Raw genomic sequence first — 72,089 nt, forward strand, 5'->3', positions numbered from 1 at the left:
CAACGCAGTACCTACATTTTTCTATATAATAAACTAGATAAACATATTAAAATATTTTAAGTCTTAAAAAAGGGCAAAATTCTTCAAAAAATGACTCAACACTGGTAAGGTTAGACTAAACATTATGCCAATGCATTCATTTGCACAACTTTTTGCAACATGACGATCATCTGGTGTGTGTACACGTAGGTATATGCGTGTACGTGAGGGGAATGGAGCAAGAACACTAAGGGTGTCACCTGCCAGTTTAAAGCGGTATTTCACAAATAATCAAACAAAAACCCTACAAATACCAGTACACATCTCAAATATTGCAAGTCATATTCTACAGCCCTTGACAAAAAAAAAAAAAAAGCAAAAGCTGACAGAATTAATTCAAGTACATTTGCAGCAGGTCCCGTGTGAAGTACTGTTGTTTGCACTTTAGTTGCAATGAACGTGGACAGAGTGCCCCAAAAGGCACAGAAGTGAGCACGCCTTCCCCAGCCCTGCAAAGTCAGTCTGAGTTGAGGTACAATGATCCGTGATTTGCTCAACGTGGATGCCCAAACTTGAATGAAAAATGATGCTTGAAAAACACTTTGAAGCAAACGACAAAATAATCTATTAAAATGAGAAGCTACCTTTGTCTAAAGGCAGTCTTTTTGGTATGTAATCCTATTGGGATGACAAGCGTGGCACTACTTCCCAAATTCTGGTCGTCTTGAAGCTAACAATAAGGAAGCCTTTACGCTGTCCTGGTCGTCATTCTGACCTGACACACCCTTTCCTGTGAGCCTCCATCCACCACCCAGAATAACCCAGCAGGTTATCACACCCTGGCTGAAATGTACGCTGCTTCTTCGCCTCTTTTGTTCCCTACTTAGCTTTGTTCCTCAAAAGGAGAAGCAATTCCCTCTCCATGTTTCACGTGTTCCTTTGAAAATACCTGCAGAGAAATCTGCCTGCCCGAGGAGTTAAAGTCTGGTGAAATCCCTGTGGTGCTGCAAGTCCCCTATGCTCTCATAGTCATTCTCTCCTGAAAGAGAAGTGTGGTTTGTATTAGGCACAGACAAGGTCCTGTCGTCTTCCTGGCTCACTGACTGGATAGCTTCATAGTCAGGCTCCAGCTCCCCGTTTGGTCTGTCCGCTGACTGAGGCACAGTGGTAGTATTTAGGGTGTTTTCAAAGTCCCTCACACTTGCATACAGGCCGCTGCAAATAGATGGGGACCTCTGAGATGCAATTTCTTGAATACAGGTGTAAGGAGAATCCAGTGCCTTGATGCCCTGTCCCGGCTTACTCACCGACGAATACATAGCTGAGATCTAGGGAAAGACGACACCTGCTGAGTATTTAAGCATGGCGTAAAGCTTGCGTGTACACCAGTTTGTACCCCTTCCACCGCATGGGATGCTGGTTAATTAAGAAAAGACAGGATCTTCTAGTACAAACACATACTTTCTTAAAAAAAAAAATAATTTCTTACAATTCCCGTCTTTTCTGACATGCATTTATAAATTGATTTTCTTGAAAAAATAAACCAAATAACTTTATAAAAGAAGTTTATAAATGTAAAAATTCTTTGAACATAAATCTCCTATAGACAAATTAGACCCGGGACAAAAGGGAATGGCTTTGTGAGCGGGAGCTCTTGCAAGTTTTACTATGGTCCTGGAGCCAGCTTGGTCTCAATGGGGAGAGAGGCATCAAAGTGACCAACAGGTTTAGCTGCTGTAATGTAGGAGAAGGATGCTGTCTGATCCTTGGGTTTTTTAAAATTGTTAATTATAATGGTAGCAGCTACTTTTCTGCTTGTAGAGACACCTCAAGAGGAGAGTAGTTACTTGGTGTGTTTATAGGCAGGACCTAGGAGGCACCAAGCCATGTGAAGAGAACATTAAAAATCAGGAGGTAAATTACCCACACCAGAAACCAGCAAATAGTCAGTGCAGACCTTGATATGCAAGGTTGTTCTGTTGACTAAAGTCTGCCTACAAAGAGGAGCTGCATCTCAGTTGCTGTGTATGAGAACTTAAGACTAGAGACTGAAACTCTCAGCTACTACAAACACAAGAGAGGGAGTTGGAGTCTCACTCCTAGCTCTGAAAATCCCCTCTGAGGAGGTGGCACGGTTAAACAAGTGCATGAAGGTGACCCTTCATGAAGGAGAAGCCATGTCCATGCATGTCCTTCTGCTCAGGGTTTGCCGGGGCTGGCGCCGAGTGCAGGACACACTCTTGACTCCCTCTCCCAGTCCAAGTGGATGCTACTCCTCACAGAGAGCAGACGGCTGGAATTCCCTGCACTGTTTCTCTGGTACCTAATACCGCAATTGCAACGCAGCTCTTCTGTTACATTTAAAGTCCTTCTCAAGCATGCAAAGCCACTCTGGATTTGTATCAATCCAATTAAAATAGTAGATTGGCATGAAAATATCCATTACTGCTAAGCAATGCTGGCTGATGCAGATGAACCAGATTGCCTCTGTTAATTCTGTATTTTAAAATTTTGTTTAAAAAAGACAGACATCCAATTACAGACGGCAATACTTCTTACTTTTTAGTGATTTAAGCCAACCAAACAAAAAAATGGCTTTTCTGCTCATCCATACCTCAACCTTTCCAGCATTAAATGACATGAAGCCAGTTCAAGGATCAATTTATTCCTTAACATCCAGCAGTGCCTCTCCTAGCAGAAAGCATTAGCTCACTCAGCTCATTGCCAAGTTTGTGTTTACTTTTACGGCTGGAGAATGTATTTGTAAATCGCATGGGTGTACTGGAGACGATCACAAGCAACCTTGTTTCTGTTTAACTTTTCTGTCTTTGTTTCAATCTCCTGAATTTATCTAGCTAACAGACATTTAAAGAACAGTTTATGTTCCAATGCTTTTATTGTGCTTCCATTTATTTCCCAGAGCCCCAAACATGTTGCATGGGGAAGGTGGAGCATGTTTTAAAAGCCTGCTGATTGTTATTCTTAAGTAGAGCTCATCATCCAAATCAAGAAGGTCCCCTAATCATCAGCCTCCCATTACTTTCCAATAACATTTTTTAACCTATCGGCCTTAGATAGCCATGTGCTAGAATACTTCTGATTTCAGGAGTGTGACAGAACCAACTCTGTGCAGAGAAACTTCAGCTTTCATTTTCCCTTCAAATTTCGCCTTTCTTAGATCCTGCTTAATCATGCAGAGTTTATGCTACTTTCTGCCTGAAAAAAGGTCTCTAGTTAGTAACTGAATTTCATGCAAGAAACCTACCTCATCTTCTGTAAGAGATGGATCTTCCTCTCGAGACTTGTAAGAGATCGAACTAAGCCTCTGTAAAAAAGGAAGGAAGAAAGAAAGAAAAGAAAGGCTCATTACCAGTCAACAGTGTGAAACTGGTAATAAAACCTTCCCATTAAAATCAATACATTATATTTTATGGTCATTTGCTCACTAGTTTCATTTTACTTTCCTAATATCCAGAGTAGAGCCCTGAGGTTAGGAGAGCTTTTTAATCTATGTGCTCTTGTCCTGACCTGAAAAGGGTAAAAATAATGTAACGGTTAAAACAAACTCTGTTCCGCTGTATCCCTGCCTTTATGCTTCTAATGAAGCAAGAAAGAGTCTGCAAAGGCTTTTGAACAATTACAGGTCAGCTGTGGTGACACACTAGTTTGCCTTCCACGTGATATGCTTTTAGATGACAGAAGAACAATACTTAACTGGCACCTTCCCCCTGATTGTTATCCTTCATTCAGTGGGCCCTGGAAGTGCTGCAAGGGAGGTGCTGTGTCCTCCTCCAACCCAAAATGCGGCAGCAGCACTGCCACACAACCGCTCAGACCGCGAACAGGGGAAAGACCCGCTGCAACCCCCCCGAGACAGGCAGCGCAACCCTCGGGGCACCCGCCTGGGTCCAGTTCCCATCGCAAAGTTACTGAAGGATGGGGGGCTTGGTTTGGCATCACATCTAACTTCAAGCATGTAAAGCATCCTGTAGAAATTATGTCACGAAAAGCATTTTGCTCTTAAGCGAAGTGTCTTTGGACTTTTATGGCAACAAAGATCCTGGCTACCTCACAGCAGCGTGTGGTCCCTCCCCCTGGGGTGAACAAGGCTTTGCTGGACTCCTGCTCCACAGCAATTCAAAGGGGCCTTCCAGCACTGTTTGTAACGGGCTGTTACAAACAGTATTTTGGAGTTTCATGCACATTCTCCCCTTAAAATACTTCAGACCTCCTCCAGTGCAGACCAAGGTGGAGAAATAGAGCTATTTTTTATCACAGACAATCAAATACTGCTTCCAGGCACATACTAGACACACAAGACTTTTTTTTCCACAGAGGCTCATTACAAGAGATTCTTTCCTACTTCCATTTTTCTTGGTGTTTTTACTTCTAGTAAATACAAAGCTTCAAACTTCTGGGGCAGTTCCGATGAAGACCCTGACACAAAGTGCACTGAAGTCTGCCTGCTGCTCCCCAGGGGGCTTCCCTCACATCTAACAACTCCCTTGCTTCTTTCCCATCATCTGGAGAACGAGCTCTTTAACCTGTGGTTTGTTTACTCACCGAAAAAAAAAAGAAAAAAGTTCAAACATATTTTGGCCCTTTGTTACATCTGCTTTACTACAGCAGCTCAGTTTAGTCTTTCTTATTTGCAGGATATTTTTCCTGTTGAGGAGTAAGTTACTAATTTCATCCTTACACATTAATACAACCATGTGCTTGCAAAATTCTTCAGTGAAGTTATTTTTTCTCATCGGTGTGTCTGTAAGCACCATGTGTCAGGACCCCTTCTACAGTTTCCCACTCAAGTACTGACAAATACCCCATGGTGTTGGCAATCCTGTTCTTGTTGCCCTGGGACCTAGTGTTCTTTCTTCTAAATGTGAAACCTGTGATGCATCAATTTTGAAGGATATTGTCCTCTTGGAAACTGAAAAAAAATACTTGCTCCTAGGTTCCTACTTTGTACCTAGCCATATGATAAACTATGCTTTAAACTTCAGCAGCAGCAACACAAACAGCATGTGTCCTTATTTGCCTTCCACTTTTGTTCCTTGACAGCACTTGATTTTTAGCTCTTTGGCTCAGCTGCTGCTCCTGACTTGGGCAACCAGAACAAGATGACTATTCTTCTCTGGTACATTTGTAAGAGGTGCTTTGCCCATCCTCAGGCTGCGCAAGTCTGGAATCAGATGGCAGCAGCCAGATGTACGCACAGGGAACATTTCTACCAGAGCTCACTCTGGAAAGACCTGGGTGAAAAAGGAGATCTCTACTTCTTTTAGGAAGAACTAATGAAAAACTGTTCTGCCTCTTCAGTTTTATTAGAAGAACTACGCCCAAGTTTTTCCAGGTGGTAGGGGCCTGTAAGAGGCCTTGTGCTATTAAAGGTGTCTTTCTTCACCAAAACCTTCCAAAGGATTTGGCTGGGTCACAGCCAATAACCATTTTAGAGAATTAATTTTCACCCATTTATCTGGCTCTTGAAAGGATCCTTTATCCTTTTCGTGCTGTTATATTCTGGAACGGTCTCTGACTTGGTCCACCTAGCTCTCTCTCAGATGAGTGTGCTTCAGGAACTGGCATGGGCTGGGGGTCCCCCTGGCTGCCCTCTTTTACAGGGCGAGACTGACACAGCCTGGAAACGATCTGTTCTCTGTCTACTGGCAAGTACAAGTCTCGGGTATGTGAGCAGCTGCCCTGCCTGTCCCTTCATTGTACCCTACTAAAGCCAAGCCTAATTGTAGTGAGACAGACTCACACAACTTACGTCCAACCTCTCTCTTCATCAGGGTCACGGCAGAAGGTTAAAAAGCTTGGGATATGGGTGGCACATTAAGGAGGAGAGCTGAGTAGCCTCATAAGAGAGGAAGCAAAGAGAGACACCTATGGAGTCTGTTTAACTAAGAGAGTTATCAATGTAACATCCATTTCCATAAACATCTTGGTTTTGGTTGCCACATCGGAAAAAATAGGCATTGCTCTGCATTGTTTGAAGTGGCAAAAGAGAGGGAAAAATTATCATCATCACAACAGAAAAACAATCTTGCAACCACCTCCCCACACAATGCCAACAGTAATGACATTTATATATTCCATCGATTACCATTTCCAACTCTGCTGCAGCTGTAGCTCTCAAGGACAGGACAGGCGCCCGCCTCGATGCATAATGCATGTACCTAGCAGCAAATGCGGGAATGATCTGATGCTGCCTGAGCTTTAACTCAGGATGGCTTTAGCTCTGAATAAATTTTAATTAGACAAACACCTTTTTTCTGGCACTTAGGGGACTGCATATGTCATCTCTTGATTAATCCTTCAAAACCTGAACCATTTTAATCAATTCCCACTCCTTGCAGTTACTGACACTGTATACACAGTGTGCTGGGGAGCTACAGAGCAGCAAATGCTTTTCCCTTTGTACCGGTGCCTGGGAAATACAATGATTTTCTGCAAGTCTTTTCACACCTGGTAGGAAAAATGTCACTGTTCTGGAAAGCTGGTTCTCTGAAAGTTTAATTAGAAATTACATATGGCCTGAATTTGGGAGGAGGGAGTCTTGGTGAATTATTGTTGACAATCACATCTTAATTTTTTACTTAACAAGCTCATTATTTTTAAGAATGTGCACTGAAGAGTCCAGATAAATGATTTTTATATTACAAGTAGTCTTCAGTTTATTCATTTTGATTCTATTGTGCTTTATATGTTACATGGTTAGTCAGTTATTTAACAAGCTATTTTTCTGCCCTCTGCCTGGACTACTGAAATACTTCAAATAAGAGAACAACCACAAACAAGTAACAATACCTCGGCTCTGCTATGATTTTTCAGGTAAATGTTTATATTAAAACATCACGTCTTAAGGATTTTTTTTAACTTTTCATCAATACCTAGTATTGTTTGATGACTCACAACAGCAAAATATTAATCTACTAGAATCACAGTTTTTCATTCACAATTAATATTAAGTTATCTAAACTAGTTCTGACAAATGGCAACTCAACAGTTTATGAAAACTCTGTGCGATGATCTGAAAGCATCCTTAAAATGAATTCTGATGAAAAATGGGAACATAACTCGTTGAAAACATCATCATTTTGTTTTTCAAGGAGTTCACCACTAACTTGTCCCTAGACTGGGAGAAAGAACAAGCTGCTGAGAAAACATAACTTTTGGCCAAGATTTCAGCAGGTAGAAATCAATTACTCTGTTTATGTGACACATACAGAATTTGACAAATGTAAAAGCCTGCAGCTGCAACCTCTCTCTCTTTCTGTCTGTCTCTCCCACAGAGAGACAAGATGAGTGGCTTTGAACAGACGCCTAATACTTGCACAGCTAAGTCAAGGTGGCCCAACAAAGAAGGCACATCTAAAGTTTGGGCATCCACCAAGAATGCCCCCCTCTCCTTTTTGTAAATTGAGGCTTCACTACAAAAAAAACCAAAGGGGGCATTCTGAACAAGATAGAGATGCTGACAGAGATATTGGATACCTATTGTAAGAGCTCTCACAAGTATAATACCCTTAAACAAAGAAGCAGAGGCCTCCTATGCAATTTCTGGGTAAAGTTTGGGAAAAGCCTTATGAAATGCATACTGCAACAATCCAAAATATAGGCTGCAATAGAATAAGTGCCTATAATGCAAAGACTATACATATTTTAAAGTCTTGCATCACCTTGAGTGCTGTTTTTTATCTTGGCATTTTAAAAAAAAAATCCTCTCCCACCCATATGTTCTCTATCATCATTTGGCTGTTTGACAAGGACAAGTATTTGCAGGATTTACCTTCTCTGGTTTACTTGCTCCTTCTGTCACTTCTTCTTCCACTTCTTTTTCTTGCACATTCTCATTTTCATCAAGAAGTTTCATGGGTACTGGAGGGGGAAGCTCGTCCTCTACATCTGGTGTGTTGTCAAGAGGGCTTTCTGAATTAGCACTTTGGCGACTTTTTTTATTTCGGTCAACAGATGCATATTCTGCTGATTCAATTCTGCACTCAGGAATCTGATTCTGACCTTCACAAACTGCCAGTGAAGCCTTTGATTTGTTGTTACAGCTCCCTGTCATGCTGGCTACTGCTCCAACATCTTTAATTTCCTTCACAGTTTCATACAAGCAGTCTTCAACTATATTCTCCTGAGAGAAGCTGTCTTTCAAGACTTCATAAGGCCCTTCCATTCCAAGACCTTGATCATTTTCTGCATTTCTAGATGAGATTATGGTTTCCATGGTGGTGTTGGGGGGAATACTGGGTAGTTCCCGGCTCTGGTGACATTTCATAGACTTTCCAAGACTATCCTGTTGATCTAGCAGATCAGAGACAGACGTCTGTACTTCTTCATAAGGCTGGATACAGGCAGTTGTACTGTCCTCCGAGAGTACTAGAGAAAATTATAAAGTATTTAAAACAAATGTGTAACTATAAGGTGAGTGCAATTTGGTACTTTCTACATCACTTTGGTTTGTGTCTCATCGGGAAGGATAAATGATACTAACACCTGGAAATGTCAGTTACAGAGATTTCTGCGCCCTACTGTTAAACTATCTCACAACACCTCTGTGCACTCCCAAGTCACATTAAATAGCAACAGCATTCACAACAGGAACAGGGGATAGGTGGGTAGGTGCAGATGTGTGTGGATGTTCAGCTGTACTTGGTCATACTGAATGCTTACAGACTGCTCAGAGGTCTCAGATGGAGAATGCTGGTGGGAGGCCTCGAACCAAGTGCCTTTAAAAAAAGCCTTGTTAGATTTTCCTCTTTCCATTTCCCTGTCCTTTGGAATCAAAACAGAAAGCGTTCTTGCTTCCTCCCTACCCAGCCCTCACCTTGTTTAACTTGCTGGCCAAATTCTCGTTGGAATCGCGCTTCACTCAGCCCTGCCGCAGTCAGCCTTGCTGCACGCTACACCAGAAGCTCCTTGCTGGAAGGCTATGCCATACTTCCCTTAGTCTCGCAGCACATAATGTAGGTTGACAACCTACTAACGAGCCAGCCATATGCACAAAAGAGAAGACTAGGCTTCAGAAAGTAGTGTCAGCCAGAATGTGTTATTTGAAGTCTCGGAAGCGGGTCACACGTTGCTTCAAGTAGAGGGTATTAGGGACTGAAATCTATGGGACTTCTCACCTTACAGTGCACATGTATGACATCTGCCTTCATTCAGGAATGTATACATGGGCATGTTTCAGGTAGTATATGGTATGTAACCTTACATGACCATTTCTTTGAAAAACCACTTCTGAAGAGCTTTACTTTTCTTAGTACAGTTCCTGTGGTACTCTCTCAACAAAATCAATCCATTCTTCCATTTCCTTCAGTGTGTTTGACATGATGACATAATGTGTTGCCGAAGCCATCAGTACCTTTGATCTGGTGGTTGTAATGGATGTTGCTTTGTCTTGTGCTCAGGGCATGCAGACTCAGGCAGTCAGTGCCTGCAGAGAGCTGTGCTGTGACAGCAGAGCTCAGGATGGAATGGGAGGTGCGAGATGGTAATCACTGTCTGAATGGGAGATGGAAGAAGAAGAAGAAAAGGAAAACATCCTTCTCCATTCACTTGGCTCCTACATATAACTGGGAAGGAATAGGAGACAGGCAAGGTGTACTACTCATCCCCAAGATGCCTGCAGACTTTCTGAAGACATTAGGAACCATTCTGGAGAAACTGGAACACATTCTCCCTTTCTGGCCCTTGCTGTGCAGAGCACCACCACAGACCCCAGAGAACACCCACTCCATTCAGCTGGGCGGGGGGGGGAATAATCAGAAGCAACGAGAGCTCGTGCTTCTGGGCTCCTGTGGTTATGGGTAAATAACACAGAAGGGGTTGGTATAAATAAGGGGTTGGCATAGATAAACATAATGCTGGCAGGCTGGTAAAGGAAAAAACCCAACGTTTGATGGTGCTGCTTCCATAGCCCTGCCCCTGCTGAAAACACTAGTAGAAATAGCAAAAAAAAAGAGAACTATTAACAAAAAGAATGCATAAAGTATAAATAAGAAATTAAAGCACGTTGGTTCCTGTTATTCAGGAGTGTTGTTATGCAGAGTGTAAGCTGAGTAATATCAGAGAGTCTGAAAACTGTCTGCTGGTTGACAGCACAGCTTTTAGTAGCAGCTCTGACAGTACCACGTGTGGCGGCTCATGGAAAAGAGAAATGCTTCCCTTCTGCAGGGCTTTGCTCTGCACGTCAAGTCCCTTGGTGAGCCACACACCTACATACACAACCAGCCAATGGACGGAATCAGCGACCGGCTGCAAAAACAAAGTTTAAAAATTCCTTTGCATACTTGTCTCTGAGGGGTAAAGTCTGAATAGCTTAGCCTCCCGCTGCACAAGGAGATGCAGAGGTGAGCTGTACAGGGGGAGCGCAGCCCTCGGTGCCAGTGCCTAGCGTGGAGATAACAGTCAGCCCCCAGTGGCTCTGAGCCGAGAGCGAGTTTATTTTTAGGTGCAGCTGAGTAAAATATTTTCCAGTGACACTTTGGTGTGAATCATTTTGAGTGTTCAGCAAAGCAAAGACTAAGGAAAGAAAAGGAAGCCTATTTATGTTGCCTGTTTTCTAAAATACAAAAATAGAAGCAACAGCCTTGCACAGCACAGGACTATAATCCAAAGCTGTAGTCCCTGGAGGACAACCTGAAATATTTCCACAGCCTCCTGGAGCACTTCTGAAGCTCTAAAGTGCAACTGCATCTTCTGGTCATATCCCAGTTCTGTACCTGGTCAAGATTAGGGAATGCCACAGTCTTTGCATGATGGCCTGGTCAATCTGCAGGTGTAGCCTGGTGGCCCAGAGGAGGACCTTAGCACCTTCCCAGTGTTGGCTGGCGTGGAGGACTGGGAGCCAGGGTGTAGGGCCGTGCCAGAGCACGCCTGGGAGGGAAGTGGAGATGCAGCCTAAAACACCAACATCGCCATGGGATGGGCTACTGACTTCGCAGTAGGGCAAATGTGCTCACTGCACCTTTTAACTGGATCATAAGTTTTGTGTGAATTATGTCCTGTGCAAAGAGGACTGACTGCCCTCCATAGAGCTGCATGCCTGGCCACTGTCCCTGGGATACCGCAGCCGATCTGGTGTTAGACCTCCAGAGGCAAGCAGAGGGAAACACAGGATATTCAGACAAATGGCATGCGGTGTGCTTGGAAAGGTGATGGCTAGAAACCTAAGGCTGGAGCCATCACCAACATGCAGCTAAGGTGGGAGCTGCAAGCAAGGGGACTACGCTGCTCATTCATCCCACCACAGGGGCTGCGCTACTCACCCTCACCATTGCTGAGTGCCCCATTCTGGTCGCTGCTGGGAGGGGGCTCTGTAGCCGAACTTGTGATCGAGTGGCTGAACACCTCCTTGTCAGAAGGCTGCAAAACAAATTAGTGAGCTCTAATCACTGCTGGATGAGAACAATGGTTTGCATAAATAAATACATGACAAATTTCAGTCTGATCTTGGGGGCTCTGACTCACAGGCACTATTGGCAGGAGAGTCAAACCACGTCAACTATACTGAAAGATTTAGGTGCCTGTGTTTGAAGATGTTTAAACAAATAAAAGCGTTATGTCCAGAGTGATCTCCCTTCCAGCCTTTAAGGTAAGAGACACCACCACGGCTTTAACCCATGAGAAGACGGCAATGGACAAAGGGTACGCTGCGCTTGCACTGCAAGCGGAGTGAAAGAAAGGCAGGAGATCTGGAATACAATGGTGGCAGAAAGAGCATTGAGAAAGTGCAGATTATCAGGGTCTACACAAGTTCTCCTCCTTTTCTTCTTCTGCAGCTTTTAAAGTTTCCCTTGCTCAACCATCTCCAAATTCCTGAGCTATTTCCCAATCTGCAGTATTTTGCAAGGAGCTTGGTACAAACCAACCATAAGACAACCACAAGCTGCCACAAATAAACACTTACCACATTCATCAGATTTTCGTGATCTCCATTCTGATGTTTGGCCTTCTTTTCCCTTAATGAAAAAGACATATGAACTGTTACTACAGATCATGCTAATACACAAATGCCAATCATTAATAGACCTTACACACCTGCAGGGAGTAGAACTGTGATTCACATTAAATATTGAAAATGGAACACCTGAAAATTATTACAGGGATTGGTATGACCTCTGTGTAAGGTCACCATCAAGGTAGGGTGGTGATGAACATATACCTGAAGACATACAAAAACCACACACAACCCTTTTTCTTGTTCAGTGTAAGATCGCAGTAAGGAGTAACTGATAATAAAAAGTTATTATCCTCAATTTAAACACATCTGAAATGTTTAAAGATACATGAGATACATGTTTTGATGACAGACTCCCTTAAACTGTGACAGTAAAAGGTGTTTATCCTATGAAGAAGTAGAAAAGGCCCAGAAAATTGAGCCTTCTCCCACTCAGGATGTTAGTTATAATTAATAATAAGCATGAGCAGTTCAAGAAGGCCTACAAATGCCATTGCAGCAGAGGCCTTGAACTTGATTTTGAAATGAATGCTGCTTCACTGGGTATTTCAAAGGACTCAAAGTAGGGTTCACAATTCCGGTTTTTACCAGTTTGGAAATACAGCTCTTATTCTGATATACTGTAATAAACCATGAGCTTAAAATAATAATAGAATCATAAAAATCACAGAACGGTTTTGGTTGGAAGGGACCCTAAAGACCATCCAGTTCCACCCCCCTGCCATGGGCAGGGACACCTTCCACTAGACCAGGTTGCCCCAAGCCCCAACCAGCCTGGCCTTGAACACTGCCAGGGAGGGGGCAGCCTCAGCTTCTCTGGGCAACCTGTGCCAGTGCCTCACCATCCTCACAGTGAAGAACTTCTTCCTCACATCTAATCTCCCCTCTTTCAGTTTAAAGCCATTACATTGTCCTATCACTGCCCTCCCTGATCAAGAGTCCCTCCCCACCTTTCCTGTAGGCTCCCTTTAAGTACTGGAAGGCCACTGTAAGGTCTCCTCAGATGAAAAGGCAAGTAAAAAGGTGAGAAAATATTGACAATACAAATTCTGTGCTGCTTCTGAAGTCTGCAACACACCGTACTTCCCACATTAGCAACTGTTAAAATTCTACCTAATTGGTAAATCAGAAAATGGGGCAAGTAAGTCTGTACCAACCATTAAGGTTTACAAGCGCTTAATTTCCCCTCTGGAAGTTTTCTGACTCTGACATTTTGGAAAGAGCAAATTTTGTTCAGTATTCCATGTCCTCAACCATTTGTGAAGGGTAAGCTAGGAAGAAATTTTACATAATTGCATTTATGCATAAACCACCTGCCCTACAGAATGACCTGAAACAAAAGATATTGCATACAGACTGGCAACACAAGAATTTATTGAAGAGCATCACCAGATAGTTTTTGGCAATGAAGCTCTGTAATTGCAAAGACATACTCAGTGGTTTGACTCTGTTTCAAGAACATCCTTCTAGAGATGTTTCAAGGACTGGAGTGCTACAAGACAAAACATGGTACCTAACTGCAATGTTTGTGGGCTTAAGGATTTTTAAAATAGGTTTTATACTTTTAAATAAATAAAAAAATACATATTTCTACTATTTTTATACAGGTATCACAGGAAACTGTGATGAATAGGAAGATACTGTAACATCACCTAACAGCTTAAAAAAGCATCTCTCCTGAATCATAGGAAATTACAAGTTCTAACTTAGGCTTTTTAGTGTTTCAACCAACTTCTGGGGTCTGGTCTCGCCCATGGATTTTTTTTGTTTGTTTGTTTGGTTTTTTTTTTTTTTGCAATGTGAGCATTAGAGAAATCCTGCTGAAAAACAGGGCCTTCCACCGTAGACACACCTCATGCCAATATAGTGTGTTTTATGGCTGCACAACTTCCTCAACGCTCTCAATGCTGAACGGCTGAAAGAACACACTCCTACAGGCACAAGGGTCCAAAACAAAGATTTTGCTGCTGTACTGAGTTATGGATAGGGGGTTATTTTCTGCCCATACACTTGGCTGATTGAGCTATACTGGCAAAGCATAGCGATACGGACCACAGCGGTCCTGCTCCTCATCGTGAAGGCTCCTCATGCAAAAGGGCACCATGGATTGAGTGCAGGCTGCCCAGCTCCCCTCTGCAATCAGCAGGGCTCAGCTTACATGTCATGAGGGGGCCTTGAAATGCAAATGAACAAAGTCAGTAGGAACGCCTGTACTGGTGAAATCAAACCCTCTTATGGAGAAGAAGAGTCGGTACAAGACATTAATTAGCATCACTGTTTGATTCTTACTCATTTTGTCTTGAACGACAGGATCGATTCCCTAGTCTTCAGGAATGGCCAATGCAAGGCTGAAATACATAGAAATCATCTTCCTTTCCTTTTTACCTACACTTTTTTGGTCCCATTGTGCCCACCTAATTTTCTCAGTTTCAGGTTAGCGGTGTGATCTGCTAACAGTCCCTGTCCGCCTGTGCTCCAGGCTTCAGCTGAGGAGAAAGCACCCAGCAAACATAACAGTGTTTTTCCTGCACATTCACAGCAAAAGAAAACAGAGTATTTAGATTTTAGAATGAACAGAACCGTTCAAATTTGGGTTCGTTCTGAAAACACATTTTGTACTGTACTTTTTTTCATTTCTGTAACTAAATTCTCAGTATTTCTTGCCAGCTAGTTACTACTGAAGCTATTTCAATACCCGCACTATTTGACTCGAGAACCATTACTGCCTGCTAAGCTGCTGAGCCTTACCTGTTGCAGCTGGAGCAGAGGAAGATGAGGAAGGTGAGGAACAAGAGTGTTGTCATGGCTGCCAAACTTCCCCACAGGATGACGTGGACCTGTCCACTACCTAACAAACCACGCTCTGGCCCCATGGTACTAGCAGCAGCTGGCGTCACTTGGGGATGAAGAGGCTATTCCTCGGAGAAGGCTGGCATCTGTGCTGCATGCACCTTCTGTTTCTGCAGAAAGAAAAATACCGTTAGAGGTTAACATAAATGTTGGAGATAATGAATCTGACAGCTAGAAATCTGGCAGGAGAGATTTTCAAATCCAGATCTCATCAAAAAACCCCCCACAAAAACCAGTTTCAAGTACAAGACAGCCAGCCAAAGAGATTTTCAGCCACATTTCTGATGGTGACATAGAACAAACCTTGTCAAATATTAATGCAGGCTGTTACCAATCTACAACCTCAACATGAATAAAGATATCTCTGTATCGTATCTGGAGGAAAAAGTCCGTAAATCCACTTCGAGGGACAGTGGTCTATTTTGCAGTGACTTTTGTTAACTTCATTGAAAAGTGAGCTCAAAACAAACTACAAGTTCTGCAAAGTTAACAAGGTAAAAAGAGAGCTGCAGCAGGCATTCACCTCCCTCCCTCTCAATGTCTCCTGCCTGCATGTAGTTCGGTGTTAAAGTACAGTGACAAATAAGCTAGGGAAGACTTTGAAATTAACACCACAAGAACCTCTGGCAGCAGATTAGCTCTAGTCCTATTGCTATGTGAAATGCTTATTTTCGTAATAGTATGTCTGGAGAGTAAAAATACTGAACTTACTTTTTTTTTCTTTGCTTCTCCCCACTCGAGTCTAAGAAAACAACTAATGAGAAAAGTACACACTGTTTTAAGAACTCGAATAAACACAACTTTTGCTACAGCACAGCAGCCCCTGGACAAATCCTGGGTTAATGGTATTTACAATATGTGAGTTTTGATACACAATATATTCTAAAATTTTATAGGTATTTTTAATGTAATACGTTGCTGACATGGCAAAATTAAAAAGAAGTCTTTCATTCTGCACTGCTGAAGATAGCAATTTCTCTGTAATTTAGGAATAGGTTATGCAAAGCCTATTTACAGGCTTTCAGCCAGACTTCAAGATTGATAAACACTGAAATAGAATACAATGGCTAAGAAATGAGCAGTTATCTTTTGGGAATAAAAAAGCAGCAGAAACACAAGATTGAATAATGTCAAAGCCGCTAAGACTCACTTTAATTTTATGCATGTATCTTCATATATAAATTTTTATATATAAAATATGTTTGGTTTTCTTTCCAGCAGAAACATACTTTGTAATAGCAAATTCAATCAGGTACTAAAATCATACCCGTATCAAAAAAACCACCATGTCACCATTTTGTTATTAAAATCTTACGAGAAAAAAGATTAACTTCCAAAAAAGGCCATTCACATCAAAGAAAATCTGGTGAGTCAGCAGAAGAAACTTAACAACAGTAAGAAAAGTTATTCTTTTATTCTACACATATATTCTTAAGGCTGCTGACCCTTAAATAAAGATAATATTTGAACTAAGGAAAGCTAAGGATGCATGGGGAGCAGCCCCATAGAAAAGCTGCATCTTTGAAGACTTCAGTATAGAGGTAGGAAGCGTTGGGATGAGCAGGAGCAGATGGAGTGGAGATCGAGCTGAAAAAAGGAGTGAGATCAGAGGGAGAGAGTCAAGGAGACCTATGTGTGAATGTCAGGAGTGAAGTGCAAGATTGAATCTTGACATGAGGCATCTCACCAGGCAGAAGCCAAATGGAGCAAAGAGAACAACCAAGGACAGAAGATGTAATTAACCTACAGCACGAGAACAAGAATTCAGATATCAAAGCGTTGACTGTAAGTTGAGAAAAAGAAGTCAGAAAAGGTTGGAAAAGTGCAGTGGCACTTGAACCAGGGGAGGCAACTGCTGGAGACACCAGTTACCTGTACAAGCAGAACAGAGTAATAAACTGGAATAGACTGACGACAGATGAAGCCCTGCATGAGGAACGCTGAGCAGGCAAGATGTGACCAGTGACTCCTTTGAGCTCCCTGAACAGTGAGAGTTTGGCATAAGCGCTAGAGGACGTAGAAGCTGCTCCACATACAGGGCAACCAGAAGTAAATATAATACAAAAAAAGCCTCCCTACATTCACCGTCTTGTGAAGTGCCATCAGAAGTCTTACTCTTACTCTTTCATGCCTCCCAAACGATGAGGCTGAAATAGTATTCACTTGGGCTGGTGCCTTTAACACAGGAGACCTTCTGAAATACTTGAAGCTGGACAAGCACCCATCAGCTGCCCTGACCAGGCTTGGACAGAAACCTGGCAGACAGATGGGATGAAAATACAACTGTCTGGACTCCTGCTTCCACTTGGTGGATGCCTGGACACTAAAACATTAATGTATGGCTAATAGAACGGATTTTGGAGCTGCCTCAGAGGCTAGCTTTAGAGAGCAGCTTATTTGCAATCATAACTGGAACAACAAGCAGCTCATTTCAAAAAGCTCTTGTCTAAGCTGAAATGGTTAACTCCTGCTTTTACAACAAAAAGTGATACTGTGCTGCCCTCTGGTGAATCTCTCCTTTCGGGGACAGGGATCTGTGGCTCTTGCAAGGGTGCTTCAGAGCTGGATGCAAAAACCCTGCTGCAAAAGATGGAACTTACACGAGGCCTTTCATCTGCTGGGCTTGAAAAGTCCTACCACCACCCTTGAAAGACTGCCAGGCTTCAAGAGCTTAACCTTGCAGAGGTACACCGCTCAGACAGAATAACAGTCAATGGAACTGGTGGGGTTGTTTTTTTTTTCTGTATGTCATGAACTTTTTGAGATGAAGATTTCTTTCGTTGCACCCTTCCCACAGAAATCTCCACACAAGTTGCTGGTGACACCAAACTCCAAGAACGAGTAATAGTGACAGGCCTGGAATATCTGGATAAGAAAACTGGTTATCTCATCTAAAGCAAAAGGCAAACCATGGTTCGTGTTCACATTTCAAAGCCATTATCAGTTCAGAAAACTAATCCTTACACAATATTGAATAAAGTTTCTCCTTCCTGTGGCAACCTTCTCTTGCTTTTCAGACATCAATATCTGCTATTAGCGGAACCTATATGGCAAATAACACCCGAAGCTGTTTCCTCAAAATTGCACTTAAATGCACAATTACAAGTTTCAAAAAGATGGTTATTTTGTTACATGATCTGCACTTTCACGGTGAATAATGCGTTATTTTTCCTTATAGCTGTTGCAGGGATAAAGCAGAGCTGAGGCGGTTCAGCCCAAGTCGGTGACGATGGGAGCGTAGGACATGCAAGTGCAAACTTGTGGCCCAATGAAAGGATAAAAACCTGTATGTGGGGTGAAGCAGCTTTATGCTTAAGACACAGGCTGCAATTTCGGGGAGCACGTGGAGTGCCAGTTCAAACTAGTGAGGAAAAGTTTGGGCTAAGACCTGAACTCCTTTGAAGCCCAGGAATGGACAGATTCAGCTTCAGATCCAAGATGGGGCTTGGGTTTTCTGAGCAAAGATCATCCAGCGCTGATGGTGAAAAGCCCAGGGGAGGAAGGTGCTTCGCGGGGTGGATGCCATGCTGTGGAGGCCCAGGAGGCCCAGCAGGAGACAGCAGCGTGTCCCTCTCCCCCACCCTTCCCTTGCCTTCTGAGTTTTACAACCGTTCATTCATGTCCTGCTGCAGCCCACACTTTCCAGAGGGGAAAGACTAGGAAAAGCCAATGGCCTCACCTCGCTGCTTTTCTTAATGAATTATAGTTGGAGCGTAGGCAAGGGAAGAAATTGTTTTGACAACTGAGCGACTTTTGAGTGCGAGAAGCCAAACGCGACAGGACAGGAGAGATTCAGGAAGGGCTGCAGGATCGCGACTCCCTGTCCTGGGCTGTCAGGCCGTATTCGGCTAACAGAGGCACTGCCCAGGAGCTCCACGGGCTCCCCTCTGTGCTGTGCTTTACTTACAGGGCTCCTTCTCAAGCGGCTCAGCCTCCTACTGCCCTCTTCTGCTTCCCACCCCCGTTGACAGCACCTTCAGTTTATTCGCTGCTAAACTGCACAAATGGATCAGTCAGATCACTGGGTTCAGAAGATCCCCTCCGCCCCAACAGGGCAGACTTGGGAGGAAGAGGGGAGAGCAGGGTAGAAGGTTGTAATTTTTAAAGGAGAATTTTATTGGTCTGGTAGCAAGCCCCCAGAGAGCTGTGTTTTACCAGAAAATGGTGAAGTACAAGATATGTGGAACTGAGGAGCTGAGAAGTACAAAACTAATGTCCTCTTGCCCACATCCAGCTGCACACACTGTCATTCAAACACAAAAATGGAACAGAAACCTGGGCCACAACAAACTGGCAGTGGCAGAAGCAGTCCTGCAGGTGTGAGCAACATCTGTGGATACTGATTCTTTTATCTTCTGTTCCTCCAAATACTGAAAACAGACTTTCTCTATGAAGCTAGAGTCCTACAGGAGACCCAACGAGGTCCTGCTGCCTTAGTGCCTTTCCAGAAAACTCCCCCTGTAATTTCAGACCCATCTCAGGCATCAGCGGGTACAGCGTAACTCCAAGTGCCCGAAGACTGAGCACGTCTCTTCTATGCAACATCCTCAGGCCACCCTAAAGAAAACACCCAAAGGAAGGCAATCCACTACCACAACTCCTGCACCAACACGAGTCCACACCAAACTACACCCTTGATTCTGAGAAGAGGGAAGAAGTGGCAGATTCGTTTTACTCAACCCAGACCGTTTCCACATCAGGACTGTTCTCTGCATGCATGGAAATACCACACTGTTGGCAGGGAAATGCCATTCATGCTCCTGGCACAAGCCTAAGTGTAGCACTATGGTGAACCGGGTTAAAATTAACTTAAAGCACCCTTCTGTCACCCAAATATCCCTTCTCTAAACTTCTGCAGCCAGTTGGTATGGTATAGGGTGAGCCAAATCTGTTAAAATTTCTTATTCTCCATAGAATGGTGGTTGTATCCAAATTGTCTTCCAGGAGTGGACCCTGACCAAAGGTAACTCTTGAGCTGTGCTTGGGATTAGTTGGGGAAAAAACTCCAGCCAAAATTACGCTTCTAACCTGGTAAAATCAGATCCTTCATATCTCAGACTGAGCATCTAATCCTTTTGACCTCAATCCCCCAGTGCTAGAGCTCCCTCTCTTCTCTCAGTACTCCTCAACCACAGCACATGTCCAGCTCTCTACCCACTCCAGTTCCTGTGTTTCTCCCAGTTCCCAGTTCTGTTTGCTGCCTGGGGTAATCACCTCTGCTATAGGTTGCAAAAACTGTGTTAAGATATCAAAACACCAATAAGCATGTATGAGTACCTTATAAAGTAAGTACAGAGATGTTTAAATTTTATCAAAAGGAGGAAATTCAGGTAATTCTCAGGCATTGCTACATTAAAATAGATGATACTATGGAACAGCCTGAATACACAAACATTATCCTTGCTTTAAATTGCTGCTAGGCGGCTAAGAGCAACTTCAATTAAGTGCTTCTGCAGACAACAGGACTGCTGTCCAGCCTGAGGTCCTGCTTGGCAGGACCTCTCCTAACATCACAATGTCACTAGGATCAAGATTGTGAAGATTCTCCAAATGCACTGTAAAAAAGTTGCAAGATTGACTTATGTTACTGTTCCTGCATCTGCGTTGCCTTGTTTCGGCTTCTAGCTGTTTAGATGTAGAGCCAGTACTGATACACAAACCCTAGACTAAGATCCCCTGTCTCATGCAGTACCTACTGCAGTTCACTTTTGGGGCTCCTGTACACTGAATCAGGACAAATCCTCTCGTACAACAGATTAAATCTCTTCTGGTGCAGTTGTGTTTCAAGCTGCTTGGCCTGGCAGCATCCATTTAACGAGAACAGTTAAAGGCAGACACATCTTATTCCGAGCAGTGAGGAACTGCTGCCGGAGACCAGATGTGCACATAATTAAGGCTTGGTCCTGAAAGCCTGATGCTGGAAGGAATTACTGACATGGACTGCACTGCTGTTGCAGGCTGTCAGACAAGCCTTGCAGAGACTGCATGTGCCATAAGCCTTCAAAATAGTTCATGTTTCTGCTTTGTGAAGCAGCAGAATAATGAGGTTCTGATCTAATTCCCCACTGTATCTACTTTTACAGAAATTGTAGCTGGCTTATCAAAGGGTATGTGTGCTCTATAATGCAAAACCAGTCCCAAACCACCAGTCACTTTTAACCCCTTCTAAGTCTTCGTATCTTCTAAAGAGAAATCTCTCTGAAACCATCTATCTGTGGCATTGCAGAAAAATTTAAAAAGGCCTTTGCAGCAGTAAATGCTGATCTACACCGCAATCTGCATTCACACTCCAATCAACTCATTCATACATTGTCAGAACATGTCACCTCAAGGCCAACATATTCAAAGTTGACCTGACTTCTCCTTCCATGCTTTCCTCTCTATTTCTACTAGAATTTTAGCAATTCCACATGAGCATGCATTGTAGGCTGCCTCTCCTCCTCAGAAAGACATTTGGGAATGTGGGAAGAATCCAGACAGTAGTATGAACAATTAAGCGAGTGAATTCAAGGGCTTGCTTCAAGGCAGTGGAATAGTTTCTATTAAAATGGTTGAGAATTTTAGAAAATAAGAGATGTCACCAGCGTGGTTTTCTTAGCAGACCGTCAAACTGGATTTTCAAAGGGAGGTGAGTGTAATTGCATGTGAACATGATTATGTCCCAGTGCAACACAGTCTGCATCCTGGGGTTAATGCATGTGCATAATTATGCACCTAACTTGTCATGTAGCTAGCACATTTATTTGCCACATTCGCAAGGTCTTTCTGCATACAAACCACACACGCACAAATCTCCGTCAAAGGTACCTTCCATTATAAATCCAGTCCTGAGAAAACAGATTGTTAAACTAGGAACTTAAAGCTCACAAATTCATTCCATGGTGGGTAATAACAATAACAATAATGTTATCCCCACTTCACTACCAACAACACAAACCCCCCCAGCACAAGCAGGGAGAAGCAGAATGCTGTGGATGTAGCTTGCAGATGCAGAGCATTGGCTGTGCTTGGCCAGCTGCTGAGGAAGAAACTGATAATGAAGCCTCTGTGAAACAGCTCCTAGGAACACCACCACATATTTTCCCCAGGCTTTAGCAGCCAAATAATGACTGTCTCGAATGCAACAGCAGAAAAGCTTTATCTGATGAGTGACCATGCCAAAGAGTACAGCTTAATTGTAGTGTATTATGCTCTTTCCCACACCCCCACAATATCCCATATTGCTTTCTGGCTGCAGTGAGGTAATTAGACCATGATTACTGCATACTTTAGAGCATATAGAAATGAAAGCTGTCTTTGTGAAGTGTTTTCCAGCTCTGACACAACTACTCTTGATAGCTTTGCTTTTCCTGGAACTAGATGCTATTTCATATTGAAAGCAGCCTGTTTATAATTGCACTTTGCTGTTTATGTAATTCTACCATGCCAAGTCCCCTTTCAGTCTTTGCAGTGCAACATTTCAAGTGACCCTTTTGCAAACTCTGGTAATAATAATGGAAATAGATAAATATCCCCCTAACCTGGGAAGTGGGCATGCAGAGAGATTGCCTCTGTCATCTGACGTAAAAGACCTCTAAAATCCATGGCAATCATACTTGTTCTCAAAATGCTGCGTGAATCAGGCCCACAAACCACAGCAAATATAGTACTTTTCCAGAGGCTACTTCCAATTTCCCAAGGACCCTGAACTTGTAAAAATACAGAAGACTGCAAAATATGCAGCAGCAAACACAATGTTCTTATTGTCCCCAATGAAATGCCGCTGAAGAAGAAGTGGGACTTTTTTAAAAAAACAAGACTCCTATTTAGAGTGGGATTTAGCTTCTGCAGGTTTCCATCTCTAAAAACAGGCTTCTACTCACCCAGATGTTATCTATGGGATCCCACCTCTGTTCTCATCACAGGAGAAGGCTAAATGACTTCCACTGATACTCAACCTTTAGATTGCTAAAATTTTAGTACTTACAATGAGATTAACTCTATGAAAATTAAGACATTAAAACTGTCAGGACATTATGGCCTTTAAATGCACCTTGAGTGAGATCCCCCCAAAATGAAGCACACCAAAATCATTTCAATTTTGAAAAATTGAAGCAAAAGACTTTTAAACCTAGAAAGCCCAGGCTGCTGAGTGCCAATGCTAACATATGCTCTATAGATATCATAGTCTGGAAAACAGGAGTGTTCCAGGGAAGCTAACTGATGGTCCTTGGAGGCAGAGCACAAATTACATCAGAAGGGCCTGTTATAGTTAAGATTAAATAATCTTGAAGCAAAAGGAATTAGTGAGAATTGAGCTGCATAATATCCCACAGCAAGAGAGGCAGCAGTCGGGCATTTAACTTAGTGACAGACTAATTTTAAGAAAACAGTGTTTACCTTGTGATGTTCTTTGTAAAGGTGAAGAGCTATTTCAACCTCAAAGTTCTCATTATTCACTCCAATTGATTCAATAAAGTGATTTTTAACATTTTAGCATTTATCTTTCATTAGGAATGTCAGCTTTTCTTAAATGTTTGGTGCATACAAGCAAAGCCTTCTTCATTGCTGGAGACAGTCCTCATCCTGAAAAGTTTACATTTTACCTAAGTAAGATCAAGGCAGAGAGAATCCCTGTGTAAATAACTTCCTTTTCGTGAAAAAAAGTCCAAGACACAGAAGATTTTGCTGGTTTTTGAAGAGCTCTTTGGCAGAGATAAGAACTGATCCGGGGTACCTGGTGTCCCCAGAGACTGTTGCATCTATGTGATCTTCCATTTTCTCCTTCAAGTTGGAAACACAGACACGTGGTCCTTGAGGGAGGGTGCTGCCTTAACTTCAGTCATCTAAAAATAACCTCAATCAGCTGTCTGTATGCTCTCCATGGTCAGTAAAGACTAACTTCGGCCTGTGGAGTGAGGAGCACCAGTGAACTTTCAGACACCTAGAATTAGGAGAGGAGATATCTATAAATCACAGACCAAAGTAAGGCAGGTTAATGTGTGGTCTTCAGACACACTCTTCTGTGCAGTGGGAGCAGCACTGACAGACCAGGTCTTTTCACGGTCTCACGTTGTTGCACTATTTCATTGCAATTTCTCCCTGAGATGTCATTCTGTCCTTTCAACTGGAAGCAGAGTTGGGGCAAATGAAAACACCACTTGTGAGAGTCCAGCACATCCTGCAGCTTCACCTCCCCACCACAGTGCGGGCACTGCCCTGCTTGCCAGCTGGAGTAGCGTAGGGTAGTGAGGCAAAATAAACCCAACTGTTTCCTGCCCTCCCTCAATGTCCTGGCATGTGGTGCGTTTTATGTGTCTGCTCTCCTGCTGTGGAGAGGGAAGAGCAAACTCTGGGCTTGATCCCAACGGGCTGAGAAAGCAGAAGCTAATCATGGGTCCTGTGGGAATCATCTATGAGCAGGGTTCCTCCCATGCACACCCAAACCCCTCACTCCCTCATCACGACACACAGCAAATAAAATTATAAGATCTAATGAACTGCAACTAATGTAATTCTGAAAGTCTTCACAGCTAATGAAAACCAGGTCTTCTCCTTCTCGATTTAATTGAGATGTTTGGTTCATGCACTGTGAAAAGGAAACCTTCCATAAAGCTATGTATGAATATTGTATTTACATATCCAGTAAATGCAGTTGCCTGTCACAGTTCTCCTGACTGTTGGATATTTAATGGTAGGAAACTATCTGTGAAGGGAAACGGACTTCAGAAAATAAATACTTTCTCACATTGTTTCAAGGGAAATCTCCAGTCTGAATGTCATCCACTAACTACCGCTTTGCAATCTGAACTTGGTATAAACAGAACATTTCCTCAACATGAATAAATCATGATCCCTAATAAAAATACACCCCTCTCGCACCTAAGCAAGAATCAGAAGACAGAATTTGGCCTATAGCTTGGAAACTTGAATTTGTCGAATAAAAAATGACTAAAACAAGAATCCTTTTTTTGTCTTCCTCCAGTCTGTTCTTTTTGCTGCCTGTTGGTGCCAGTTTTTCTGCAATTTAAGCACCACTAATGCTGTGAGACTTCCCCTGCCTCTGTGCTTTCCCATGTTACTATCATTAGCATTATTGTAGCAGTAAGTGCTACAATATGGGTAGAACTGCAGAGAGAAGGAGAAAGACATCATGCCTCCTGCAAAAAGTTTCACTACTACTTCAAGTTATGAGCTGCCAAAGCACAATGGCAGAGACGCAATTGCTGATAGGCAGGACAAGCAGAGCATCCCATCACGCAATCAATAACCAGCCTGGCTTTTTTTCTTCCAGGTTTCAGTTTTGTGCTGACCCAAATTATTACTTTTTCCCCACAGAACTTGGTCTTGTTAAGGTTTTGAAGGAGAAGAGTAAGACTGGAATTTGGTGAAAACGCATATCAAGTTAACCGCTCTCCAGGGACAGGAGAGACAGTCCAGCCAGACCCTGCACAGCCAGGAAGCCTCCACCTCTGCCATCTTGCCTCCTTCTGGTACCTTCACCCACGCTCTGCCACTCACGGACCCTATTCCTCCTTCCACCATCTCCTCCTCTCCGGAGCCCACGCTGGTTTTGCCACAGCTCATCTCTGCCTTACAACTCTGTGAGCTGCCATCAGTTCTCCACCCACCTGGAGGCTTGGTCCTTCTAGCAGGGCACCGCCACCCTTACCATTAGCTGAGTATTTCTCACCCTGGGCAACATTTTTGTTTGAGCACTTCTTCCCACCTAAATTATTTTTCTATAATAATATACCAATCAAACATACTCACACAAACTCCTTATAAAATCACCAGTACTGATACCAACATCTATTGATGACTTTGATTCTGGGCTATTAATATTAGGATGCCCAAAAGGTGGTGAGAAAAGGCAGGACATGTCAGAAATACAAAGAGCAGATGACAAGAAATACATGAAAACACTCTCTCAGAAGGAAGAGAATGAAATTATAGGAATGAAGTAATAGGACTGCTTACCTAAAACAGTGATAAATAACATTAAGTAACACAAAAGACAAACACATACGTGATAATAAGACGTCAGCTTAAGAACATATACAGCCACAACACAACCCCCCCTTCCCCAACAAATTCAACAGCTAGTCATCTTGTACAATTTACCATTACATCACTATTACAATTCTCTGTTCCGGTGTGATTTTCCCTCACCAAGCAGTCTGGATCTCATCTGCTTTATCTATATCTTTGAGAAACCTGCCATGCTCAGGCCTGCTGTAATATCCTCTTGAATGTGGCTCTTTTTAAAGGATAACCTAACACTGTATGGTGAACAAGCCTCGTTTTATCCTTTCCCATCGCTTAGGGAGACAGTTTTATCGTAAAGCAATCAGAGTCTTCAGAAGCAAACAGTTTAATGGGACAGTTTTCAAAGAAACCATTTACAGATCAAGAGGGTGACTGTTAGTCATTGAAAGCTGACACACTTACAGGTTAATTTGCTGGCAGCAATAGTAAATTAATTTTTCTTTTTGTTGAAAGATTTTCTTAACTACTATGAACAGCTGGCTAACTGCCTGAAAAGCAGAAGTAATCCAGCTCTGCATTTACTCAGACACAGTATCAAACTGATGTGGTACTTCCAGAAAAACAACTGTGCCATCCTTTTAGAGAATCCTTTCAAATTTGCAGCTGACTTGTAGCACATGACCATAGACCTTAGTTCGGGGCAGCTGCTGAACTGCTTGCTCTGCTATGTACTTCCATGAGTTATTCAACTAACAGGAGAAACGTGAGATCGAGTTTGGCTGGAGGAAAGCAAAACAGCAGAAAGACTCATCACTTTCTTTACCCCAGTTTCATAAGTCTAAAAATAGCAGAAGGGAGCTAACAGATATTATGTGGGCAAGAATAAGAACCAGATTGGTGAGGGAGAGTTTATTCTTAGAAAATCCCTCATTTTTGAATGGTTACACACAGGCATGCACTGACCCAAATAGATCATGGCTCCTATCACTCCCTAGTGCACGCAAACAGATAAAATGCTGATGTGCACCAAAAAGGTTTGGGGCAAAGAAGCAAGCAAAATCTGCACAGAAACTGCCAAAAAAAGAAAAAGCAGAGCAGCTGGTATGCAACTGCTAATACGCAAAGACAGCACTGCTGGCAAACACAGGTGAGGCGAAGCAAGGAAAAGGCAAAATGATGATGGAAAATTCAAAGGTCAGCCCAAACAGATGGAGAAAACAAGCCAGTTACCACAGAGTACCTACTGTTGTCTCAGGACAGTCATTTGACCCATTTCAGGCCACCCAATTTATTCCACTGTGCTGGTGCTGCCCAGTGTTCAAGCCTCAGGGCCACTGATTTTCCCCTGGTGCAGCTTTCTGAATTGGCTTGATTGCCCACATTGCTGTTCCGTGGCTCTGGAGATGAGACTGGAGGATTGGGAGATCACAGGTCAAATCCACAGTGCATCTCACCAGATGAGTTACAGAGCACAGCAAAGCAGTAACACAGGCAGCACCTACAATCTTCTCCCCTTTCTTCCTCTCAGCCCCTCCATAGTTTTTTTCATTTCCTATCAACGAAGTCCCAGGCAGCACTGCAGGCTCAGTGAAATGTCACACATGTGACGTGATGGGTGGGAGTTGGGCACAAGATGTGTGAGATAGCCAAGCGTGTCTATGTGTGAATGATGCGTCTGAGCCTCCTGCATTCCCAGGGGCTACCAGACAACACAGTCTCACAAGGGATGCAGCTGACCAGACCCTGTGGATGCCATTTAGTTGCCTAAACACTGGCAGCTAGGAGTTGCCTGAGGACACCCAAGCTAATCTGGGCATGCCTATGCAGATAAGTCCACAGAGATGGACAACTTGATGCAGGAACTGCAGGAGATTTGTGCCCTTCAGGAGTGGCAGCTGGAGGACAAGAGGCATAGCCTACAGCATTGAAAACAGCATTCAATGCCCTCTGTTTAGGCAGATGAATGCTGTATCTGGATGTGGTTGGCAGACAAGGCACAGGATCTACAGAAAACTCTCCTGTTTCTCAAATAGCGATTAGAGACTATGAGGAATGTCCCACGGCTTCTCAAATGGCACCAGCTGCTTCTGGGTGAGCAGCTGAAGAGGGCAGTGCACCACTGGCCATAACAGGGCCTGAAGGTGCCTTGCAGGTACTTGTCTAAATTTAGGAGTTTTCTTTTGCAGTTGAATCTCATACCAGTAATGCCTTGCTTAATTGCTATACAGATAAAAACATCTTCCTCTACAATCATTTCCTATACAAGGCTGAATGCTCTTAGCACAAAATCCTTCTCAGAAACCCTTAAGGATTGATGCAGGGATGAAACATTTTAGCCTAATATCAGAAGAACACTTTTTTCCAAGCAGAACAATGCCAGGCACTACACTCCTGCCAGCTGACAGGACAAAAAAAAAATGAATGTCCAGATTTTCAGAAACCTTCACTACCACAGACCCTATAACGTTTAATTATCTGATGGTGCTTAGGACTCTGGGTAGAGAAGAAAAGAAGCAAATAAATATTCATGTGATGACCAGATTCATGTGGTTTTAAGACCTGCTCTACTGGAGCAACAATCTGTAGGCTCATATCAACATTGCATTAAACGTGTCTATGCAGCTAAAGAACGCAAGTGTAAGCATAAAATTGGCAAACAACTGTAAAAAGACCCATAATTGGGGGTGGGTGGGGGGGTGCGGGAGCAAACTACTTCTCCCTTCATGAACATTTTCAAACAAAGCATTCATTTCCCTGTAATTTTTCCCCATTAAAACTTTATGTTACTGCAAAGAGATAGCTGTGCAGGGAACTTCTGGCCCAATTCTGTTCCCAGTTGCTCTTGTATAACAACGGCAGGCAGAACAGTGTCCTCTCTGTGGGATTATGTGCAACTCTAGGTTTCTTTTCATTTAATGCAACATTAACATACATATCTACATGCCTAAATATTAAATCTGCATTAGAGGCAACTGTTTGTATAAAGGTATAATAAATGCCTATTTACATAGAAGCCTTTTATTATCCAGTTAAACAGACCAGCAACGTTTATGAAGTTATAAGAAAATGCAGGGACCCTAAGAAAAATACAAAAGCCTTCTTGCTGCAAAAGAAAGTTTTCAGGAATTTCAAAAACTGCATCATAGACTTCTTTTGAAGGCTATTCTTGCTTTGTCTTTAACACTGGTGTGCTGCTATGAAAAAATAGCTGTGTCCTACAGCTAGTGCTAAGTATTAGTTACTATTTTGTGAAAGTAAGTTGAAACTTAAATGTCAGCCTTCAGTGTAAATCTGCTGAGATTGAGTCTCTTCCCAGAGTAAATCTACTATACTTCAGTAAACAGATGGGATATAAATAAAGTAGGAACTCTAAAACAGAGTTTAAAACAGGAATTGCCACTGTATTAACAGTCTTATGGCAATGTTACTTAGAAGTATTTGTTTTAAAGTCTCAGCAGGCTCGTCCTGATGCCTATTGTGTAACACCATCCGTGGAACAGACAGAATCAAACTCTGAGTGTGTCCTGCTTGGTTTGTAAATTTACCTACTGTGACTAAGTACATAACTCATTATTAAAAACAGTCAGACCTGGTCTTTCCTGAGGATGAACTAATGTTTCTCATAACCCTTAAAAAAACCCACAAAACAAGAGACAAGGAACAGGTAAGGCACTTAAATCTGAGCCGTTATTTGAAAGGCTTACTCCCATGGCCTGAATCAACATGGAAACATGGACTCCCAATCATCCTCACAAGATAATTACAATTCATAATTGGCACTTCTAAAGCGTTTTCACAGAGCTGTGAAATACTGATTAATTAGCCACACCAGAATCCTGTGGGGTAGGTGAGCAGGCACACTAACCCCCTTTCGTATCTGCGCAAATTGCTGGGGCAGGGGAAAATCCCAACCTTTGCCCACCGAAGGGGCTGAGAAGGTGGGGAAGTTTCCAGCCCCAGGCCTCTCTCCAGCCTTTGTTGCTCCCAGCACTGGCATGTTACCTGCTCCTCTCTTCCAGAGAGTAGATGAGATGAGCTCCATGTTAGCAGAGCTCTGGAAGTGGCGGCCAAACCTCAGTTCATTATCCAAAGTCCCGTTAAACAAAAGGTCTAGATATTCAAACCTCAAAATAAAGCCTAAGGATTTGATGCAAGTACATGCAGTATTTACACGACGATGGTAGCTTCTTCTGCTGAGGAACACTCAAACAATGTACTGCACAATGATGGCTTATTCCCTGAAACAAAATATTACACAGGTACTTGTAACTAAATAGTAGAAATAGAGCTCTACAAGTATGGAGTAAGACACTCCTTTACCTAAAATTCAGAGAAATCTTATATCCACTGTGCACCCAAAATGAAGGGTGAAGAAAGCGTGAGCACCCCGTTAGAGCCTCCAGGAGGCTCTACCTTCATCATGCAATAAAACAAGCAAGGCAAGCAGTATCATTACTCAAGAAGAATGGTCCAAAACCAGAGTGAAGATCATTGGAGGCCACAGCACCCAGAAAGTCATTAAATCCAGCTCTTCAATTAAGTTGCCCTTGGGAAAACAACAATTAGCCATTAGCAGCTCAGGTTTTCTGGTTTAAACCAGCAAACACGAATGATGGCTTTATTCCAGAGCTTTGTTATTAAGCACCACATTCAGAGGTGACAAACAGGTCTTTTCCAAATAATTGTATTATCACAAGCTTACAATGTATACAATATACACAATATGAACCATTTTTATTCGCTGTAATCCTACTTTGTCTATTGAAGCCATTGGTTTTGTGTTGTGTCTAATTTCAGCTACAATCTCTTTAGGGCAAAGATTGTGTCCCCATGGTTTTGTAAAGCCTCATTCACAGTTATAATGGCATACAAATTAAATAAATAAGGAGAAACCAAGAACTGTGGGAATTTATTCTGCGTTTATCAGGAATTCACAAGCGAGGATTTACATATCTTAAAAATGGATTTTAAGGTAATATCTTCCAGAGATCTGGTTCTCTTCTGTTTTCTAGAAATTGGGAGATGCCTTTTGATTTAACTGCAGCAACTACCTAGGTAAAAATAATAAAGGCAAAAATCAAATTACTGTTGTGACTGGTTGAATACTAAATCCAGGGTTATTGCACCCTGAAGCTCATTCTTCATGTTCATGCGTAACTGCTTCAGAGACAAGCAGGTTTCCATCCTGGTAAAGAGCATTAACGTGATGGTATTTTAACTACTGCATTAGTTATCTACTCTGAGCAAGGATAGACAAAACAAATAGCAGGAACAGAGCAGAACTGGATGCTCTAGAGAGCAAAATTCATCAAAAAAATGCCCAAACCAAAAGAGTACAGATTAGGTGGCTTGGGCTGCAATATGATAAAAGGGATTCTGAGCTCAGAAGGTCTGGAGAATCACAAAACAGTCCAACCAAAATTAATAAATTTGGCACTCCTGGCCACTCATCCACCACAAGTTCCCTACACGCTGGAGCAGGGGCTGGGGGATCGTGGCCACAACCAGAAACACACTGTTGGTAGTTAATATGGCAGAGTCATAAGCCAAAGCAAGTCTATGATAAAGCTCCGTATGCTATACTTTTTTTTTGTGCACACATTTTTTTCCTCTTTGGGAGGAAGAGAGGGGGGAAAAAAAGCAGCAATTTTTATTTCTATATAGAAATATGCTCATGACAAACAACATTCTGCCTGCTCTGAGGCTTTGATGAGCAGCTCAAAGGACCTCAGCAGACTGATAGGCTCTTGTCCCTGGAGCTGGCAAGTTAGTGAAACCACAGGGCAACTTTGGTCTGTAAGAATAAAGGACAAAGACAAGGGTAAGTGCCTCTTTTCAGGTACACCAGTGTTCATCTACAGTAGGTAAAAAGCAGCAATACCGGTAAAAGAAGTCGGCCATATTATTAGAAATGTTCATTGTCCTGGCTAGCCTTCTGCCCTTAGAGACCTGCAACTTCACACCCCTGTAGTAAGGTGACGGGTCTGGTCCCTATGTCTGGAGCATGTAATTACAGATGGACATCCCCCATCCCTCAAGATGCCAAGCCCACCTCATTGAGCCCGTATTTTTTCTTGGTTTTCTTTTTGGTTAACAAAACTAAAACCTGTAAAGGGAACAGCATGTGAGGTACACCAGGATGGAAAATGCACCCATTTGCAGAGTTAATAACCTATCCCAAAATGGCCATTCACCCTCAAAAGACATTAGCATGTAATAGCAGCTGCTCATCCTCTGAATGCATACAAGTGTTGGGAAGAGATGCTGAGAGGTTTTGTCCTAGAATTACACGTCACTGGTTTAAACATGATGTGAGGAAATTATTTTAATTGCCCATATCAGTCTGGGACTGAAATGGTTCTATATTGGTTGCTGTCTTGGTAGGAGTGATGCAAATGCCCTTCTCTGGTCAGGGTGTTGTTTGAGAAGAACATAGACATTCCTGAATGTCTAGAAAGCCTCATCATGAAATAAAACGAAACAAAAATCACCCTGATAAAACAGCTTTGCAAAATATTAGCATTATCATTAGTAATGATAGTTTTTGACCCCAAGTCTTACGTACAAAGATCCAATTTCTTGCAAGCACGAGCACTGACAGAGCAGGAGCTGTTATTTTTCAGATAAATGTTACAGTTCAAGTGTCATAGACCATATTAGAGGCATTCGCAATTGGCTCTGGGATTTAGGAAAAAAAAACCAACAAACGACTTACACTGTTCTAAGAAGGTTGATGGTGATCATAGTGCTAATGACCATGAGAGAAATAAGAGATTCTTTTTTTCAAAGCATCATTATCTAGTGGCCCTGAGTGCTAATCAAAACAAGGACTATAATGCCTGCTTTAATGGGGTTTGTCTCAGTAATGCTCCTAAATGGAATAAACGACATTAAACCCAGACAAGCTATGAAGAGAGATAAATGGCAAAACAATACACTGAAAACCTAAAGATTCTTTTAATCTACTATTAACTGAGTTACCATCCATGGCATTCACAGTTAACTGCAGTTTTGTAATCCATTTGCTGAACTGTACAACTAAAACAGAAATGTCACTGTCCTTCTGTCTAAAACAACAGATTAAATAAGGCCCAAATCAATCTCCAGAACAGCTGGTTTGGCAAATACTGTACTAGAACAGGCTGCCTATCTATTTGCTTTAAAAATAAGGAAAGCAGCTCCACTGCAGTTTTTTCTTAAAGTAAATACAGGGAATCTGACCCCACCAAGGTAGTCCTGCACATAGGCTGAGCCTCTGCCCATCACAAGAAGGAAGCCCCTGCAGACAAAGGACCTTGCATGCTCCCTCACCAACCACTGCCATCCCCACGGCTCAAGGGCTGCAGGGACAGACACGAACTGATCTCAGTAGGCTTCGGATCATCCTCTTAATGTTTACGGGAAGAGGCACTACCTACCAGGAAGATTAATTCACTGCCATCGTCTTCCTCCTCCTTGTTCCTTTAGTCTTGCACATCTCTCCTCTACATACATACACTGGTCCAATGCATAGTCACACTGAATTTCTTGAGCTGGATGCCCCAGAAGATCAATTACTCTGAATCCCTCAAAAGCAATTAAATAGGTTTTCTAACATATCTGTCTTACTGTACTTTCCACACTGAGATGGGAGGATCCTCAGCAGCTGAGGAGGAATGCAGACTATAGGATTTGGGGCAGATCCTGCAGGAAAGGGTGACAATTTACAGATAAAATAACAGCCAAGGTATAGAGGTAGCGATACTTCTATGTTCATTTCAAGGCAAGAGTGAAATGTTTCCAGGGGTCCAGTCTTGGAAAGATGGATTAGCTCTTTGTTCATGGTGTACACAAAACATGGAATCATGCCCCTTATCTTGAGGAAATTTTCAATAAAGGTCTTTAAAAACCAAAGATGTAGGTTAGGGAACATATAGTTCATTCTGTAACAAATGGGTTCCCTACAGTGTTATAGAAAAAAAAAAAATTTCCTATGGTTTGTATTGCTTTTGTAAAACAGTTGCTCTCAAGGGACTGCAAAAGGTCAGTGGTGTTGCTTATAAATGATTTATAAAGTACTCTGGGATGAGAGGTGCTGTGTAAATGTAAAATATTATTAGAGCATACTCTCCTTAATTGACATGCACTGAAACGGAATTGGCTGTGCCACAAGAGCAGAACTAAGAAACCAAGTCAGTCTGATGAAAGTGGGTTGTCTACAGCTACTGACAGTCTATGACCGCGCAAATATAAATTCATCTCACAGACACCTTTACGTAACACTGAAAGTTATTGCTGTTCATCTGGAACAGGTGATACGTAGATATGAATTTGAAGACTGTGTTACACAGAAACAACAAAGCAGGCAAAGATCACAGATTACTCTGTATCACAACGAAGAAGTGGCTTCTGAAGCAGCTGTAGGCAAGGGGGCTGCCATGTAGCCCATCCACCTTCTGCAGAAACACTGCCTTACACCAGTCAGTTCTCAAGAGTATGCCAGAGATGCTTGGGATGCCACGATCCTCATGGGTTTTGCAAAGCACCCTCAGACGGCACTTTCGGGCTCAAACTATGCATCCTGTTTTTCCCCAGCTTTGATGGAGGCTTCCAAGTTCCCCTTGCAGATTTGAACCTTGAGATTTGTGTTCACTTACAGCTATAACCAAAGAGGCTTCCCAAAACCCAGTCTCTTATCAGAACGGAATAGCGGGCCCATCCCCTCTCAGGGAAGCATGAATTATGCTTTCACCACGCTTTTTGGCATCAATTCCAATTTCTCTCTTTCTTCTGACCACAACGGTCGAACACTGCAATAAATAACCAGTTTGAAGTAGATTTTAAAATATTTTAACAGCTGGGGCAATGACATTACTCCACTTTACCATAAATGGAAAATCTCCCATTCCCCCCCACCCAAACAAAGGCAGAGATTGCAGATCATATTCTGATTTCTTTTCAAAACCTAGGCCAAAAGATCTCACCAGCACAGCCTGTTCCCCTTCACATTATTATTCCCACTCTCACAGATTCTTTTATCTAATTCTCTTCCTCCCTGAAGTTTACACTGTCATTCCAAACATTTTTCAACTGCACTTCTCTTTCCTCCTCTTAAATTCCCTATCTCTCCTCAGCTATCTAAAACCCTTCTTCAAATAATGCTATTTTCTTCCAGAAAAAATGATGCTTTGAATTCAGCACTACAAAGTAATCTGTTCCTACCTTTTTCCCGTACTAAACAAAACAATTTTAGATCCTTTTAAAAAAAAGGGGCAGGAAAAAAAAAAGCGCCCAATACAGCACTTTAGCAAAAGTATATGAACTTTTAGCAAAAATATATGAGCTTCCTGCTCCTAAAGGGAAAACATGAAGTTCTTACTTCTGAATGTATTCACGCTTTCTCATGAAAATTTACTGGGTGGTAAAGAAGATTTGGATTATTTATATTCGAGAGAATAGTTACATGAAGTTATTGCATAAAATGATTGCTTTTCTAGCAACAGAAGTTTTATTCAGGGATAACATCAAAGTTACTCTCATCTATGCAAAACACTTCTCATTCATGAAAAAAAGGCTCTTAATTTCCTCGATACTGAAAAATTGCTATTGTAATTTTCTATTCACTGATGACTCAAGTATTTGGTTCCTTCTGCTTTCTTCGGATAATTTTTACTCTTAACAGATTTGCTCATTTGGCTACAGCTAAATTGCTGTAGTAATGACAGACAACGGCATTCTTAGGCTACACTATACATGATTAATTTGTGCTCCAACTGAAAGCATTTATCATCTGGGAGCTACCCTTCCTGTTTGTCTTTTCCCTGTGTTTCCAGTTCTCCTTTCCCAACAAGGAGAATGATAAAAATCAGTATGGGTTTCTAACCTAGGGAATGACATTTTTAGCTCCGAGGCCTATGTGTAAATGTAAATTTCCAGCTGTTAGAACAAAGAAATAGCAAATATGAGGCAGATGTTAATATATTACCCATTGTTGGCAATACAAGCAAAAATCAACTTAAAGAAAAATTCCTCAGCTATTCCAATAATGAAAGCTTACTTGCTTGGGCATTTACATAGATCTGTGACTACAGAAATAAGATCAAACTAGTTTCTCACAAGCCATGGAGTCAAGTCAAATCCTGTGGGCCTTTTCTTCATCTTCCGATATGAACAATCCACGCGCTAGAACATACAGCGGATGAAACCATCTGCAGATGCTTCTTTTGCTTAGCAATCTGATGAACACCCAAAGACCCTTTAGGGTCTCTACTTCTTAGCATCTACTGCATGATAAAGTCAAGCAGCATCTGAAGGATTCTGTATCCTATGCTATAGCACTATTTTTCAGGACCACAAGTTAAACCCCATGTCTAGTTTCTATCAAGTACCACTTGACCATAAGTCTTCAAGCATTTATGAAGCCAGTGTAGGCAGAGCTAATGAGCAACTGCTCTGAGCTGCTTAAGAACTCTGCTTTCCTTTCAATCCATCAACTGTAAAACCCACAGCACGTCTGTGAATGAAAAAAGGTGCTTCTTGCTGTATCTAGTACTTTTGTTGCTTCTACCATCTTCTAACCCTTGGAAACTCCCAAATTAACTGTCCTGGCATGGTGAATGCAAGTCATAGCCAGAGGCATGGAGGAACACAGATATTCTGAGCATACTTATGGTTTAGATTCTCCTCCAGGGTCTCTAGCCTCTCTAGCTCTCACCATCTCACATCTTTCATCATCTCATCTCACATCATCCTTCCCATGGACCTCAGATCCCCACGAATCCTGAAAGTCCTTCCTTCTAACGTCAATACAGCAGCAACTTCTGAATGTCTTGTGTTGGGCACATTTGTGTTTGTAATTCCTTTCACACCAGGCAACTCATTAAGGGCTCTGTTTTGATTACCAAAAGGTGTGAACACAATTTTGTATCTCATCTATACAGGGTCACTCTTATGGCAGCTTGTTTTTGACTGTGACAGTCTTTTCCCATCCTAAAGGCAAACCAGTGTTTACATTTGGTTAAAATATTTACATTGCACATTCAAATGATGTGTTTTCCCAGTTACAGTGCGCTCTCTGGTATTTCCTCCTGTATGTACTATGCAGCGGAAACAAATGATTAAGATTAATATTCCCGATGTCTCTAAACAAGCAGCACAGCTATACTATACTAACACTGCTGGACTTTGTAATACCCATGCAGGCTGTCTAATCTGCCTGGAGCTGCATGAAAGCCTGTCTTTCAGGACCTCAAATCGGAAGAGCTACATTATTTCCAGTCATCATATTTCACTCGGTGCATGAGGCAGAGTAAAACATGACAGATGTAGGTCCTGCGAGAGGAGGTAACAATGATGGCATTTGCTGCGGATAAAAGCCTTGAGCGCACCATGCCTGAAGGGGTACAGAGGTGATAGGGGCTGCCACCCAGCAGGAGAAGAAAGAAGTGGAGAAGGAAAGGTGACACTGAAGCTGGCAGAGGAAGACCACAAAGCGATGGTATTTCTGGGAATAAGAAAACACACTGGACTCTCCTGTTTTAACTTCACACTTCAAAGTTGAATAAAATACCGCAAGTGATGCTGCACAGGGAGTGCTACACCTAGAGGTAAAGTGAACATGCTGCGTGGCCAGTTGCCCAACGGGAATGTTTGAGGATTGCAGGACAGAAAGAGTACGCATACAAAACTTGACACAACAGTGAAATTCAACACCATTTAAGACATATTATCATCTACACCGTAAACAGTTGATTTTGCTCACGCATTTGTTACTACCGAACAACGAAGGACGACCACCATACGCAAGCGTTTCTGAGAAGAAATCAGATGCAGAGTGAAGCATCTTCTCACGTGGGAACTCAATAGCAATGCAAAATTAGGAAGAAGAACTTTAAAACCCCAGCTCTTGGTGGGTGTTTTACTTACCTTACAACACCATCCACGCAGGTCTTCGTACAGGCTTTCCCAGGGAGGAAGCAAAAGCTTCTGTGCTGAAAAAAGCAATGAAGCGCCAGTCGAGAAGCTACCACCAAGGCCCTGCCTGTGCTTAAGCCCATCACAAACTCTGCTGCATCTTCTTGTTTACAGAAAGATATACAATAGATGAAAGTTGACTGTGTAAGCAAAAGCTATCTATTTTAAATTGACCCTGCCTGCTTAGTGTCATATACTCTGGAGGAAATGGGTTATAAAAGTCACTGTATAAATGAGGCAGGCCGCATTTAGCACATGAACTTCAAGCAGGATTATTTTATGCGTGGGAAACTTATTTGCTCCACGTTTTTAAACTAACAGCAAATGAAACTTTGTAAGTGTTTGCCAGTTAAAACACAGCAGTAAAAGCAAAGTAACAGGCTCTACACCAATATAAGGCAGCGTATTCACAATAATAAATGACCAATTTTGATTTAACATAAAAATATATGTGGATAAATGTGGGTTTATGTCCTGATATGACTGCCTTTAGGAAAGCATCCACCGAAAAATGGGTGCAAATTGCAACCCCTTTAATTATTCTGGTTCCATTTTTTTGCTTGTGCAGACAAGCTCGATTTGGGATTTTCGCATTTGCTGGTACTTGACAAGCATAAGAAAATAATTGAAAGACATAGAATCTTATCTAGGGTCTCACTTCTCTCTCTCCTGTTGGTAACGATCATAAATATCTCTTGTTTGATAGATTAAAAAACCCCAAAACATTAGCATGCTTATTATTACTTTAAAACATCCTTCTTTACTGTAGCAGATGCTGTCTGGAACATGTCTCCCTGATGAGAAGGGCACCGTTAAGACGCTGATGCCAACGGCAGGATACAGGGTCCAGCAGCATCCCTCCAGCCGGCTGAGGGGGCTGAGGAGCAGGGACCCAGCTCCCCCGTGCTGAAGCCCCCAGTTTCCCTCTCCCTCAGTGAGGAGGGCACCCAGGGAAAGCCTGCATGGAGGGAGCGAACAGGCTTATTGCCTGCCCACCCGGTGCCCGACACAGCCCCACCGCTGAGCAGCCTGAGGGGCTGTGGATGGTTAGTGGGGTGGGACACTCTGCACAAAGCGGGTGCTGCGAAGCCCTGGGCCGAGAGCCAGGATAAATCCTGATACCATGTTTTAAGCGAGCAGTTAGCAGCCCTGCCGGTTTTGGCAGCAGGAGGTCCAGTGTGATGGGCAGCGGCTGCCGCTGTTACTAGTGGGATGTTTTCTGGAGTTTCTCCTACAAGGCAATGTGTTTATTCTTTGAAACAGTTGCTCCCTAAAGATTAAAATCAAACAAGAGGCACAAAAGCAGCATGTGTCCTCTGGGGCTTCTACATGCCATTGGGCAAACAGGAGGTACGGGCTGCGTTCTCCTGAATTACATGCAACAAAGAGTGCTGCTACACGCACATGCTGGCAGAAGAGAGTAAGGCCCATCAGTGCACAAACAACACTTTCCTCTTTTTTTTTTTTTAATCTCCTCTTAGGAAAAAAAAAAAAACACCCACCAAAACCCCCCCCCAAAAAAACAAACCAAAATTCCCCCCAATATCTTTCAAATACCACCTGAGACATTAAGTACCCAAACCTGGAGCTGTGCTGGGAGGTCCCAACCACAACCCCAAAAGCACATCAACCTGGGCACTCAACACAAACAACACCCATAGCTCCAAAGCACACACGTTAAGACCATGTTCATGATCGTTCCCAAATAGCAGTATGCACTCTCAAAAGCATAGTTAACAATTACAAGGGAAAGACATCTGTAAGAACAGCAAAAGACCTGGAGAAATGGTCAGAAAAAAAAAAAGCCTTTATTTTAAAACTAGAAAAATGGTCATCTAAAAACTATTAAAAATATCCTCAAAGTTGCAAACACAGGAGAAATATCTGCACAACAACATAAAATCCATTTAGTGCAGTTATTACAAAGAGGCTGACAAAATAAACGCAAAAAAGATTTTTCTTTCTCCTGAGGTGTGTGGAACAAATTTTAATATTTACCACTGTACAGGATGTTTTATACCCCAGGGAGTACTTGTAGGGGTGAGGAACTGTCTCTGGTAATAGGAAGAAGTATTTACCTTGCCTAATGGCTATATGTTAATGTATTTCTATTAGCAAAATCCATTTAATGTTGCATATACATAGTAGCTTCTGGCTTAAAAAGCAAGAACGCTGGAGAAGGAGACTAAATGGTCTTTTCCTCCTCTGATGGGAACACATACAGATTTTCTCATTACTGGTAACGCAAACTAAGCCCGCATAAAGGGGAACAGGCAAGCTTCAATAACCCTCAGCTACAGCATGATGCCACCATGAAGCTCTATCCTTCTTAGGAGTACAGCGGACTTCACAACTTTTCCCCGTCATATCACCCGTATTTGAATTAATAACTGAAGAGCAGCAACCGCTACCGTGCTACTGTAAAGATAAAAACATTACCTTCGATTAACAAGGACTCCTCATCCCGGAGCCTGTTTGCATTGTGCAGAAGACACCAGAGAAGCTAGTAGTGGTGTTCCGAAACTCCCTCGTCGTTAACGCAGCTCGAGGAGTTTCTCAACCCCTGTCCTCGGCCACTCGCCGATTCCGTATGCGCGGCGCAGATTCCCACCTTCTCTGGCTGCCAAGCCGGCCACAGCCTGTGAACAATGCCGCCTCTGTCAGCCCGCTGAACGAACACTGGCACAAAGACACACTCATGTACAGCCCCGCACTTTTTTTTCCTCCCTTCTTCTTGGGAGTACAGGCTGATGAGAACGGATGGGAGAAAAACGCTTATGTATTTGCGACTAGACAAAGCTTCGTTACGTTCAGGAGTAAGACTATGTCGGCGCAGGATGGGCACCCTGGCGCCTAGAGGGGAGGCGAAATCTGCCCTGGTGAGAGTGCTCCCTGCCTCACTTCGCACATTTTTGTTTCGGATCCGTGGGTGGCTGCGTGAGCAAGCAGCCGAAACAGGGGAGGAGTTACACAAAATGCAATTATGACTTGAAGCCTTGTCTGCCTCTTCGAGAGCAGGACGGAGAGGTGAAATCTCAGCGCAATGACACAACAGCATGCTGTACACGCCCCACCTGCCACCGCCCGCCCTTCCAAACTGTCTGGGAGAGCTCACCTCCCAACTGAGGCATTAGCCCTGGGACAGAGCACAGATGCGGTGGCTGCTCTCACACTGCTCAGAAACCACACTCCGGAGAGCCTCTGAGCACGCTGGCTGTTTGCTCCCTTCCCGCAGCATCACCAGTTTAATTTCTAAAAAGGCACGATACTTCACAATCTTAAAGGGCGATTGTAGGATGAGACCATGAATGATATCCTCAGCAGATGTTTACAGCTGTCGCTAGAAGGGAGGAAGACGGCAACATCTTAAATCCCAGTTTTCTGCAAAGCTTCCCTTGGAACTCAGAGAGGCAAAGCAGAAAGCCCTTTTAAAACCAGACATCTGCACTTTCCTTGTTTTGAAAGGACTATCATGTGCATGTTGCACACATTTCACGTAACTTTTGCTTCTCATTTTCTGATAGAAAACAAGAAGCAATGTGGCCCAGTTCCAGCCAAGTCGGTGATGATCCCTGCTGAATCCAACTGGGATTTTACAGTTTCACTGAAAACGTTCCCAAGCCAAGCTCCAGAATAGATGGTGGCTGTTTCAGATTCCTTCACGCTAATTATAGTTCAGATCTTAAAATACTGCAACTGAATAGAGCAGCAAGCAACAATGCGTTTTCTTCTACAAGCAAACACCAAGGGACATGCAGCCTTAGGGTGCAGCGCAGCCACGAACTCATTCCGGGTCCCTGATGAACCGTCACAGCATTACAATAATTTCCCATGCAATCAGTATTAATTGGTGACTTGCTGGCAACCCCCCAGGGGCCCTATCTCACCCTTTCAGCTGGTCCTACCAGGTCAGGCTTGAGAATCATCAGCCAGGCCAGGCAGCCATCACTGGTGTCCCAACTCTTGGGGCTCATTTTTGCTGTTAAAAGTTGTGGGGAACTGGCAAGGGTCATCTTGAGTAACGAACAATCACAGATATGTCACTTCCACATTAACACATGTGAGTTTGTAACATGAGACAGCAAAATAAGAGAGAGATTTCTAGAGGGAATTTATAAACAGTTTTTGAAAATAACTTTGTTCAAAGCATTTCACTGAGGTCAAACTCCAACACTGTCTTCAGAACTGAGCGGCAGTGCCAGTGGATAGTAACAGCCCTGTAAGGCTGCATCTCGTGCTCAAAATTAAGCTGAGAAAGGAGAGCTGTAAATGAGCAACCACCTCTTTAACTTTATTCCTTAGTAACAATTCTTAAGGAAACTTTCTCCTTTTCTGTGCTAATAAGATCAAGTTATTTGTCTTAAGCATCTTGCCAAATGGACTTAAGCAGGATCAGGGTTGCTTTCTATCAGCAGAGCCCCAGGACTCCGTGGTAATAAACAAAATCAGATGCTCTTTGACAGAATATCATAAATATCTAAAACATATTTCAAAGCAGCTTCCAGAGTCAGTATCACAGCTGATGGATCTCAAACATGATCTCTTTTTGCTCTGCAGAATTACGTAAGTAATCTCAAAAATCCATATACTTCTATCCTTTTAAAAAAAAAAAAAATGCTGAGGCAGTTATTCAGAGTCAAAAGGATGCCTTAAAGGAGAACCGCATGGAGGCCAGCCTGCACACACCATTCAATAACTAGTAAAGGATGCAGCATCTAATGGTAAAATACATTAGGAAATGCTTGTTGCTAGAGGCATGCAGAATTACTACAACTAAAACAGGTCAAGTATAATCAAGAACAATATCCTACAGGCCAGCTTTATTCCTCCTCCCTTTTCCGCTTCTCCTAAAGTCCACACGAATCAGTGGTTGTTGGCATTAGTCTTCTCATACCATTTTGCTCCTTTACTGTGCTACATTGAGGAACCACAACATAGCATCACTAGGCTGCCTAGTGCGAAATGTCTACTACGTGGTATACTTTGGCTTGGAGGTAATCAAGAACACTAATGGTTATTTCTCTTGGAAGTCTTGAGTCTGGAGCGGAGGAGAGTGCTACAACCTGCCTGTGCCATCTCACTTCATCTCTACCAATTTTCACCTTTAGAATTTACTTAAGGGCTCATGGTATATTCAGTGTACATTAGGTCAAATGCAAAAACTGAAATTCATAGTACTTATATTGGTCAGTAGATGTATAGAGATTTATTATTTACATAGGTGTGGTTTATATAGAAGCATTTTGGTTGGAAAAGACCTTTAAGTTCATCAAGTCCAACCATTATCATAACATGATATAGTTTTTATCTATTTTTTTTCCTCGTAGATCCTTCCCTCTCTGAACCTTTGTGATCCTATTTGTTTTTTTAAAGGCCTTATTGTTTATTTTTTCCCCACATCTATGGCATGTAAAGATCCAGCTACTATTTTTCGGTGTCACATAAAAAAATGAATACTTTCAGACTATTCTCACAGTTATTTTAAAAGTACAGAAGACTACCTCATTTTCACTGGTGTAATTCCATTAACTTCCAGTATTTTTGGATGTACAGCCTCCTACAGAGATGTCCCTTACCTCCGTCTCACACATCCTGAGCTCAGAGTATAAAACACAAAGATATTGCTCAGGGCAGTTTAGGTGGCAAAAGAATTCTGTCATTCAGCGGAGGGACGGATTAAGGAACTACAGAATGGAAGTGTCAGAGAAGACCTTTTCCATAAAAACATGCAAGAGGAAGGAGCACAGTGCGCACTCTGGCAGGGACAGCAAGGTGCAGTATGTGTCTGTGGAGCTGCAGAAGGATTATCTGATTTCTTAGTGTGCTGCTACTCTGAAAAACCATGTTTGCCTACAGGCTTTTACAACACACACGTTCACACTCCTGCTTTACATCTACAACTACGAGACAGAGATACACAACATTCAGTTTTCAGAAAACACAGGACTAAGAGCTTTTCTCCAACAAAGCATGGCAAGACTTAGTCACTGCCACTCTAATTCTCTGAGATCAAATTCAGTCCTTGCAAATATAAAGCAAACATCTTTAAGCAAATTATTAACATCTCTGTCCATACAGATAAGAACTACACTTGTAAATTACTCCTCTAAATAGGTGTTACATCAAATCTTCAACTAGTCAAAGACAGATGTTTTCAGCCTGCCATTATGTGATAGTGAAGCCTTAACCCTAGAGATCTTAGTTACATTGGGATTAGCTGTTGACAAAAAACAATCTGATAACACTGCTTATTCTAGACTTTCCATAATTACAATTTTTCCAGCCAAACTTGTCAGTGTTATTCCTTCCTGCATTAATTTTCTCAAAGCGTTACTTCCAGTGACAGTTTTATTTGTAGCACTGCGCAGCATCAGTATAGGCATCTCATCAGGTCCTTCCACTTGCCTGAGCCAACGCTGGCTTGTGCAAGGTTCTCTCCATCTACAGGTGATCCAGGGACTAAACACATAATTACACTCAGTCAAGCATCACCTTTTGCTCTGGCTGGTAGCTTGTCAGTCCCAGGAAGTACTTACATATCTCCTGCACGTGCTGAAGACACGCGCAGGCCAGACTGCCTCCACTGTGGGAGAGAGCTGTATTTCATTTTGCACTATCCCTTACTGAAGTATTTTACCTGGACACAGATCATTTGGGTCTAGCATCTGTTCTCTGCTAGAAGTTCTTAACTAACTCAGGTGAACACATCATCTACACAAGTTAGGCAAGACTTACGGCCATATGGATGTTAATTTGGCATACATAGCATGTCCCTAAAGCCCCTTCTTAGAGCAGTCAAATCAAAGCCTTACAAAAATTTAAAGTGTACCAATACAACCTAAATTTAATATTCTGTATTACAAGAATGTAACTAATTTTCTTAAAATTTTTAAATGGAAGTTGGTTTGCAGCATTAGAGTAATTATGAACTACTATACACTCAGCACAGCATTTTTTTTTATGAACGCCTGTGTCTGCATTTAGCCTGTACCCGGGGCTAATCTGTAACAGTCGCTCTATCACCCAATGAACCCTCACCAGCCAGGGAGGGGAATCAGGGAAAGGGGAGCAGACCCATGGGTAGAAGGGAAAGATTTAATGAAACAGCACCAACACCAACAGAGACACACAGAGTTATACTCAGCCAAATGAAGCTGCAGTCATCACAACTGACAGTGAGCAGTCCTCAGGAGAAGCCAGTTGCAGAGCACAAGGAACCCCAGCAGCAACCCCCCAGGAGCTCCCTCTTCCCAGCAAACCTCCCCCTTTATAATGACCATGACGTTAGGGGACGGGCTGCACCTGGAGCTCACTCAGGGCAGCTGCCCTGGCTGGCTGGAGCCTGCCCAGCACGGCTGGGTGGGATTCTGTCCCAGCCAGACCAGGTCAACCTGCTGTTGTTTGCAAATTTATTTCTCCTCTTTTCACCTATCTGACTAGCACCAATAATGGAACTGAAACTTCACCTCATCTGCTTCCAGTATTTATCATGCATTTGAGCATGGCTCTTCTGTTTCCATTTGTAGTAACCAGAATTTTCATCTGTTTTTTCACCCAAACACTTGATAGGTTTGGGCTTGCTTTGTCCAGACAAGACCAATTGCATTCAGCTGGCTACAGTCAAGACTAAATACTTATATATCATTTCCCAATGCTACTCATTACAATATGGATGGCTACAAATGTGCTTCCTTCGACTTCAGCTTGCCTTTTATTCTGCCCAGCAGCTTGTTCCTTTTTATTAAAAATCAGAAAGAAATCACATTACTAAGTTTTCATTTTCCACTCTTCCTAATTTTCAAATTTATCCTATTTATAAGGCCCAACTATTCTATGACAAGAGCTTTTTAGAACATTTAAGAGGAGCAAAGTCTTGAATGACCAAGGATTTTCTTTTTGTTTAATCCTCTCAGGCATCCTCCCACTTTTCCCATCTTCCACTCCTTAATTAAATTTCAGGTCAAAGCTCATTCTGACTCACAACATTCAAATGTTTCCAGATTTGGTTAAAAAATTGTGCAAATCCATTATCCTATAATGTCATAGTTGACCAGGAGAAACTCTCCTGAATTATTTGGATACACAGACAAGATCTGATTATCTAAATCAAATTGCTAAACTCTAAATGCACAAGGGAATAGATTTTTTTTTTTTTTGTAAAAAATGTCAAATCTGATTAAAGTGTGCTCAAAATAAGTGTTCAGACTATAGGATACTAGTGGGCAGAGGTTCTGGAAATGGAAGTGACACCACGCTAATGGGCAAAACAGCCACCAGAAGATATAAATCTATTTACAATTCAAGGATTTCATTTTGAGATTACAAATGCAAGAGACAAAGACCGACATCCTCCTGTCCTTTGTTGACCAGTTGCAGTGGAGCAGCTGAGTAGAAGGACACCTGCGTCATTACTCCATCACCAGCTACGACTGCTCTGAATCCTCCTGTGGCTGATTCGTATCTCTGAGTCCTGATCCTGTCAGACCTGTTTGAATTATCCCAGTTTTGCTGCCGGGAGTGGTGGCATCATACTCAGTAAAAGCACACCAGATAAAACTGCTTGTATTCAGGAAACTGCAGTGTATGAAAAGTAATTATTAAGACACAATTTCTCTATACAAGCGCTTGCACAAACTATATAAAGTCCTCTTACCACAGCTACTGCTGTGTAGAAACTGCTGGAAGCATATTTAAGTATTGAATCAGTGCTAAAGATGTCCATAGCATTTATTTATTCATAAAACAAGCAACAGACAAAAAAGAAAAGGAAACCACTTTTAGAAACTTATTTAACCACAGTGAATTGAGATAGCGTTTAATATTGGAAGACTCAGTTCAGGAAAAATAGGATGGGATATAGACTGTCAGCTAATTGTTCTTGATCTCTTTGATTATCCCTGTATCCTTCACAGTGAAAACTGACTTAAAAAGCAGGAAAAACAAGATAAACAACCTTAATCCCCTTCAAAACATAAAGGTGGTTAATTACATCAAACATTTCTTAATGCAACCAAGAGTATGTGTGCTGTCCTCCTAGGCACCCACAGGACAGAGCAGAGCTGGCTGCCCGTGCACCTGCCTCATTGGTAGCCTGAAGCCTACCAATACTGCCCAAAGCTTGACCTATGTTACTGGTAGAAAAGAAAAAAAAACAGCCTAAAGAAGCTGCTGACACCTCAAGCTCATAAAGCTTCTGAAGCAGATGAACCACAGATCAGTAAGAGAAGGCATTTCCAGCTTCTTTCTCCTACTGTTGTCTTGGGATTTTATGCTTTTTGCCTGGACTCCACACTACCTGTGAGAGATCAGACCTGGTTTTGTACCTAATATTATATTGTCCTTTGATACTTTGCTCTCCCTTGGATGTACTCGCCATGGAACACATCTGAAAGCCTCATCCAAACTAGGTTCATGGGGCTGGACTGAAAGAATTTAGTGTGTCATTAAAAAGGAAACTTAAAAGAGCAAACCTCTCAAGTGTCTGATAAAGCCAGGTTTACACAAGGGTGCTGAGAAACTGAACCCTGCCCTGATTTTCGAGTACACTTTAATAAACACTTCCGAGAATGAAGCGGCCCAGTAAGCCAGAGGTGCCTGCTCACCAGGGAAGCTCTCCGAAAGCTCTGGAAGTATCTGTTCATAAAGGTTTTGCTTTCATCACACAGCATGGTTGTGACAGAAGCTGGTTGGTTGTGGTTGGTTTTTTTAATAACTAATAACAACATCACTAAAACTACCTTGAGCATCAAGAATCAATCACAGCCAGCAAGCAGAGGCTCAGCCTTTGGCGTGCCTCCACTCCACCAGCCTTTGATATATAAAAGCCAGTATCTGCAATGGAGACTTTACCCCGTAATTATTCAGTAAGCCTCTACATGACCACGGCTCAATAAAGCAGGTGATGCCAAAGCGAAGCTGCTAAGACAGACCACCACCACCAAGCCTTCCCCTGATATGATGCCTTCACTGCAGTGGATGAGTTCTGCAGCTACCTGCCGTCTGTGTGCCATCACCTACCACCTTCCTCCCATGCGTGCGGGGTGGCAGACGGAGCAGACTGATGGACAGAGCACGGAGCATCACCACTCTGACCAGCGCCCGGATCAGAAGGACTTCCCAGAACATTTGTGTGTCTCCATTTTTGGAAAAGAACCTTTTAAATCACTCTGCCAGCAGCAACTGAACATGATGCTTAAGGAATCCTGCAATAACTTGTGGATGACAATTTTTTTTTTTTTTTTTACTCTTTGAATATGGCCTCTGTCATTTTTACATAAGTTGCTGAGACAGCCAGTGGGTTAGCAGAAGCCTGTTCACCACCTCCAGACTCTGTGTTGGACAAAATACTCAGTGAACAGTATTGCCTATGCCAGCTTACTGAACTAGGAGAGATGCTAGCATAAAAGCCTGCAAGAGATCAGAGATGGGATTTGCCTAATGGAGCGAGCTTTGCCAGAAGATGTAATTGCACACCACAGAGGATCTGCACAGCCTACCTTTAGAAAAAAGCCCCATACTTAACCAAATCCTGAAATTCTTGTTCAGTATTTGCATTAAATGCATGGGAATTGTATGGGCTTCAGCACATGTGTCCTCTCACACCAAAGCAGCCAGATGGATGGACAGAGATGTGAGAAAAACATTTTCTGTTAAGCCTGAGGGGAGACGAACAAGCAAAGAAGCCCACACGTTCTTCCCCCGCCAAAGCTTACACCCTCCTGCCCCCACACCAAGAGCCTGGCTGTGTTTCACAGAGCTCCCTTCCCTTAAGTGCAGAGAAAGCAGTGGCTGGGCAACCAGGTGCCCTGCCAGCACCTCCACTGCAGCCAGGAAGCATTCCTGGGGCGCCCTGTACTGTATCGGAGTGGGGGGCAAGCCTGGGCTCCCCACCTCCACTGCCCTGCCATCCAGCACAGCCCCAGGATGAGAGGTCACACTGTTTTGTTACTGCAACACAGAAGGAGGCTTTGTATAATAGTTTTTGTTCTACTAAACTTCATCTTCCCTAGCTCGTTCCCTTCCCAACAGTTGTTAGCGGATTCCATTACAGTTTTTCTCCATTTTCATACGCATTCCTCTCGGAGCAGCTGCAGCCAGCTGTGACCTTCCCCACAGGGACCTCAGCTGCTGCCTCTAAGACACCAGCGACACTCCTGTGATGATGGACAGTATCCTAACTTCAGACAAGATCACTTGCCGCTGCCATGGGAATCCTGCCAGCCAAGTGCTGCTTACCTTACAGCCAGGGAGCTTAGTGTGCCTTACACACTGCAAGCAGGAGAAACCAGTGGGGCAGAGGAAACAAATTAATCACACAGTATGTTTAGGAAAGCCTCACCTCCTCTGAAGTGTTTTAGGAATAATATTAAACAAATGGTAACTGTACCCTCCCCACCTTTGCTTTTACTGTCTGAGAAGGGGAAAGAAAAAATATTAGTTCTCTTTCTTCGTCACTTTTAAAATCAGATTTTTGGGATGGCTATTAGCATCCTCTCTGTATTAGACATCAGAAGTTACAGTCAGTCAAAGCCTAAATCTTTGCTCAGACAAATCTCCTAGGAACATCAGCTGGGAAAGCATGCCCTGGGAAACCAATTCCTATTCCCTGCCACTGGAAGCATCACAGCCAATAATCCCAATTGAGACAACTAATGCAGGTCCCATATTTTTTTCCTTTTCCTAATTTTACAGAACACAGAGAAAACACACTCAAATCAGGGTAGGTTATCTCACATGCGTAGCCCCTTCAAAACCAAAACACAGACATTAAGAATGGGAAATACCCATACACAGATCTTCTTCAAGAGAACCTATTAGCACAGGGAGATAACTGGGCTGGCAGATACGCTTTCAAAAATTACAGGTCTTGTACACACAGAGAAATCTCCTTGCCTCGCTTTATGAAGCAGCTTTTTTTTTTTTTTTAAATTCAGTCTTTTAATTAATTCCAAATCTGGTAAAACAAAACTTATTTTGCTTATGTTTTATGAGCTTATGACTAAAAGGAGCTTCATGCAAAAAATGTGAATAATTAGGCAGCTATTTACATATTTGCTCATTTAAACAGGAGGCCATTCTTCGCATGAATTTAATGTCAGTAAGCACTGGAGGTGTCAAATGCTTTGGCCTTTATGTTGTTTCTTAATAATAATAATAATAATTGATAATAGCTCCTTTTTTTTAAAAAAGTAAAACACTCACAGTGCTATTTGGCGGTTTTATAACAATATTTAACATGGGGGAGGGCATAACAGGGTATCACCTGAAGTCATGCCTCCAGACATAGTTACCACTCAGTATAATTGCATGTACAAACCCACTGCTACCAAAGACAAGACCAGTTAAGGTCTTGCTGCTACCTGTGTCCTACCACCTCCGGCTTCTGCTCTGTGCTTCTGTTCTTCAGCCACCCCTTTGCTGCAGCCACATCCCTGTCCTTCCCGCGCCAGCTGCTCCAGCCTTCTCCTCCGCAGCCTTAGCAGTACCACTCATAGCACTGGATATTGCCTACTTGATTCATCACTGAATCAACACAACATAAATCCCCCAGGCATGCCAAAGCAACACTACATTAATGCTTCATCTATGCTGCAAGAGCATGTCTCAAAATGCCAAGAAAATCGTTTGATGACCATGGCTTTGCTGTCACTGCACTCTGACCAGAAAGTGGTTAAAACCGATGGGGAAAATCAGTGCAAATCATCTGAAAGACTGTATCCCCATCCTGTTTTTCCCTACATAAATCTCTGTGCAATACCGCTCTGTTGCAACAATTAGAAACGCTTTGGTTTCGTGCAGGTGGAAAAGCCCAGAACCTGATCCAGTGTGCAGGAGCACCACCGCTTTATCTGCCACGAGCCTGTGATGTCGTGTCAGTCATTTATTTCTCCAGACATCTGCCTGCTTAGGAAGAAGCTTTTACAGGAATTGTTTTAACTACATTCTGCCCCATGCAAGCATGCAGCCAAAAAAATTGAAACCCTGCTCTTGACACAGTCTTTTTCAATACAGATGGAGTTCATAGGAACCATTTATCCTTCACATTTGTGTTTTCAGCTTTATCATTTCCATTTGCTCAAGACCGCTTGTCATGTCTGATTCTCATTTTGATGCTAGCCCTAAAAGACATGATTATTTTGACTCAGCATCATCTTGCTATCCTCAATTCTGCCTTAACGTAAAAAAGACAAAAGAAAAAGCCCTACCCCTCCATTTAATTTTATGTTTTATTTTACTAGTAGTGTCTGAAGGGCGGATGAACACGTGAAAACAACACAGAGCTGCGCATGTGCAATGTGAAGGATTCCTATCACTGCAGAGACCTTGTCTTCAGTGTTTTCCTGACTCTGTGGTAAATTAGAGAGACTCCCAAATGGTGAAAACCAATGAGAAAGTTTGGTTTGCGACCAATTCCCTTAAAAAAGCCTTGCAAGGAACTATTTGGTAGTGTTACAAGTTTTTGTCTCTTAAACACGCAATTCTCTACTGAAAGCGGATAATGGGAACTAAAGTACCAGAAAATGAAGTGGCTTAAGATTATACACAGTCAGTTGGGCCTTCTCTAAAGAAACACTACACGGACCCTTTGCAGCTTGCAAAGCTGAGTTTCTAGAAGGCAAAAGAAGACGCGTGGAGCAGCTGAAGGCTTGTGTCAAAGGACAGCAGCAGGCAGGATCCCGCACAATGGGTGTGCACTGCAAATGCACTAATACCCTCGTCGCATAAAAAGGCAGGAGCAGTAAACAGGAATGAAAGGGAAGATTAATTCCTGGTGGCTTTTAAAGCTAACAGCCATACCATCGGAGCAGCAACACCAGCCAGGAAGTTTTGTTCCCCATGGCTAGGCTGGTCCCCGCTCTGAATTGGGACTGTGACTGTGCAGCATCACAAGCAGGACACCTCACAAACACTACAGCTGAGGAGGCTTCGGGGAGCTGAATGTGGAAAACACATAAGGATGCAGCACTCTCTTTGTTGCTTGTGGATACCTGATAGTGGCCACTGGACCAGCCCATTGTTTCTCCATCGTCAGCGTGGAAACATTTCTTGCAGGCTCATACTCCCCAGACCACTGCAGGAGGGTCTGGCAGCTAGAAAGATGGATCTTTGAGCCTCTGGAAAGGTAGAGACAATGCAGGATAAGCAAGTTAGATGAGTATCTGTGCTAAAATGACAAGCAGTGAGCTCACTTCGTGGCTAGGCTGGATGGCCACCTCAGATTCACCAGGCTGGAGCTTTCTGTCCAGTAGCCTTCCAGGCACAGTTTAGGAAAAAGTGCCCTGAAACAAGATTTGCTATCTTTCCACTGGAACAAAAGTTCAGAAACCTCAAGATAACCTTGCACCTCTTCCCATTCTCCAGTGCGATCCAGCTTCTGTCTGGCAAACACTTGGGAGTTCCACAAGGCCAAAGCTTTCATGTTCTCTCATAGAGCCTGTGTTTGGAATCTTAAAATAGAGCATGCCTAGTTGAAATAATCTCATTCATGCCTTTAACTTTTGAAAGGAGCAAAAAATAAAAGCAAAGAAGTGACACTAGTGATGCTTGCAATCACTGCTAAAAAGTGGAATCTACTGTATGAGCTGAAAAATTAAAACATAAAGAGTTTAAGAATATGGGAAGAACTAGGTGAAATCAGAGCAAAGATGTGTCTTGCAACAAAGCTATGAAAAGAGTAATAAATAGAACTGGCAAAAATACTGGTGCACCCCAAGAAAACCTCAATAAAAATATTTAAATAATCAAGTTCACATTAAAACTACTTAGACTTAGCTACAGCTATGAAAAAACCCACACCTGTAAGGAAATAAAGCAATATGGACTTGATGAGAAATGTAATTATGCAAAAATAAAGCCATATGAAAATGTGTGTAAGTTGAGAAAGAGCCTTTGGCTTTTTCTTTTTTCTAAGCAGTACAGCTTCCCGTCTGCTTGTGGACAGCAGACAACAAGAAGTCCTGAGGCCCTGAAGAGATCCGTACCACAAACCCCCACGCTCACTATGGTGTCCCGTAGCACAGACACACCAAGTTCAACTCTCCGTACGTTGCTGAAAATGTCTCCGAGCAAACCACACAGCTCCGCGTGTAGAGCTGTCTGACCCCTGAGGAGCTCACAAGTCTCCACAGACCAAGCGCTCTCTGGAACCACCAGCACCCAAGGAAAACACTCTGTAATTCCGGCACCAAGCTCACCCAGGGGCTTAACACAACCAGCCACCCTGGCCTGCAGAAACCAACGTCTCTGCTGGGTGTGACGCCCCGGTGCGGTGCACTGGGGGCAGGTGGTGGCATTGCTGCATCCCCAGGCACTGGCAGGCACAGGGGGCTGGCTGCCAGGGAAGGCTCGCTGGAGGAGGAAATCTGGGAAATACAGAGAAACTGAGGCAAAAGTTGTCTCCTCATTCTGCCCCCATACAAAGGCCTGGACGATCAGCTTTTGAGCCAAATCACTTTGCAATTTTTTACCCTCTCCACCCCAAGCGCTGACACTGTGAGCCCTTCCCAGCTGAGGAGACTGCTGCCACATTAATATTCATAGAGGAGATCCTGAAGAAAGTTCATTTATTTTTCAGAATTATTACAGTTAATTGGAAACATCTGCTACAAATAGCTGTATGCCAGAAGCATCCCAATCTACTAGGCAGTCTCTGCAGGAATAACCACTCCGTCCTTTTCTGGATAGGTTTTGCCAACGGCATCTTTATTGACAAAGAAAAAGACACCATAAGACTAATCGGCCAAACACAGAGTTTAAATCGTCTCTGCTCATTTTCACACAAAGTAGTAACATATGTTGTGCTGTCACAGCTGTGAAAGATATTTTCATCTCCTCATTTGGCTTTTAACTGCTTTCTTGCAGTGAACCAGGTCAAGGAGTTTTGGGAACGCTGCTCCCCTCTCATACCCAGTAGCATCCTTAACCTAATACAGTGCTGCAGTGAGAATACTCAAGCATGTGCAATTAACATTTTACACTTGTACTGAGATTAATGTCAATATATTACATTAATGTAAGTTCATTATTTAATGTAATATGAATGTTAAATATTTGTGTAAGTATTTATGTGAATAAAGGATAATTATTTGAATGTCCGGTTGAAAAAAGTTCCTGTGGGGATAGAGTACAGCCTAAGTACAAAGTATTTGCAAATCCCAATAAATATATTCATTAAGACCTACTGAAAATCTCGTCTGGAACTCACAAACACAGAATTTCTAAATGGACTGTCAAAGATAATGAAAAATTTAAGCACAAACTGGACTTTCTAAGTATTATTAGCCCTCTGTCTGACTACCGTAATTTTCTTTTTTACAGGCTGAAATGTGAAGTATGACCATTTATAGTAAAAAGATTCTGCCAAAATTGTGATAATGAAAGAAAATCACAATGTCAAATTAATTTTTTTTTTAGGGAAAAAAAGATGAACAAAGACATTCATATTAAAAGTGAAGTCAGATGAAAGCAGACAAGTCCAATTTTATGGAGCTTCCCCACAACAGCTGGAGGCTTCTTACTGGCTGTTCAAGGCAGCATGATGGAAAAACTTGTTTAAAAAGGTAAAGAGTAATAACTCAGAACCTTCAAAGACACCTCTGAAGCAGATGGTCTTCCCTGAGATGCCAGACTAGGAAACTTTATTTAGGGAGGGGGAAAAAAAAAAAAAAAAAGGGCAAAAAAAAGCGCAGCAAAACCCTGAGATTTTGAGCCAGATTTTTGTTTTTATTAAATTACTATGGGTAAAATTTTCATGTAGATGGTCACTATGAATTCTTATCTCAAACAAGATTAGAAACAGATTTTCCTTTTCAATGAAAAGCAGAAATCAATCTTCCATAATATAACCTTCTTAGATCCTCTCCCACCCCAAGGGTGAGAACAGCCTCAAATTTCTTGTTTAACAGTGTGGGAATGGACATTTCTTTGTCGACACCGTTAAGAATTTCCAAATCATGGTGAAAGAACTTGCACTCACTGACAGAGAGAAAAAATGAACTACGAAAAGCAGAAGACCACGTAATGTCTGGATACATATTTTCATCTGGCAGAATCATGATGCTGATAGTAATAATACAAAAATAATAAGGCCTCTGACTGAAAGAGCAAATATTCCCTTATTCCCTGAAAGAGAACAGTTCCCACACTACATAATAACTGCAGCACTAATTAGGATGTGAACTTCCGGGCCGGTTTTCCTCATTTTGTGCAATGAGTTTACGAGGTCCACCATCACTTCATCTCTCATGTCTGAAAAAGCTCACTTGTATTTCTTTCTGCTTTCCTCAAGAAGAGGCAATGGTAAGGCTAGCAGTGATTATCACCTGTACTAAATTCAAGAGGTATTAAGTGAATAAACCCATGAACCTCAATGTTCAAGTTGAAGTTCAATACCAAGTAAGAAGTATTCTTGCACCCTCACCATATTGCCATATAAAAATTAATACAACTGCTCCACAATTTCAAGGCATCATCAACCAGAGAATTACACAGTGAAGTGTATAGATCCTGAGCACATTCATAGGTCTTTATGCCATGAAAAATAAAATTACTCCCTTTCGCTCATTCAGACTGTGAAGCAGCTTTCTCTCAGAGAAATGGTGGGTTTGGTGGACAGTGCCCCAGCTCTCTCTGTCCCCTCGAGGAAAGCCCTGATCAAACTTTTCTGGATTCACTGCAGAAACGCAGAAGCTGTACTCACATGAAGGTGGGAGATGTGCCATTTCTGTCGGTATTACACAGAACCAGATGAAGGAAAGAGAATCGCACATTCTTGTTTGTAGCATCAAGTCACTCTCAGTTCTCACGTCTGTTGGCTTGCCATGCTGCACGTCTGACACAAAAGACAATCTTACTCTCAAAGCAGAGTAAATCAGCAAGTAAAATTCTTGGAATAACAACAGTGAAATCTGTCTCATACTTTCCTAAAAATGCATATTAAACCCGCTTCAGCCATGAAAACTTGATTAATGTGTTTAATATATTTGGAAGAAATAGTCATTCATGTCAAGCGTAAACAACGCAAGCACAGAAACTGGGTGAGAATAACCTTAAGGAAAAAAAGGGTAGCAGATGCTTCAGGATACAACCACACTACCATTAACTATTTTTGTGGCTAATCCAGAAAGCAAGCTTTACGTGCCCTAAGTGGAAGAAACTGTCATCTCCACTCTATCCCTGTGTGGCAATTAAGGAAACATGAGCGTTCACATACAAATGAACGAAACAAATGGCTGTGTTTCCTGCGAAACCCTAAGTTCTGCCTTTTCAAGATTAGGGAGAACAGAAATCGTGACACATGCTTTCTCCTGAAATTCAGAGTGCCCTACGAACCTCAGAGGACCACATGCAAGGAGGAAAGATAAGCAGCCACAAGAGCGGAGAAGAAGCGGCACCCGATCTGACCTGAGCACCACATGCACGGCCCTGGCACTGAGCTGCCGCCTCCCAGGCCTGCCCATATGGCTGCTGGCTGACCCTGGGGCCCAGCGAACTACCCACTATGCCCTCCTCTCACGCTCAAGCTCCCTCTTCCACGTGTCCAAGGTCTTAGCATCTTAGTTACCTAAATCTCACTCCAGCCCCAAACCTTCCTGCAACTGCTGGGAATCCTCCCATCTAACGTCTGCCTGCGTGATTTCAACCCACTTCCACAGGTAGCAGAGTCTCCATCCTTGGAGATACTCAACAGCTTGGGCAACCAGCTCAAGGTGGCTCTGCCTGGTGAATGGGTTGGACCACACAATCTCCAGAGGTCCCACCTCAACCCTCCTGTGATTCTGTGAAACTGCTTAAGTTTCCATCACAGCGCAAGCAGTCTTCCAAGAGGGAAACCTACATGCTGTAGAAAGGGAGATGATCTCTTTCTCTGCAGGCAGGTCAGCATTTAGGTTGTGCTCACGAGCAGCGATCCCTGATCATTCAAAGAGGAGCAGAAACTCTGAACATTCCCACAACAGCAAAGGACCTGGGATAAGCAGCTGTGACTGACAACCATCCCTTCAGGAGATGCAGAGTTTGCTGTCTCTTAAGTGTTCCCCTTTTCTGCTGCGCTGTAGCTGTGTACACAAGAACATATCTTTCATGCTGCTCGCAGCGCACCGACACATACACCACCGGGGAATGCTTCAGACACACGGAAGCAGCTAGCAATTTAATTAAGACATCCACACACAGAGAGGCACGTGCACATCCCATTCCTCAAGAGAAACACCTTAAATAGAGGAGCACGGGACCGCAAGAAAACTCCCGAGTCCCTTCCATCAACTGAAGGAACTCCATCCTAGAGCCGATCTTTATTTTTACCTCTGCTACACCAGGAAAAGGCTGTTCACAAACCTCAGACACAACCAGGGACTGTCTTCTGTTGCCTGGCCTTGCTTCACCCATTGTCTGTTTATTTTCCTGATGTCCACTCTGTCATTTAACCTAAAATTTAGCTCTTTTCATCCCCATGTGTTTACTCTCCTCCTGTATATCTACCTTCCTAAAGATAACAGTATCTCAGCCCTGCTTTATTATCTCAACCAGCCAAGGTTTTTACAGTGCCTTCTGGTACAACACATGATCCGTTTCCCCCCCTGATCGTCCAACAGCCCCTCTGTGAGGCTGCTGCAGGTCGAACTCATCTTTCTTTAATGTGTATGGTACACACTGTTCTCACTGTGCTTTGTTAACACTTCAAAACATGTTTAATACTTTCCTTCCTTGCTAGAAATACCTCACCCACTATCCTCTTGCCATGCATTTACTTTATTAACAGCAGCATCAACACTGGTAGCTTGATCCCAGATAGGATAGGTCCAAGGATGCCAGATCTACAATAGGCCACAGATCTAAGATCCTGGTCCTAGATGACCTGATATAGCTGTATCATTTTTCTCCTGTTTTTTGGCTGATGAGTTGCCAGCTCACAGACTAAATTCAGATGCTTATTCCCTGAAAACGTGGTCTTACACTTTGCACAATTACGTTTCATGCCATATCTATTACACCAACTCAGAGGAAAAACTAATCCTTCTTTATATGTGATGATCCTCTTCTGAAATGTCAGTGACTCTTACCTTTGAGTCATCTGTAAACTCGTAAGTGTACTACCGCTTAACTGTGACAATGATCGGAAGATATTAAACATGTTTCATCTGCTTTGAGGAACTCAATTAGCAGTCTCCCTTTGGCCCAACACTCCTGTTTCAAGATTACTGTTGCCATGTTGTTGGAGCGGGTCCGGAGGAGGCCACAGGGATGCTCAAGGGTCTGGAGCACCTCCCCTGTGAGGACAGACTGAGAGAGCTGGGGTTGTTCAGCCTAGAGAAGAGAAAGCTCCAGGAGACCTTACAGTGGCCTTCCAGTGCTTAAAGGGGGCTACAGGGAAGGTGAGGAGGGACTATTGATCAGGGAGGGCGGTGATAGGACCAGGGGCAACGGTTTCAACCTCAAAGAGGGGAGATTTAGATGAGATCTTAGGTAGAAATTCTTGCCTGTGAGGGTGGTGAGGCACTGGCACAGGCTGCCCAGAGAAGCTGTGGCTGCCCCCTCCCTGGCAGTGTTCAAGGCCAGGCTGGATGGGGCTTGGAGCAATCTGGTCTGGTGGAAGGTGTCCCTGCCCATGGCAGAGGGGTGGAACTAGGTGATCTAGCCCAAACCATTTTATGATTCTAACTCCTCTTTATTCAACTCTCTACCTATTTAAAATTTCTCCTTCTTATCTTACCATACTGATAAATCTTCATGCAAGTACCATATTCAAATTCTTTATCAAAATTGAGATGGATTACACCTATTGCTTTTCTTCAGCAACAGAACTGAAGAATATGAAACAGCTACCTTTGGCACAAAATACTTATTAATTATTTTTTATTTTATTCTATTTTCCATTTGCTTCCCTGACTTTATTATCTTGTTCAAAATTTGCTCTAAAAGATTACATACTCTAGGGGTTAGCCTGACAGGCTGTTATTTGCTCGAATCCACTTCCCATGGTTCCATCTCAAAATTTGAAGTATAAACTTTATATTTATCATTCTCATGCCCCATTGTTCAATATATTCATTAGAAACTCTGCAATCTCATGTAACAATAAATGTCTTTCCAGAGAGGAACAGAAATGTTTTCAAAAGTAAAATCTGACCACCTTTCACTGCTAGTCTCTGGAAAAGAAGTCCTGGATATTATGTTTCTCTAACTTGTCCTGAAACTGCATTGCTGTTCTTAATGTCACACTGTACTGGTTTTTTTTTAATAGCTAATATGGGAAACATGTGGTTCCTCTTCAAAGAGGCCTCTCAAATCAAACCTAAAATCAAATACCTCCCCATAACTTAATTTAAAAGGTTAAAAAGGTCAAGATTCTTTTCACCACCGAAGTACTCAGCCAATTCTCAATAAGAAATTTAATTTCTCTTATCTGGAGCAAATGTGTATAATGCACATGGCATTCAGAAACTCTGCACTTTGGAACTAAACCCACTTTTTGCAGCTGCTATTTTAAACATCGGCAGAGCCTGGAAATGAAACAAAGCCTTGTCTCATTGACATATCCCTGTGTTAACTTCAACAAATGAGTCTAAGTTTTCTGCCACTGACTGTGGAACTCTACTGTATATTCCATTGTACACTACCTCAAAACCTAATTAGCAGCACTGCAAATATTCCAGATATCTGCTAATATTATGCACATAGATGTAATTAGAAGTGTGTGTGTACATAGATACAGTTGAAAACCAAAGAACAAATGCACAGCTCCAACTGGTATCTTTATTAACTTGTTCTCAGTGGCAGTATCACATACAGGGTTAGCGTGAGGTTAATGTATACCCCACACTGTGACCTTTCAGACTGAATTTAATTGCATCCCTACCAAGGATACAGAAAAATGATAAGGTGCACGCTGATTGATTTTCTTCCTTGCAGACCACAAGAGCATATTTCAACAAAACCTTGTCATTAAATTCACAGCACAACTGAAAAACAGTTTCAAATGATATACACCCTAATCTAATTTTCAAAACTGTTGTATCAAAGATCCTCCATCAGAAGCCGCAAAATCGCCATGTAACTCTTCTGTAAACCCTCTATTCTGCGTACAGCGTTATCCTTCAATTGTTAGCGTGCTTAAAACGTGTATAACACTGTCAGAGCCTCGCTGCCAAGTATTAAAGAGCACTTCAGGCATTCTGCCTCTGTAATCTTTGGGGACTTCAGTAACTACCAGTCAGGGGAAAATCAAAGTAAAAAGAAAAGACAGGTCATCATGATCCTATATGCAATGTAATCTCATGACAAACATTTCTACCATACTTGCACAACACATTCAGGTTCTAAAAGAGTTTTACTGTCCTTACTTTAGTAAAGCTGGGGTGAACATCTCTACTATACCAGTGCACGATGAACTACCTGAATTGGGAAATTTTGTCAGAATATTTTACAGACTGTGATTGCTGTATAAAATATGATATGCCTCATTACAGAGGTTTTATTCTAAGCTTTATTTCTTTTCTTTGATACTAACTTAGATTTTTTGCTAATTTTTTATTATTCTTTTAAACAAAATTTTTGTGGTATCTTCAGACATTCAATAATAACACTATGTTCTGCACCAAAAATGCCCATGGGGAGCTTTGAGATATGTGTTTGTTTAAAGCAGTTTCTGCTTGCAGTGGATGAAAGTAACAGCCAAGCGCACCGGGGTTTCAGGGGTTTAAGGACATGATGGCAGGCACATGTTGTTATAAAGGTATAGGGGTTTTAGCTATTGCACTCATCATCACAGTCTGAACGACTCATCTACACAAAAGTGCTGCAGAGCACTGCGTACAGTTGAACCATCACTTGGATCAGTTGCATTCAGAGGAACAGAAACTTGGATGAGCCCCAAATTATGGTAGACCTAATGTACCATTTGCCAGCAAATGATTTGTATCAGAAATGACTTTAAATGACAATACTAAAATTAAATTTGTCCCATGTTTAACATGCCCATTAAAAAGAAATCCTTCAACGCCATTCACCGAGGCTCAAATGTGGAGAGTCAAAACGACTGTGCGGTTGGCCACAGCCCACCCTCAGCAATATGCCTGACTCAGACAATCTGCAAATGCTGTGGAGGCAAGGGTGAACTTACCCACTCCAAAATTCACCTTTACAGCTACTCTCTTTCCATAGGTTTGTGCTACACAAAGGTCCTGGGGAGTGCATCAGGTACATCAGGAGCCCCAGAAAACCAAACTCTGGGTAGACTGGGATAGTCTGACCTACATGAGTTTTTGTTGCTTTACCAAGACTCGATTTTAATTTCACAGCAAGGCTGTGCCTGAAGCAGTGCTGGAGCCTCCTGAAGCCTTCAATCACCCCTAGCTTCCCTCAGAAAGAAACAGAGCCCAGTGGCAGCAGCAGGGTGGGGCAGACCTGGGGCTGGGTGAGTTTCAGAGACCTCTGAGCTAGGAGTCAGTGCTGTTACAAAGCAATCTCCCAAGAGCCCACTGTGAGCCTAAATTCATAATTTCTCATTTAATTAATCAGAATGGAAGCTCAGTGTGAATGATTCCACTAAGGCAAAGACAGAGTTAGCCTCATCACACATGCAGCAGCATATGTCTCCTTCAACATCCACTGCAAAATAGACACCGAATGGAAAACAGGATTTTTAACTTCCCATTGCATCTACTGGTAAAGAAGACATTCTCAAAACACTGCCTATCTTAATGTAAATTACTCTAGCGCAAAGATAAATATCAAAGTTATGTGAAATGCTAGGTAAGGAGCAAAAAAAGGCTTAAAAGAACAAGAAAGAAATAAAAACACCTACAAAATCTCCAAAGACAAAAAATAAACAGCAGTTTGTTTGTGTTCCCAGGAAAGCCCAAAGCCAAACATTAGCATTTTCTTTTGGAGGCAACTTTCTGCATGTTAAGAGCCAGTTTAAATAAACGGCTGGCTTTTCTTCTTAGAGTATTTGGGGAATCTGCAGATTTTTTTCTCCTTTGAGAAAATAAACATGAAAACCAGTGCAGGAAGAACTCCACACAGGAGTAGCACAGAAGAAATTCAAGTACCTTGTTACAATTATAAATGAGATCTTGGCTAGGCAGAAATGCATATGAAATGCTGTCAGGTGGGAACGTTCGCCAACCATTCTGCAGTCACAGAAACCCACCCTTGTCATCTCGTAGCTCTCACTTTGCCATTCCTCATGAATTTTATATGGCTTTTCATTTTTATTCCCACACTCGTCTCTTACTCTTGCCTTAGCCCATCCCCTGCTAGATCCCAGGGCTCTTCTTTTGTATCCCAAAAACCTCAGCTGAGGATTTGCTGGTATCTAACATGAGAGGTTCAGGGGCTCCAGTCAGCTTTAAGCTGCAGTAATTTTTTTCACTTAGTAAAGCCTTGAGGGAAAGCAATTTTTCTTCCTTGCTAAACATTCCTCCTCTGCTGGGCAAATAAATTATCTTCTGTTATTTGCAAAGACACTCAAGTAATATTCTTGTTTACCTTTAAAAACGTCTTTGTGCTATCCCTAGTCTAGCTCAGGGAACTGAGCCGAAGGCGCTGCAGCTAATGGACGGCAAACAGGAGTAAGAGCCTCAACGCTGGAGAGCAGTACCCAGAGAAATCCGTGCACGGGAAAACACACACACATTCACTCTGAAGTCTGAGTTCAGCCTAAGGTAGCAGCAGCAAAATGGATCTCAAGACAATAAGCATCTTCGGTGAGCAATTTCATTTTACGCATCACCTCAGCAGAACCATGGTTTTCTGCCTCCAGGGAAGGGTGCAACAGGTACGCATGAATGGCTGTTTAGACAGATCAACACTACTGCTGTATTAATTCCCCCCCCACTTACATAAGGTATTTCATGATCAAAGTATTGAAATCAACACTGCCAAAGCAACGTTATTTGAGCAGTCAAGTTAAGCACATGCACGTTCGAAGGATCAGATCTTAATGAGGTTTTTTGGTTGGTTTTTGGCATGAATACAACAAACACTTCAACACAAATATAACTCTGCCCATGTAAAGTGAAGGGCTCTGCTCATGTAATTAGCATCTACAAGCACAAGTATTTGTTTATAAGACTCAAGCAAATCATTAAATATTTATTAGATTAAACAGACTAATTAGATAATCGGACTAATTAGTCCTGAAATATCTGCTGTCTTAAACTACATGACCAATATGTAATGTTACCCTTCCTTTATCAGTTCTCATTGAAATGAACCCTTTGAATGTGACACAACTGCATTAAACCAACCAGATTGTTGGTCAAGTCTTTGCAGGTGGCGCATGAAACTCAATGCATCTAAAGGAAAACCAGCGTACTGTGACTCCAGCCAGTAAGGCTGTAGACAAACCCTGTCTTTAACTCAGCCATCACAACCTCAACTGTTTGATGCACACCAGCATAGACTTTAGTGAATGTAAAGCCTATGAACTCATAGGGTCCTTCTGAAAAAGAGAAGGTATTCAGTGCTTACCTGGGTCAGTTTAAATTACCAAAGCTGGCTCTGAATTTATCAAATTCAATTTGAAACTGAACACGATTGAAATGTTTTGCAGTAATATGTCACTTCCTAAGAAAGCTCATGTCAGAAATATTTCTCAGATGTGGGTTAAGATTTCCAGATTAATAGAGAGAGCAGGAGAAAGCCGGAGATACGTGTTCCTCACCAAAAGCCACTGACTATCAGCATTAAACAGCATTTGTCCAGGATGTGACAAGAGACCTGAGGCTGGGTCTTGGGGCTACAGGAAAGTGCCTGGCTGAAATATACCTGGCTGCTCTGAGATGAACTTTTCTCCGTAGTTTCATTACCATTTCCAAAAGGCCCAGTTTTGCTTCTGTATGAAAAAAACAAGTTTCAAATCTAGCATTTTGCACCAAAATAGATTTGGGGGTTTGACCAGACACCAGCAACCTGGCTTACAGTGCATCTCCTGAACTACCAATGCAGAACATGAACTTTTCATAACATTCAACAGAAAAGCTTACCTCTCTCCTCCAAACTCCTACTAGTATCTGACATAGCTCAGATGACGTTTTTCTTTTTCTGTGCATTTTCCACTTTCAGAACCATTTTTAACTTACTTGTGGCATCAATAAGCTACACGAGGAACAAGGTGACTGACATGGCAAAACCAAACCCAACACAAAAGGTCTCTAATACATACTGTAATGTTGTCAGAAACGGACAATAACTACAGAAACGTCATGGCAATAATAAAAGCAATAAACAGAAGCTATGTGAGTATTTATTTGTATTTTCCAGACACCTCCTGAAATTATGAGATCAATTTGCCTTTGTTTTTCTCTCATCACTCCCATCTTACCAGAAGGTAGTGCAAAACCACTGTAATCAATACTCTCTTGCTAGCCTGGATTAATAAATTTACTTTAATTGCCGCCATATACATAAAAATACTCCTCTATATTCTTCTTCCATAGCACTTTTACTGAGGATGAAGTTCTGAACACATAGCTAAAGCAAAAATAAATGCTTTTTTTAAAAAGAAAACTTACCTTGCAGCACACTTTCAGATGTCATGAAGAGGTCTGATTGCTTCCACTGGCTTTGATCTTGCTATCATGCGGCGGCTCCTGATGGAAACAAGTGACCTCAGGGGGACTGGGAGGGAAAGGGGATCACTGAGCTCAGAAAGGGTCTCCTCACATCAGACATGCTTTTTCATACTCTATTTACTTTCAGCCTGGACTGTGTGAAGTATCAAATCTCTGCAGCTCTAGGTAATGGGATGGGAGTTACCAGCTCCTCAAAGGTTCATGCTTCTCAGCTGTGGACAGGACATCTGGATGCCTGCTCCCTCCAAGACCTTGCTGATTCTGAACTTCACTTTGGTTTTGTGAGGAACTTCCAACAGCAAAACACCAGAAAGGCAACTAGCTGGTGTATCGCTTCAGCTTCCAGACGGGGAGAAAACTAGGAGAAGAAAAAGCCTTAGCCACCGTATGTTCTTTTTGTGGCATCTGCCATTTCTTTCAACAGCATGAAGTGAGCCACGGTAAGCATCAAGTGATGAATGAGTTGCTTGTCCTGGCTAAGTGCTGAGCTTAGATCGTGGGATAGAAGCTAACAAGAAAAATCATTGAAAATGCAGCACCTCTTGACATTTTCCAATATGCACTGACCTTTCCAGTACCATCGCATTTGGCTTTCCAGCACAGTCACACTGTTTCAACTCTAGGTATTGATAAGCTCCTCATTATCTGAATCCTATAAAAATCTTTACACTTTTACTGAGAGCAGAGAAAACATTACTGAAAAAGGTCTGTCTGAAAGAAGTGTCAGTTCAGTGACACCAGAAAGACCCCCACTTTGGTGCTGGGGTTAATTGTTCACACCACCGTACTGTAACCTAGCCAGGTAAGTACAGGGCAGAGACTGACGACTAATGTGAGGATGACTTCTGGTGATAGTAGTAGGTAGCTGAAGAGCACTAATGTGGTATTCAAGGACAGAGTATAGAAAATGAACCTTGTAATCACCAGCACACCTGCAAACCAGGAATTGTTTCATATGTGAGAAGAGTCCACGATAATTTACCAAGGAGAACACAAACCCCTCTATTCTCCCTTGTTTAACTCGCCTTATAAGGTTATAATGATTAGTTTTATTTCTAGCAAACCTACAAACTTGCTTTCCTTCACTTACATTTGATTAACATGCAAAGGTAATGCATTTTGTTGAAGAAATAAGGAAGATCTGCATTAAGTCACGTCTGCTTCAGAAGTCAGTTGACTCCCTACCAGCTGGAATTTATTATTTGATTAAAAATGCTGTTGTGCCAGCTGCCATGCAGCACGTTTCACTCCCTTGATTCCTGGTGGAATTAAATCCATACTAAAAATGTAGTCTAGCATGAACCAGCCTCTACTCAAAATGAATACATACCTGGAAAACACACGCATTTAAAGAAGAACCCAGCCCTCATAGACCTGGCCATGTCAATCTCTAATGCAGAAGTGGGGAAGAACTTAAAATTTCACGTATTATAAGGCAGTAATTTCATAAGGCAATGTCCTAATTATATGCTCAGGCATGTTTTTAAAGAGTGATCTCTCTTATCATAAAAACAAACCAAAACGCTCTTCCAACAGAACCAGTCCTGAAATAAAAGACAGTTGCTGAGTTTAAAAAATTAAAAGCTCTTGTATCTTACTGATATGGTGAAGCATTTACTAGTGGAGGGTAATTATTAGGGAATGTGTCCAGAGCAAAAAATAATTTATAGTTAAGTCTGTTACTGCTAATTTAGTTAGAATGACAGACTGTGTCAGGTAAAAAACCCATTTAATTCAAGGGGGACTTCTGCCTGATGTGGACTACAAGAATATATGCTGTGAACAAGAACTGAAAATGTTGCTCAGCATTAAAAGCTTTAAGGCAATTCAGACAGCCAAAATTAACGGAAATATTTTAAAAACATTCCTTATTAAGGACATATGCCTTCATTTTTCACCTTTGCCATATGGTAACAACATTCATTTTCCTCACATGGTGCTGTGAAAAAGCCTACGAAAGTTGTGGAGCACTGAACCACCAGTTATTTTCTCTTCCTTGTGCTACAGTAGCATCTAGGAGTCCCAGGTCAGGATACAGGCACGCTGGAGGCTGTGCTCAGAGAGAACAGAAAAGATGTTCTTGCCTCGGAAAGTCACGTTTAAACACAAAAAAAAGGTCCAACAAGTGGATACGGATGGTTGACAAGGAAGTAGAAGGAAACAGACAGCATCAATCAACACAAGAGGCAGCGGCTGTACCACATCACTACCCTGCTTCCCTTTTTTTTTTTTTTCCCCAGGGATTATGGCAAAGGAGATTTTAAGAAGGGATTTAAAAGGATAAAATGAGGTTAAGTGTGTTGTTGTCTGTCCACAGCTCATCCTTAACTTCAGGAATAGCAATAAATTAAAGCCCACAGATGCTGGTTTGAATACATGGCAGGTCAGTGACGAAGCTGACACTGCAGGTGAACTGGAGGGATGTGTGGATGGATGGGCCAGAAGGGCTTTGGATATGAAATCAGGCTGCTTCTTACTACCACTATTATAAGAGAGATAGATTAATATGACAGAAATGCTCACAAGGAAACTAATTCCTTTTTACAGCAGGCTTGAACAAGATAAAAGCTACACAAGCTATATGTGGACTATGCTTGATAGAGGACGGAGGGGTGGCATTGCTTCCTGGCCACAAGCATCCCTACAACTGGCTCCTAAACACCTCTCAGTCCACAGACATCTGCGGAGGATGAAGCATGCCTTATTGAATATCCTTAACAGTTGATTTCTTAACCCCAGGGCATCATTAGCTAAGTATTCCTATCTTCTAATGACTCCTAAAATACCTGTATGCAACAGTTGCAAACTTCTGTGTTCCACAACTAATTTGGTCTTTTATAAATTGATTTACATACTCACTTGCTATTTAATTCTGTTAGAAAATATTTTAGATAATATTTTTTCTGTTGTCTCCTTAGCTCAGCCATTTTAGCTAAAGATGTCCCTGCTCACTGCAGGGGGGTTGTACTAGATGACCTTTGGGGGTTCCTTCCATCCCAATGTATTCTATGATTTTACGAAGTTAAGGGAGCAGAGGCTTCTGGGGTCCATTTGAGCTCAGTAACAAACCTTGGTCTTAACACACATTTGCCTGTCAGTAGATTACAGTCTCAATAGCAGTGCTGCCTTTTATCCAACCAACCCATGAGGTGGACCAGTACCTGTCAACCTCTTACCAAGCCTCTGAAAATACCTGTTTCTTTGGTGAGGCAAGGTGTTTCACCAAAGACATGTTGACATGAGGTAAATTACTTTTTAGAGAAAAAAAAGGTAAAACCAGAAAAAGGCAACAGACAACTTCTTCCCATACATGACCTTGGTTTCCAAATCAACCACTTTTCACCAAAAGTTCCAGCAAAGCATCAGAAGAAAGCAATTTTAGGAACACAGTAACATCACGGAATTAAGGAAACTCTTTTTGCTATACTGTATGCAGATAAACCTTAACAACGAAATGCCTGGTAACAATACAGCTTATCTTTCATTTTTCTGCTTAGTGCTCTTCACTATGTCTTTTAAAAGCTGTTAAGAGTCAACATGCTAAGGAAAGCCAGTAGGTAACATACCAGCTTGCTAACATGTCGCTGTCCTAAATAACCGTAGGTTGGAAGAGCACACTGAGTCCCAGCATGCTGATAAGAAGAACGGTGTCCCATCCAGCCCTGTTGATCATCTTTAGCAAGTGATCCCACGGAGCAGCGCCTGACTCAGGGAGAGTGGCACTGCTTTCCAGGCTCCACTGGCTACAGGGATGACACCTCCACTGATTCGAACGGGGATGCTGCACTCACATAAGGACCAGCTGCTCAGAAAGAACTCGCTGTGTGTGTCTCAGCCCGAAGCTGAACTCTACCCCACAACTGGGTACTTACACTGTCTTTAGACTACTGCATCCCACAAGGCTCTTACAAGATGCAACTTACAGTACAATGAAATAAATCTCCAAAATAAGTTAAATAAGTTTGGAAGTCATGTTTGACCAACCTGATAGCCTTTTACAAAGACATAACCAGGTGGGTAGATGACGGTAGTGCAGTGGATGTGGTTTATCTTGATTTCAGTAAAGCATTTCACACTGTCTCCCACAGCATCCTTGCAGATAAACTGAAGAAGTGTGGTCTGGATGATCGGGTAGTGAGGTGGACTGCAAATTGGTTGAAGGAAAGAAGTCAGAGAGTTGTGGTCAATGGGACAGTCTGGTTGGAGGCCTGTATCTAGTGGAGTCCCTCAGGGGTTGGTACTGGGACCAGTACTAGTCAATATATTCACCAATGACCTGGATGAGGGAACAGAGTGCACTGTCAGCAAGTTTGCTGATGACACACAACTGGGAGGAGTGACTGGCACACCAGAAGGCTGTGCTGCCATTCAGAGAGACCTGGACAGGCTGGAGAGCTGGGGAGGGAGAAATTTAATGAAATACAACAAGAGCAAGTGTAGAGTCTTGCATCTGGAAAAGAACAACCCCAGGTACCAGTATAGGTTGGGGACTGAGCTGTTGGAGAGTAGCGTAGGGGAAAGGGACCTGGGGGTCCTGGTGGCCAGCAGTGTGCCCTCATGGCCAAGAAGACCAATGGCATCCTAGGGTGTATTAGAAGGGCTGTGGTCAGTAGGTCGAGAGAGGTTCTCCTCCCACTCTACTCTGCCCTGGTGAGACCGCATCTGGAATAGTGTGTCCAGTTCTGGGCCCCCCAGTTCAAGAAGGACAGGGAACTGCTTGAAAGACTCCAGCGCAGAGCCACAGAGATGATGAAGGGGGTGGAACATCTCCCTTATGATGAGAGGCTGAGGGAGCTGGGTCTCTTGAGCTTGGAGGAGACTGAGGGGTGACCTCATTAAAGTTTATAAATACGTAAAGGGTGAGTGTCAGGAGGACGGAGCCGGGCTCTTCTCAGTGATGTCCAATAATAGGACAAGGGGCAACGGGTGCGAACTGGAGCATAAGAGATTCCACATTAACATAAGGAAAAACTTTTTCACTGTGAGGGCTGGAACAGGCTACCCAGAGAGGTTGTGGAGTCTGCTTCTCTGGAGACATTCAAAACCTGCTTGGACACATTCCTGTGTGATCTAGTCTAAGTGGTCCTGCTCTGTCAGGGGGGTTGGACTAGATGATCTTTCGAGGTCTCTTCCAACCCCTAACATTCTGTGACTCTGTGAAATGGACCATGTATTAAAAGTAGCTACTTTCCTCCCGAGACTAGAGGGAGCCCTGGGTAGACCAGCTCTGGTGCAGACATCCCCTGTCTGAGTGTCCTGAAGAGCACTCCAGGCTGGTGAAGCAGAAAATGTGTGCATTCATGTTTTAGTGCTTTATCTGGGGCTGGGTATTCTTCCGCTGTCAAAAGCAAAGAGTTATGTTCCTGACAACAGTAATGACAGAACAGTAATTAAGAAAACAAGAGTTCAGAGAGGCAGACGAATGCAGTTGTGCTTTGGATGAACAAACCTTATTAATTGATTGGCTAGCAGCTACCTAAATAGATTAAAAGAATAATTATTACAGCTCTAGTTTAACAGTTTGGAAAAGTGACATTTAAAGTCGCTACTTAACATTCAGACATCCTTAACGCTATGCAGTAAATTTGTTATTCAAAACCTACTTGTAAATACGTGTTAACTCTTGCAAGTTATCGGCAGCATTCAGAAGTATTGGCAAGAGCAAATCAAAATGTCTCCATGTTTGAGAAACGAAGTATTTTCATGACTTCGTGTTCTTGTCAGATAGCAACCATAAAAAATATGCCCATTGCGACATGTACAATAGCCCAGAAAAATGTCATTTTTGGTACACTTTCTTCAGATCAAGTCAAATGAAATCAGATTTTCAAATCCATGAAAGACAGTCATCTGAAAGTACTGTAGTGCTACCCCAATGCCATCTTCACACATCAGAAAACTAAAGGTGAGGGTTCACACATTTGATTTCCTAGAAGATACCAATGAGGTATCACATTGTCCCCTTCTTTCTAAAGACCACTTCCTGGGGAAAAAAATATTAAAGTGTGCAAGCTTCAGGCACTCTTACTTACTCTGGATGGGTGCAGATTATGCTGTCCTGGTTGAGTGATTTAAAATTGCATTTATTGTGATGGTTCTTGATTGAAGAGGTCAAAGCCCTCCCTGGAGAACAACTATAAGGTGTTCTGCAGACCAATTTAAGGAATACGTGTTAACTTCTTAGCTTCATGAGGTTAATGTGCGCCTTGGTTTCACTATAAATAACACGACCTTCTTACTAACCAAGAGAAAGACAGTAACGTTTACGTCTATAGAACAGAAACTAATTATTTTCTTACATTTCCCCTCACCCCTCAAATTATGCAAAGCAAATTTTGAAATTCCCTACCCTATATATCAAAGAACATTCAGGTTCAAAGTACTAGAAAGTCAAGAAATGCCAGAAGAAATTCAGTTCAGCTCCCTTGGGTTTATACATTAAGATAAAATATTTAATTACATGATGACGTGCTGTTTTCTTGACTGCATTACCTGTGTTTTAAATAACAAGAAACAAATTCCATAGTGGCCTGATTTGACAAGATATTCAGATGTGTATCTCATTTCAAATATAATAATTCAATAATTAAAGTTAGTTATCTTACTGAAAGAAGCGTAAGATCAGATCAAAATTTTCCTAAGAATACCTGTGAGTTTGATTTTTTTTTTTTTAGTAGACAAAATAGTTTTGGAAATAAAATATATCTTCCACCAGCAAATACTGCTTGATAGTCTGCTGTGATCTAATTTTGAATGAACAAAACCAGAACAAATCTGCTTTTCCGTAATTTTTTTCAAACAGGTCTATCACAATGACTAGCTTATCAAAATATTTCAACTCACATTCTAAAAATGCCAGCTATTTATTATTTTAATCTGCTGTACAGACATCAGTCTAACACTCAATTAGAGTAAGTGGTTATGAATCATGCACATTTTAGGAATATCTGGCTCTCTGAACAGCGTTTGGGTTTTAAATCTTTATTGATAAAAATACCTTACTTCCAACAGAAATCTACATACAAATGTGCAAATCAGGGCTAGAGCAGCGAGCCTGCTTTATGGCTGAGAGGTGTCTGGGCTTGGCTAGTTGCCTTCTCTGCCTACTTCCACCTTGGCTTGGATAATTGGAATAAAGATGAATGAAAATTTAGGTCTGCAGTTTTAATAGTAACTATTTGTTATTTAAATTTCCTTTTCCACACTAACGATTGCAAGAATGTGTGCTCGGAATTAAAAGGCCGCTCTTTAGCATCAGCACATTGATTTCATAGGGTCCTTGCAAAGCTTTTCACATTGTTTCTGGACCACAGCTCTACACCCCTCTAACTGGCTGTCAGACATCATTTCTGCTTTATGAATAAATAATACGATGCCCAGGGGAAACGTCGGGCTAAGACAAAAAAATCAATATGTGTCTAGCACGTGTTAGGCAGTTGTTCAGCTGAAGTCTGTCTCAAATATGTAGAGTAATTTTAATAACAAAACAAATCCTGTCTAAGCTGAGCTTAAAGGAAGGTTCTTAAGAAAGCACTACCACTATGTCACTGCATAGCCTGTCTGAAGAATAATAATATCATCTTCTTAAAATGTGAATGGATATTCTGATTGCAAAGCGTCTGGCAAATGCTTATCAACAAATTTCAAACATTCATGTTACAGCGACACAGTAGCAACTGACTTTTTACTCTGTTCCTCTTGGAGTAGTTCTGGTGCATATTTGCATAATGAAGCTGTTATTACAACTGACTTACTTTTTCTTTTAAAAACACCTTCTTCCAAAACTGCCTTAT

General features: G+C 42.3%; 1 protein-coding gene across 1 annotated transcript; it reads right to left on the bottom strand.

Moving 5' to 3' along the window:
• Positions 1-956: 956 nt before the first annotated feature.
• PAG1 (phosphoprotein membrane anchor with glycosphingolipid microdomains 1) lies at positions 957-14,823 on the bottom strand. The gene is made up of 6 exons (XM_009958689.2): positions 14,699-14,823; positions 11,900-11,951; positions 11,259-11,355; positions 7,772-8,367; positions 3,245-3,304; positions 957-1,307 (listed from the first exon to the last, which is right to left on the bottom strand). Exons 1-6 carry the CDS (start codon positions 14,821-14,823, stop codon positions 957-959), a joined length of 1,281 nt encoding a protein of 426 aa, XP_009956991.1.
• Positions 14,824-72,089: the final 57,266 nt, after the last annotated feature.

This window comes from Leptosomus discolor, chromosome 5, assembly GCF_034619465.1.
Source record: "Leptosomus discolor isolate bLepDis1 chromosome 5, bLepDis1.hap2, whole genome shotgun sequence".
Taxonomy (NCBI): Eukaryota; Metazoa; Chordata; class Aves; order Leptosomiformes; family Leptosomidae; genus Leptosomus; species Leptosomus discolor.

Coding starts and splice junctions, on each gene's coding strand:
- PAG1 (XM_009958689.2), bottom strand. CDS start 14,823: ATGGGGCCAGAGCGTGGTTTGTTAGGTAGTGGACAGGTCCACGTCATC. Junction 8,368..11,258: donor GGCACTCAGCAATGGTGAGG/GTGAGTAGCGCA, acceptor AATTTTCTCTAG/TACTCTCGGAGGACAGTACA. Junction 1,308..3,244: donor CATCTCTTACAGAAGATGAG/GTAGGTTTCTTG, acceptor GTCTTTCCCTAG/ATCTCAGCTATGTATTCGTC.